Source organism: Myripristis murdjan, chromosome 11, assembly GCF_902150065.1.
Source record: "Myripristis murdjan chromosome 11, fMyrMur1.1, whole genome shotgun sequence".
In the NCBI taxonomy this organism is placed as follows: Eukaryota; Metazoa; Chordata; class Actinopteri; order Holocentriformes; family Holocentridae; genus Myripristis; species Myripristis murdjan.
The window spans coordinates 5737666-5799409 of NC_043990.1; the positions used below are offsets into that span (position 1 = coordinate 5737666).

Below are 61744 nucleotides of genomic sequence, written 5' to 3' on the forward strand. Positions count from 1 at the left end.
GCCGCCGCCGCAGGACACGCCCCCTTTCAGCGTGAAAAGTCGGTCAGTGCCACCTTGACCCATGACCAGCCCTCCCGGTGGGTTTTGTGATGCTGCGTGGACACGTGAGGAAACTGTGGCTCTGTTTGTGCTAAGCCCCGCCCACTGCCACGCCCCTTTGAGGCCGATTGGCGCAAAAAGTTAATCACTTCCAACATCCCTTCCCACCAAATATCAAGCAAATCTGGATTCTTTCAATCACCCTGCTGATGGATGGATGATGATGGATAATTAAATCATCACCTGGAAGATTTTTATGAGTTGAATTTAATCTTTAGTGTGCAAATTTGTGCAATTAAGGCTGCATATAACATTCATTTTTTGGGTCTGTATGTGTTTGTCATTTTTTGTCCCGGTACCTTGAAGATACAATCGTGTATTATTGGCTGTTTAGAGGGATGCTCTTTCTGGCTGTTTTACCCATTTATTTTACCCATCAACTTATGGCTAAGTTATGTAATAGAGATGATTTTACAGCGGTCCACAGCTTCAGCCTGATCCTGGACTCTGGTGCATCATCCCCAGGCTGACTTACAGGCTAATGAATCCCATTGCCCCTTTTGCATCAGTCTAATCCCATCAGGCCTCACTACAACACAGCAGGAGTCCTGCAAGTTCAGGGTCCCAACTCTGTTTATCCCTCCGTCTCTAAGACTCTCTCTCTCTCTCTCTCTCTCTCTCTCTCTCTCTCCAGGGTGTCAACCCCCCCTCCCCTGCACACTCTGCCTGGTAGTGCCATCATATGGAGACGACTCACTACTGCACTGGACAGACGTGCACTTACTGCAGCATTTCTTTAAAGGCACACCACTGAATCTCTGTAAGCAGGGGACAAACTTTTGGGTATTTCTATATAATGTTTTATTGTAAGTGTCTCTGTAAGGCTGCCGATGTTAACCCCAGGAGTGGCTGTGAGAAGTCAGAAGATTTAAGACCTTAGTGGTGCTTTTGAGCAAGGCACTTCACTGCTACCGGCTCCAGTGACCAACAGCAGAGGACTGGGGTTGTTCCGACCAGCATCCTGCAGTCACCGTAAAACAGTACAAATGTGAAGTGTCAAGGGGCTTAATGCTTTGTATAACAGTTATAATACAGCATGAGAGACTACAAGAAAACAAATATTCATAATAAATCTTTTGGTGAATTCATATCAAATGCGACCCAACCACCAGCCAACATAACCCAATATGATCCAAGTACCAATGGAGCTTGTTTGTAGAGCATTAAAGGTGCTACCTGTCGCTGTAGAACATCAAAAAATGATTACCATGTAAATTTTGAGACATTAATTACCATAAACAATCAACATCGCCAAGAAGACTGTCAGCATCTCCTCTGCATTCTCCACAGACGGTCGGCATGTGAGATTAGGAAAGATCGTGACATGTGCAGGATTATTTTTTAGTATGAAACTCCTCGTCATGTAGTGGCCACAGAGGATGAATAAACTGGAGAAGAATGTAACAGATGTAACGTTGTATGTCGTCTGCAAACAGTCGACTCCTCAGATTGGTTTATATACTAAACAAGTTTCAGTTTGGGGAATTATGCGTTTTGGTGGAGAGTCAAAAACAGCCACTACTCCCTCATTTCAACGTTTTAATTGTGATAAAAACTGTATTGTTGCTTCCAAATCATAACATCAATGCTGTAGGAGCAAATTTTGGTGTTATTTATTGATTATTTACAGATCTTTGCACATTTCTATCTTGTGTTCCTTTATCTTGTTTTTGCTGATGGTGGTTTTTAACTTTTTTTTTTAAAGTTCTGTTGTCACTTTTGTCTGTGGAAAAGGAGGCAGAGTCACCCACTGTAAACCAAATCTACCTTCGGGTACAAATACAGTAACCTTACCTCACCTTAGCTGTGTGTTATAGCAAATAACATCATCAGAGATCTGCGGCGGTGCTCAGAGCGGCGCGTGCACCCAAACATGACCAACCAAAACTGTCAGAATGTAATACGGGAGGATTTTAAAACATGCCAGCCACGTCTGGAGTGGCAGCTCATTACCAGGTAAGCAGATGGAGGAATACGCGGCGCGTGTCACACCTCCACCCAGGTGTTCCTCCGCACACGTCGGGAACAGCAGCGACTTATCAGGCGGCGGAGAGGCTTGTCGGGCGGGGTCACATGTTACTCCTCCTGTGTGTGTGTGTGTGTGTGGGTTGGGGGGGGGGGCAGCTGCAGCTTCTGGCAGCGGCAGATGGTGTTAGGAGCGAGAGGCTGCTGGAGAAATCAGTTCGAGCAGTCCTGACACACATAACATTTTGTGTATTCGCAGGTGGCACATGTGTTTTACAGCTGGAGGGCCAGAGTTATCGTTTTTTTCATATCTACTGACGCTGCTCCGTGGTGAGGCTGAGCTGTGCCACATCAGGCTGGGAGCGTCCACCTCGGCGCGCGCTGCATTTTAATTTGGCCGCTTTGGTGCCTGGTGGTGAAGAAAAACCTGTCTGCGGTTGTTCCTGTCTCTCTGTCGTTCTCTGGTTCTGCTCTTTTCTCTCTCTGCCCTCCTCGGCTCTTCCTGTCTCTTATTTTGTTCTCTTCCACCACATCCATCTCCCTCTCTCTCCCTCTCTCTTTTTCTGTCTCACACACACACACACCACTTATCACAATGCCAGGCACATCTGACTGCAGTATTCTCTCTCTCTCTCTCTCTTTCTCTCTCTCTCTCTCTCTCTCTGCTGACCCTATCATCCGACATTAACTGTAGAATGAATGGATGCTTTCATGGAGTCACAAAGCCAGCGAGACAGAGCCGGGACAGTTACCATTCAGAACATACCGTACGCATGACGACATGCTTTTTGCCCCTCGACTTGCACTTAAAAAGAAATGTCAAGTTGAACTGCTGTGTCCTGCCGCCTGCACAACACTGATTCAACTTACATCCGCTTCAATTATTTATTTATTTTCTTATTTTTTTACATTTTCTGCTCTAAACACTCGGCGTCTGCTAACTGCTTCTCAACACAGTCTCCAAAACATTACATCCCCATACAGCTAAAGTGCATTTGTTAGTTACGACTGTTGCAGATTACATTTGTTTCTGACGTATCACAAACATGTTTCCAAACAGCATATCCTGTATTTCATGTCAGGCAGACGTTTAGCCTGTTTTGTTACTTTAACCACCAAAACTACGTGGTTAAGATTTGGGAAAGGTTTAGGCATAAAAGGGTGAACACCACTATATATGTTATGTTTGTATAGCAAGGCAGCATCCAGGCATGCAGCAACAAGTAAATAAAATAAAATAATGTCAGTTACAGCAAAAAAAAAAACAAAAAAAAAACAAAACATGCATACATGAATAAAAATAATGAATAAAAATAAAAAAATAAAATAAAAAATGAAATAAAATAATAAAAAATAAAAAATAAAATAAATAACAGCAAAAAGCAAAAAAAATGCATAGTTTTTTTTTTTTTTTTAAAGTAACAAAAATACAATACAGTACAATAAAATATTAAACTATACATTTGCATTACAAATGCAATCCACAATAAAAACACATCCCCCTCAAATCATAATTGAAAATACAGTTTAGTTGTATAATTTTTAGGAGACAGGGCTCCTTTTATTTTCCTTGAAATAACTTGAAAGCAACTTGGAATGAGAAGATGGCACAAAACAGATAGAGGCTGTGCTTGGTAATGTCTTTCTTTGGATTGAGCCTTGAGTCTTGTTGAGCCATAATTTTGCAATCAGCCAGTTCTCTAACAGACCTTCGTGATGTTGTGATGTCGTGAGCTCGGCTGGAGGTTTATGATGTGAATCCGAAGCCTTTGCTCATGTTGAGTCATATATAAAACTACCGTCTGCTGTGTGTGTGCGTTTGCTGTACCGTTCTGCGCCTTGACGCGCTCATGTTGCTATTTCAGTTGTCTTTACACGCCTGACAAAGTCCTGTACATTTGTTGGTGAAAAAACACAGTATGGCTCTGAAAACGTCTTCCTGTGCAACGTCTGGTTCTGCTGGTGATGAGTTGGTGGCGTCGGGGTCACGCTGCTGTTGTGTTGTATGTGACAGACATATAATCTCTACATCCATTTACAACCTGGCAGGCCGCTCAGCGCCTAACTGGAAGAATCCAGTATCTAGGTCAGTGTCAGCAACTCATATTTTACACTTTACTTAGTGGCTCAAAATAGCTGTCAGCTATAATGTTCACCCATACGGAGACACGCCCAAATATATTAATACACATGCTAAATGCTTTATACTGTATGCATCATTATCATTTAATACCTAAGGATGATTTACATGAGATTGAAGACAGTGAGGATTTCACAGACGGTGATGTGCAGAGGAGGGACGTAAAGCCAAATGAGCCAAATCATCCTAAACTTTTACGGCACAGTAAAGATTCAGATTAAAGTCACATGAAAGCAGCACTGGAAGCGGTTTTCAGCTGATAACAGAAAACATATACATATATATATATATTCTGATTTCACAAGATGTTCTGATTTCTACAGTCCACCTGGGCGACGAGGGATGTAACCTCCGATTTTAGTTTGGAGCTTCAATTCCTTTTAACCTGTTCAACACATTTCAGCAGGAGGTAATTATAATATATAATTAAATAATAATTACAATATACATGCTATTTATATATGTTATGTGTGTATATAGCAAGGCAGCATCCAGGCATGCGGCAACAAGCAAATAAATAAAATAAAATAAAATAATGTCAGTTACAGCAAAAACATACATACATAAATAAAAATAAAAATAAAATAAAAAATAAAATAAAATAAATAAAAAATAAAATAAATAACAGCAAAAGCAAAATAAAATAAATGCATTTTTTTTTTTAAAAGTAACAAAAATACAATACAATACAATACAATACAAAAAAATATTAAACTATGATTTTCGGTTAAATTGCAGTACTCATGCTGAGTCGTCGTGGAAGCAGTCATGTTTATTTTTTGTCTTTATCCAGATGCATGTTTGTTTTGTGATACGGTGACTGCAGTGGTTCAAATCCCACATGACCTTATTATGATGATATTATATCTGTACTGTGTGTGTGTGTGTGTGTGTGTGCTGTCTTTCCCATCGGGAGGAGTTTATGCTCCAGTGACTGGAACACTGTGACTCCCTGTAACTCACCAGCATCACTTTCTGTCTTCCACGCTGCTGAAAAATGGATTTTTATCACAGGATGAAAACATGTTTCTGTCAAATGATTTGACTCTCGTGAAAAATGATAATAACCATCGATGCTGCGTTGTTCAGCCGTCAGGAGCTGTTTGAGCAGCTGCACCTTCTGCAAACACACTTTTAGCACAGGACTGTGGAATGAGCGGTTACAGTGTGCTGCAGAAATATTTTATTAGCTTCCTCGAGACGCCTTATTAAGATGACTTCATTCTTGTGTTTATATCCACAGTTACCTTTTTATTCATGTGCTTTATTGCCTTTTTTTTCCCATCATTGTTTCCCGTCTCCTGTTCTCCAGCCCACACCTCTGTTCCTCGCTGCAGTAATGACCCACTTTCTCCTCAGGGATCAATAAACTTCACCTTATCGCATCTTATCTTATTACTCCCCCGTCGTTAATCCTGCAGCAGCGAGCAGATTTAGGCAGAGGGAGTGCAGCGGCGGCTCTGCTTTACGGCCCGACCGCCACGCCGTCCAAACACACTCATAAAGTACAGGAAGACTGTCCACGTCGTCACGCTGAAGACATTTTCATGCCTCGTGGAAATGAATGCGAGACCGAGATAAGAACTAAAAGAAGATGTGAAAATAAAGATATCCAATATTAAGTGCAAGCTAGATAAACAATGGATCTGCAATAATGGGCTCCAAAAAAAAAAAAAAAAAAAAAGAAAAGGGAAAAAAATGATTATAAATAATACTAAAGAGTAAAAAAGTAAGGTTTCAAGCACTAAGAGAGCTGTATTGAGGAAGTCTGAGGAAGGACACGGTGCCTGAGGAGTTTTGTTACTTTATTATTTTTGTTTGAAAAATTGATTTGAGAACATTTCATGTTTTGGATCCATTTTTTTTCTCAGTATAAAAGCCACATTGTAAAAAATTAAGCTGGCAAAATCAAACTGTTGCTTATAGGACAAAACTAGTGTACCAAAGACTACACGGCACTTACCATGGAAACCCATTAAAGCAGGTTAGTGCAGACAAAAGGACACTTTGGTGGAAACTTAGTGGAAAATAAACACTGCAGTGAACATGAAACATGAGCATGAAAAAATGGACATTATATGACCGTGGATGTCAGAGGTCAGCGAAGGCACCACTAGTTGTATTTGTATTCGTTTTGGGGCAAAATAATTAGGATTCGGATTCGGGAAAAAAGTGGGTGTGGCTAAAACCACAAGGGATTTTTAAAAATGTTCTTATTAAAGCGTGTTGAACACAAAAGCTGCTGTCGTCTGTGATGCTGACTGATTCTGCTGAGGATGATTGACAGCGCTGGCAGCCAATCCGGTGTGAACGGTCATTTATGAATCAGAAAGCCACGATTAGCTCCTTGCTGGATCTGGTTTCGGGTTCGGGTTCGTCCCTTAATGAAGGCAGATCCGGTCATTAAATCTCATGACTCGTTGCAGGAGCTGCTGGGAACCAGAGCTGGACGTCAAACTGGCAGCGCTCACAGCGTCTCTCTTAGCGTCGCTGTGCGCTCGCCTCCACAGCAACAACACAGCCAAAGTCCTGCTGCCGGCACGACGAGCCCACACAGCTTTTTAATGAAGCCTGAAGTCTGTCCACTTTTCATTCATGCATGTTGCCTTCAGCTTCTGCTCTGAATGCACACCAGAGAAGGATAATACATGTGCACAACAGTATTTAATGCATTTGAATACATATTAGGGGTGTGTGGAGGCACCACTAGCTGTACTTGTTAGACTTTAACCATAAAAAAATATAAAATGACTGAAACTTCTGTCTATAGGGTTAGGGCACCCACTCTAACGACTGGCTTTACATTATTATATGACTGTCATTGTCATTGTAGCTCCATCCACCATGTGTTTTATTATGTAATATTAGGGTCCATGCTGCTTCAAAGTAAAAGCCTGGATGTTGAACACAGGAAAAGCAGTGTCTTCCCTCTCAAGTAAACCCAAAGTGTGAAGATACTATTAGCATTTTTCCACTATAGTGCCGTGCCGCGCTGCGCCGTGAAATTCACGGTTCCGCATTCATTCCCACTACACCAGCCTGCTTGGTTCCGGGAACCAACCGTGAAAGATTTCAGCCCGCTTTGACATCTGGTGCTGGCCCGGTTAGAACGGGGCCGCGGAGGCGGGCCTAAATATGATCTCCTTCGTGATTGGTCCGTTAGAATGTCAGTTAACCAGGCTGCTACAAACTGACAAGTGACAAGTGTCAACCATTAAACCTTCAGCCAGTCGGCTGTTATTTACAAACATTAGTTTCTGGAGAGATTATGGAAGAAATTGATTTGCTTGCTGAGTTTTTTGTTGGGTTTTTCTGTGGTGTAGCCTAGTTTACATTTTTCTTACAAATGGAAATGGAAATGTGACCACTAAGCGCAGATGGCAGAGCATCTGTGAAGATGATGATGATGGCGTCAGGTGGGCTGGCCGCGGCACCGGTCAGCGTCAAGCGGGCCGGCCCGCCTGACCGGTGTCATGGCCGACCCACCTGCTGCCGGCCGGTGGCTTTTTTATTCAAACAAGATTTTGTCCATTAAATGAAGTAGCAAAAAGCTAATGTAGGCTAACAACTGATAGCTCCTCTTGTTACTATAACAACTCCATGGCAACGAGCGCGCCTCTCTAATTCTATGACGCCGACCCGCTGGTACCATAAGCAATGGAAACACTGCAAGGCCAAAGAGGGCAGTGCCGGGCTGAGCCCAGCACGGCCCTGTTTGGCACGGCTCTTTATAGTGGAAATGAGCTATATATGTCTTAAATAAAGCTGATTATTCATTATTTCCCAAATATGGATCCAGATTCATGTGCATCCCGAATACAGGGGCATTTTGTAATATTTTTTAATTTAAACGTATTTTAAAGCTCTTTCAGTCTTCTGCAGGGTTTACACACACACACACACACACACACACAGGACTTTCAGAGCAAACAGATTCAAACAGGAGCACATAGTGGTGGATAAACTTTGGCCTTGTGTGTGTGTGTGTGTGTGTGTGTGTGTGTCAGCAGGCAGCAGGATATCAGATTTTCGCCGTGCGGGCGGGTTGATGTCACGGCTCCAACGTCTGAGCGGCGCTGCTGCTTGTTTTCGAGGTGTTGAATCTACAATTCCCTCTTCAATCAGCGGGATCGTAGCTGCGGCCACACACACGTTCCTCACAGCCAGGGTCGAGCTAACAACCCCCCGCACCCCCCACCACCCTCCCTCCCCCCGCTCGCCTTTAATGTCATTAACAGGTGGGGGTTAAAAATAGATAGAGGAGGCATAAGCACGCACACACACACACACGCACACACACATACAAGTGCGCATATCCGCAAGTACAGGCACGCAGTCTGAAATACATGCTCGAGCGAAAATATACACTTAAAAATACACATACACAAACACAGAGATGCACACACACACACACACATACACACACACACACAGCATTGTAGAGATACTGTGGTGTGTTGTGTGACACAGTTTTGCACAAGTGCATTTTACAGTCCAGGCTAAATTAGCATAAACAAACAGATTCACTTACAGACACCACACACACACACACACACACACACACACATACACACACTCATACTCAGTGAGGCATTTAGCTGACACCATCATCCACACACACTTATATACTTGAGCCTGCAAGCTTATATGCAGGCATGCACATATATGCACTTACACACACAGGTACATGTGCACGCACACACACACACACACACACACACACACACACACACACATGCACAGACATACGCACATAGGCATTTAGCTGACAGTGTTATACGCAGACAGATACGTAGGTCTGCAAGCCGATATGCAGACATCCATGTGATCACACACACACACACACACACACACACACACACACACACACACACACACACACGCACAAGATGCAATATGCAGATGTATATAAGTGGACATTTAGGTGACACTCTTGTTCACACACACACACACACACGCTGAGCACAGTCTCACACACACACCACCCCACCTCCCCCATACAGACGTAACAGCGAGCTACTTGGGCCTCCAACTGCACCCCTACACACACACACACACACACACACACACCCACACCCCTCCCCTCCCCTCGTTCACTCCCTCTCCTCGCCTCGCCCTCCGTCACTCCGAGCAGAGCCACACACACACAAAGCAGGTCAGCAACTTCAGTTAATATCATTGTTGTGATTTGTGAAGTGGCGGCGTGTTGCAGAGTGGGGAAAATAAAACTAATGCGCCTAACTCCCGCATGATTTATTGATTCTTTGTTTGGTTTTTTGTGTGTGTGTCTTTGCTGCCGAGGCTGTGAGGGAGAATTAAACAGAATGGCTTCTCCTCCTCCTCCTCCTCCTCTTTCTTCTCCTTCTTCTTCCTCTTCTCCTTCAAACGTTAGGTTTCCTCCGGGTGTTTATGGATCTGCCGCTGAAAGTGTGTGTGTGTTTTTCTTTTTCTTTTTCTTTTTCTTCTCTCTGTTTGTGTGGTTTTCACTCGGCAGCGCTCTCTCCTCGCTTGCCGATTCCACGATGGCTTATTTTGGGAGACAGGGGAGGGATATTTTGAGGCGGTGAACTTGTTAAACAGTGGTTTATTTGTTGCAGTTCACAGCCACCGTAATGAGTTTCCCCCTCGTGCTTCAGTGCCACTTATCCACTGCGTCCGCTCCGATCACACACTTAACTTCTGACGAGTGAGCACATTTTTTTTTTCTTCGTATTTATTTTTATTTTTTTTATTTGTTGATCTACTTAAGCAGTGGCCTGAGGTTTTACCACAGCTGATTCTCTTACATTCCCACCATCTAACTTGATCTGTTGCACTATACAGTAGGTGAAAATATTGTTCTTCTTATTGCACTTATTGTTATATTAAACCTTTAATTTATATTAAATTATATTTAACCGGTATGAGACTATTTTTCATAACAAATGTGAGGTTCAGAATACTTTATGTTTTTGCACTGTGTGAAAAAGTGTTTATGTAATACTTGACATGCTATTGTTTTCATATAACAACAAATTAATAACAATAGTAATGATACTAACCAGTGCAGGTGTCAATATTACTCACAAAATGTGATTGTAATTCTCTGATTTTCATTATTAACCAAAGATTTCACTATGACTGTAATTACTGAACTCCCTTTTTTCACTTTTTTTGTTGTTGTACAGTTCAGATTCAGATTCAGATTCAGATTCAGATTGAGATTCCTTTATTGTCATTTCGACATGACATCAGAGATGCACTGTGAAACGAAATAACGATGCATTTGGTCACGATAAAAAAAAATGGATAAACACCATAAAAGAGTAAAGGAATAAAAAGAACAAGAATAAAAGAATAAAAAAAAAACAGGTCAGAGAGAGGCAGTATAAATGTATAAATATACAAATATGTATGTACTGTGTGCTACTGTTTTTTACACAGTTTTTTTGCTTCTCTTTGTTTGGTTTATACAAATGTTGATGCACGTATGTAAAATTATACAGCTGCAATGACAATAAAGTTGCAGCTGATTTGCTTGCACGGCCCAGTCGGTGTGAGCAGCAGGTTAATGCGGTGGATGAAGATTTCTTTCAAGTGACAAAGTTTTAATACCTCTGATCGGTGCTGCCCTTGAGCAAGGCGGTGGACTGCTGTTTGAAACCCCATTCTCTCACATAAATGAAAATGCTGCCTGTCATTTTATTGCAGTTTTTTAAAATTTATTTATCAGCGCTCAAGGTAATATAGTATTGTGGCCTATTATCTGGTGTGTTGCAATGCATTTTCCTGTTTTATGGTCTTTGCTGCAAAATTTCCCTTAAAGCGATCCTAAACTCACGCTGTTCACTCTGCAGGGTGATGGCAAAGCGGTGAAGTTGTGCTTTCAGTCCCCCAGGGGATGTGTTTCATTTTTGCTAACAAGGAGGAGGGGGGGGGGGGGGGGGGGGGGGGGGGGGGGTGGCGGCGTATCGTGTCCGTTGTCACCACATCCCGGTGGAATGTGGCGGGACAGCTGCCTCCTTCACCCCACAGACACAAAGCATTTAGGATTCAATTCATCTGCGGCGTGTTTACGTGACGTCTCTCTCACACACACGGCGTCTCAGAATAGATAATTGGTTGTGGCTCGAGCGCCGCAGCGAGTGTGTTTTGTGCTGCTGAGCCATCACAGAGCATCTCAGAATAGACGGCAGGTAATGATTTGTGGCTGTTTTTTTTTTTTTTTTGCTGTTGTTTTATTTTTTTTGTACTGCTTTGCTGTCACGTAACATCTCAAAATAGATAATTGATTGTGATTCAAATACGCCACCCGCTTTTGTATCGGCCTCTCCGTCCCAATGAGAGAAGATGCAGCAGAATAGTTGTGGATAATTATTTGTGATTTGAGCAAACCCTCCTCTCTGGTTTCCTCTCCTGTCAAAGCCCAAACTGGTCTGGTGACAGCTTCCAAACTTGTAAACAGTTTGTTTTCTTTTGTCTGAGCCACGGCGGCGGGCGGGCGGGACGTTGATTTTGTTTTCATTCCTGGATTTGCCTGGTTTGGCTTCACACTGCCTCATTATTATGCAAACCGGGGCTTGTGCTGGTTTTGGGAATGTGTCCAGGGTTAATTATTAATTTCTGTCATGTCCATATGCATGTTGAACTCAAACACATTCGCCTCTGCCACACGGACTGATGGCAATAAAGCTCTGAAACCTGAAGCTTAAACGATTATTGAGAAAATGCAGGTGCAGGTGTTCAAGTTTTCAGGTCAGTTTATGGTAAATAAATAAAGTTTCTGGTGGATGAAGGTACTTAAATAGTTTAGTTTGAAGAACAGGGTTGAACATGACCCTGTAAAACACTTTTGATGAGAGCATGAAGCATGAAAAATAGTATTTTTTTTTTTTTTAGGCAGGTCAAACTGCATGTTTCCCTCCGTTACGCCTCATGTTCATGTTTTGTCTCTCACTTTATTCTCTGTGCCAAGAAAACGTGCAGCCGTCTTTCCCCCCGTGCCATCTCTCCATCTCTGCAACCTTTAATCTGCTCTCTATAACTCAACTTGTTTAAACATCATCATCTCTTTCTTTTTTCTTCCTTTTCTTTCTGTCCTCCCTCTCATCTCCAGGTCGCGTCACTTCATTCACTCCTGACCTCTACCTCCTGATGCTCCCGATGACCGTCATTTTCTAAAATACTTGTCCTTTTTTTTTCCCCATGATGACCCATTTAACCGTTTTGTGTCCATCGTCCAAGCCGCCGTTCTCCCTGCAGCGCTCCGTGAAGCGAGGACAGACGCCAGTCTTGTGCTGCTAACGTCTGCAGAGAAACCGTTTTTAGTTTCTGTTATGACATATGCCTGTTTATCCAACGCAGGATAAAATTAGCCTCGTTTTTTTATTGCATTTCTGACGTGGGTTCATTGTTTTAACTCCACGCTGAGTCACTCATCTACCCCCCTTTTTTGCTATAAGTCTTATTCGCTCAGTCTTTCCCCCTCCTGGTATTCGTTTCTATTCGTTTCTTATTCTTCTACCTCCGTCATCATCACGTTTGCCCCTTCCTTGTCCACATTTTCTTTTTAATTTCACATTGTTCACCTGTGGGCACATTTTCCTTTTTGCCTCTGTATTTTTTCTTTTTTTTTTTTTTAAATACATTTTTCCATCCCAAACAAGGCCAGACAGGCCCAGGCCAGGTAAGGCCACAAACCTGAATCCCACTCCGCTGTCTTAGTTCCCTCCGTATTGTTACCGCAACATGTGGTCGACCTTCTTCGTGCACGATGAGGATGGCCGCACGGTGGGGCCGGGGGGGGTGGGAGCGGCGGCGGCGGCGGGAGCGGGGGCGGCAGGAGGGCCGGCTCAGGGCGCGGCGGGGCTGGCCAACCTGATGAGCGGACGCAGCACGTTCGGGGGGAACAAGCGCCGCAGGACGACATCGACGGGAAACACCATGAGCGAGGCCCAGGAAGGCAAGGTGACTGGCTCTTATGGTGTGTGAACTGCAGGAGGGCCTCCTGAGCTGCAGGAGGAGCCAAGTACAAATGCCAAGCTCACTAAGATGCTAAGATTTGCTTCCTACTTTCAATATTTGGAGACAAAAGAAGTCATTTGAGAAAACCCTGTTTCCGAAAATGACGTTTCTCATACAACTAAACTGCATTCTCAGTTACGTTTCGAGGGGAACGTATTTTTGTTGTGTATTATATTTCGTTTTATGCCTACACCTAACCTTCTCCTCACCTTAGTCCAGCAATTTTTGTGGCTAAATTGGCGAATTAATGAAACCCGAAGATATGATTACTAGAAACATATTGGTGATACGTCGGAAACAAAATCTGTGACAAAATATATTTTACCTGAATGTAATAAAGAATGCAGTTTATCTGGATGAGAGTGTGATTCTGAGGGGACGGGGTTGATCTGAAGACATCACTTTGGGCTTTACTAACTTTCCATCGTACTTGGTCATTATTTATATTTATAGCTTTTCTTCTTCTTATTATTTTATAGTTTCATGTTCAATAGACTAAATGATTTATTGCTCAATCAAAAAAGACAAATCAAGAAATAAATCAACAACTAAAATAAACTGCTGCAGCCCTATGAAAAAGTCTTTTCTGCAAACACCTGAAAGCAGCTCCTTGACTGTAAAGAGAGTAAAACATTTAAGTTTCTTAAGAAAGTTTTTATTTCACCCACAGCACAAAATAACCACAATACATCACACCTGCAGGGAGCTGATATGTATGACCACTGATCAATATCGCTGACTCGAGGGTTACCGGTGAGGTGCTGCAATGTCTGGCTCCTCGAGTGTAAAATAGTGATATTTACTCAAGCTATGTAATGTATAATGCAGCAAACACACACACACACACACAAAAATAAAACACTGAAAAGTTGCTGTAGCTTCTCTGAAAACCTCCCACCTGATAAAGTATCAACACACTCCCGACACACACACATTTTCAGCTGCTCAGTGATGGAGGATGGTGTGATATTTTAGCTTGTGCCACATCAGTGTTATTAATGCAGTCCCTTTGCATGGGAGGCATTTCTCCTTTAGTTATTTCTAATGTGATGTGAGCCAAATAAACAGCAGCAAATGTGAGTATTTTGTCCGTCTTGACTTGAACATTTGGGATGTGCTGCCTTTTCGTATTTTCTGAATAAGCCCATTGGATTTTAGGTTTGAGAATCCGACTGTTAAAGCACAACTTTCCCCTCCAGCACATTAGATTTCTCTGTTTGTGTCGATGCCAGTGTAACTCAAGGGGAGCTCCCACTGCTCACCGATCAAAAATTACAGAGGCAGTTCCTTTAGTTCTTAATTTGGGAATGATAAACTATGATTTTAGTCTCTTTTTTTTCTCCTCATTTTAAAATAATAACTGATGTTCCGGTTGTTTTTTTTTTTTTTTTGTGCTGTACTGTGTCATCAGATCAAGCTGGCGTTCTTCGTGGCCATCGTGGGCGTGGTGCTGACGGTGCTGGGGGTCGGGACGGAGTTCTGGGTGGAGCTGTCGCCGCCAAAGAGCTTCTACAACAACCAGGTGAGCGAGATCATCGACTTTAGAGGAACTGAGGAGCGACGCTTCTCCTGACTAGGGTTGGGACCCATTTGGATTTTAACAATTTCGATTCTTTAACGATTCCCTCTTAACGATTCCGGTTCCTACCGGTTCCGATAACGGTTCCAAATATATACATTTTTGTAATTTTGGGGGGCTAGTGTTAGTGTAATAATATATGTATAATAATAGTGTAATTTAGTGTTAATGTATGTTTATGAGTTGTAGAACATAACAAATTATTTTGAAGGAGTAGATGTTTACCAGTAAGCTTGACTCCAATAATTTAACAATATGTTAAATTATTATTATCAAACAGATCTAACAATTCAGCTACCAATGAATGAGCAGTAGTATGCCTGTGATAACATAGATTGAATATGAAAAATAAGCCAAAGTGATATCTCTTCTCTGAATAGACAAGCTAAGCCACTGTGCTGCTGTTAGCCAGTGAAAATAGAGCAGAGTGGCAACTCTTCACTTTGTTACACAATCTATGTCAGTGCGCTGCTGTAGCCTAGAAAGTTTCTTGGCCTTTTGGACTCGTACGGTGCCGGTGCAGTTGTTTTTCCTAATTCCGCGATTCCGTATTCGCGGATATTATAGGACCCTAGTTAAGTTAAGTTGCGTTTTTCTGGCTTCGACATTGTTTGGTTACGCTGCAGGGCTGCACTCCTCCTCCTGCCTGGCTTGATAATGACGACATTCTTCATAGCGGTGCAGTGGGGGCGTGTCCACCCCGATACGCTTGGTGTGACGTCACCACAGTCGCTTCAGTGCACACAACTGAGCAAAATGAATGCAGATGAGAAATTCCAGGAATCATTATGGGAAAATGATGGATCCGGCTCCATTTCTTCAATTTCCCAACCCTACCCCTGACTACACTCCCTCGATGCTGTCTTTCATTTTTTTATGGTCAATTTTTATTATGAAAACCCCAAAATCAGATTTACATAATTCAGCCATGTTAGTAACAGGAGTGGAGCTGATTGGTCCTACACATGAAACAATGTTAGTTCCTGTTGGTTTTATATTCATCTACACATGTGCATCCCATAATGCCAGTTTACCTTATGACCCTGTCACTGAATTCGCTGTGAGTTGGGTGAACCTCAGGCCGCGTTCAGACTGCAGGCCAATCGGATTCATTTCTCAAATCATTTCTCAAATTAGATCTTTAAGATGGACTGTCTGCTATTTGCAAGCAATCGGATTATCAGCACATGTTGCTATGGTAACGACGTAGGCATCAGTTTACCATATACGCATTGGAGGAGCAGTTTATCAAAACACGGAGGCATGAGACATGGAGATCCATCGTGCAGAACGTCTCCGTCTCATTCGACAAATTGAGCGACGGAGGAGGCTGAGATGAATTAACGTATCCATGGTAACAGCGCGGCTATCGTGCACTTCTGTCACTTTGAACTGATGTTGTAGTTGTGTGTCACTTTGCCAGTGATGTAACAGACACTTTGAAATCCAGTTTGAGCATCCAGACTGAGACGTGACTTTCAAATCCGACTGAAATCGCATTTCAAACCTCCTCCAGATGTGGTTTGGATCTGGTTAGCACAAAACTTTTGCTGTTTTTTTTTTTTTTTTCTGTCCAGACTTTGTAAAATCAATCCGGATACAATGCGGATATGACAAAACCCAGATTTGGCCTGGCAGTCTGAACAAGGCCTCAGACCCTCCCACCCCATGAGCAGGAGAGAAAGAGCATAACAAGTGATGCAGTTTTTAATTGATCAGCTCCGATCCCATCAGTTTATCAGGAGGGAGAAAAACAGTAATTTCCTGTTTTAGCAGCTGATGGAAGTTTGATGTCCAAAATATGAAAAAAAAAAAAACAAAAACCCAGAGATGAAGAGAAAAAAAACATGTAATTGCTGATGTTATCCCTGAAACGAGTGTGATCTCGTCCCGCCAGACGTGCATGACGGCTCATTACGGCCTGTGGAAGGGCTGCACCAAGACGCTGTGGGTGGCCGACATCGACCCGGAGAGAGAGAGCTGCGGGCCGGCCGAGCTGCCCGGAGGTGACACACACACACACACACACACACACACACACACACACACACACACACTCTTTATTGAGTTTACTTATTGTTATTTTGAGCGCTGGGCTTGTGTGATGCCTGTGAGCGAGGTGGTGACGGACTGACGAGCTGATTTATGTGCCGGCTTGCTGGCTGTACAGTGTGTCTGACGGCCGTCTGGCTGTCCGTCTTGATGGATGGCGGTGAGTTAGCGGCCGTCTGACTAACTCCTGGACTGACTCACCGGCTGCTGCGCCCCGTCTGAGCGAGGACAAGAGCTTCCTAATCAAGAGCTGCCGCTGGTGCACTTATTGTTTCAAAACCTGCTGCTGGAATAAAGGAGTGATTTAAAATGTAGTGGTAAAAACAGTGTTGCGTGTTTTCCATGTAACTCTAAAAGCATGAGAGCGCAGAGTTCAAACTACATTCTCTGAGATGGAAAAATGAGAAATGACAAAGTAAAAGTAAAAGAAAGGAACATTAATTTATAAAAGTCAGCCTGAAGGGCTTTACAGAAAACACTATGTGACAAATGATTTAAAAAAAAAAAAACAATCAAAATAATTAAAGCAATCAAGCAAAAGCACATGGAGTAGAAACAGTGAGACAGACCATCAGAAACATACACAGAATAAAAACAATAAATAAATAAATTTATTGTAAATTTATAGAGTGTGCTCTGCTAAGTGCAATACTACAAAAATATCTTTAGCTAAAAGTAAAAAAAAAAAAGACTTTAATAAATGAAATAAAAGGTCAAAATCACAATATTTGTGAGGAAATGTGATTTGTTACTCTCCTCTCTGAATCAGAGTGAAAGCGACACGCAGCTCTACGGCCTGCAGAGGGTTTCAGGTCATGTGACATCGTTTGGCGGCCATATTGGAGGACTGTAAAAGCTAACTTTAGCTAGCTGTCTTTCTCAGTGTCTCAATGGTATGAAATAGGCTTTATTAATATTAATTTATGTGCATAAAGAAACGTTTTACTTATCATTTTGCCTCTGACACTTAAAGTTTATGCTTGCTAGTTAATTTTAGCTTCTAGTTAGCACTGATTTTTATTTCCCTGGTTTATTTGACAGGGACTGACACACTGTGACACAGACAAAGTGCATGTGCCATCGTGTTTGTGGCAGATGCTAATTCGCAACAGCCGTCCCTTTTATAAAAAATAAGACATTAAAATTAAAATAAATCTAAAACTAAAACAAACCAAATCAAAAAAAAAGAAGAGACAAGATTTTCAAATCAAATCAAACCAGCAAATGTAGAAGCTCTTGTTAGCTGTAGCTAGTAGCCGCATGCTAACTCTGAATTAGATTACTAAATTAGCCTTTTGGCTAGTTAAAACAAAACAAACAAACAAACAGAAAAGAAAAACAAAACAATTAATCAAAAAAAAAAAAAAAATCTGCCAGTGGGATGAGATAATCCCATTTTTTTCAGACGCTAATCACCTTGTTTGTGTCATTTTCTTAATCCAAGTGGGCTAATCTGCCTCTTACAAAACAATTATACTTAATCCTAGAAAAACAAAATCTGAAACAAGTGACCTGCATTTGAAACTCAGCTGGATTATCTCATCCCACTGGGTGATTTTTTTTTTATTTAGTTTTTTTACCTTGAAGGAAAACAAGATTTTGACACTGAATTTGAGACTAAACTTGTTACAGAGGAAATGTGTTGGCAAAGCAACCACACACACACACACACACACACACACACACACACACACACACACTTACAGCTATGTGATTAAGATGTGTGCATGTTGTGGTCAGTATGTTACTGTCATTCCACTGAACTCTGTCTAATAAAGACCCACATCATAATCCCGGCAGTCACATTTTATATGAATGTGGTCAGTGAGCGGAGAGCCAGGTGACGGTGGCCGGCCGGCTCGCCACGGTGAACCCCAGCATGCCGGGGGCCAACGTCCCCGCCCCGCACGTTAAATCCCAGTCTCAGTTTGTCGACGGGGTTTGAATTTTGTCCATTTGCAGGATTGGAGTGCAGCTCGTCGGCAGAACCGGCGCCGTGAAGCCGAGAAAACACAAACCCAGAGTGCTGTGAGGATGAGGCTTTGATCCGACTAATGAGGAGTGATGTGTGTGTGTGTGTGTGTGTGTGTGTGTGTGTGTGAGTGAGAGAGAAAGGTGTCACATTGTATTTGACGGCTGAACTCTAATTGCTGCAACACGTCTGGCAGACGGCACAACGCTAATTGCACACAGGAAGCAGCGGATTGTCACCTTGAGGTTGTCATTGACGTTCACGGCTGATTATGTCTGATGGAGAATAATTGAAACTAAAGTGTACGCAGGCGGGACGAGCGAGAGAGAGAGAGAGAGAGAGAGAGAGAGTGTGTGTGTGTGTGTGTGTGTGTGAGAGAGAGAGAGAGGTGTAGGTCCTTGAATTTCAATAAGATGCTCATCAAGATCGTCTGCAGCTCGGGCAGATTGCCCATCAAAATTTGTGCTCTGTCGCTTTTGCAGCTTCTCTCTCTCTCTCTCTCTCTCTCTCTTTTTTTTTCTCCAAATTCTCTCCTTCTCTCTCTCTTTCCCCTCCCTCTGTTTTCCTGTCCATCTCCATCCCTTCTCCTTCGTTCTTCTTTTCTGCCACTTTTTTGTCTCTCTCCCGCCCATGTGCCGTCCTCTAATTCTCCCTCTCTCTCTCTCTCTCTCTCTCTCTCTCTCTCTCTCTCTCCTCTCCAGAATCAAACTGTACCTACTTCAAGTTCTTCACCACGGGGGGAAACGCCGTGATGTTCCAGAAGACAACGCAGAAGAGTGAGTCACCGACCTCTCCGGCTCCTCTGGCCCGTCTCGGCCGCCCGGCCCGCCCACTCCCTCTCTCTCTCTCTCTCTCTCTCTCTCTCTCTCTCTCTCCATCCCTTTGTCCTCCTCCCTCCCTTCCTTCCTCCTTCCCTCCCTGCTCCCTGTTAACCCCTTCATTTTCTTTATCCTGCCATTCACTCCCCCATCGTTGGTCTTTCCCACCTCTGTGTTTTCTCTCTCTCTCTCTCTCTCTCTCTCTCTCTCTCTCTCTCAGGTTGGCCATTGACTGCTCCGTGAGCGTTTTAAATGTATTCCTCCCACGCTGCGTTCAAGCGTCTCCCAGCTGCCTTCTAACCTCTCCTTTTTCCCTGGCAGCTCCCGTACTGTATTATAACATCACACGGCCCCGGCTTGCATAAAAATCTGTTGGTTAAGCGGCGCCTCGTCTTCGTCACTGCGGGCCTGAATGCGGGGATTTGGGCATCGTGATCGTGTAAAATACGAGGAAGGCCCGCGATGCATCTCCTTGTGCACAAATGTCTCAATGCAATGCGTCATCTGCACCTCTGTTTTCTTGATTAAAGTCGATTTTATCAGTGGAAATCATCGAAGCAGTCGTGACACGGGCGTCGAACGATGTGCTTTCCCAAGTTGCCGTGAGGAAAGTGAACTTAGCAGCTGAGCTTTTCCTTTCCCTACCTGGATGAAATGACTCAGCCGTGTGTGCTGGTGTGTGTGTTTGGACACGATGCATCATTCCTGCAAGGGGAACCTCCCATCCATTCTCATCAGCCAAGTCGCCGTTTGATGCACACTTGATTGATGAGTAAGATTTCTCGCCGTCTCTTTGTTTTGAAATCATAGTTCAGCCTGGCCTGTGTGGTGCAAATCAGCAAAAACTCAAAATCTTACCAAGAATATTTGTCTTATTTCAAGTCAGTGTCTTATTTCTAGTCAAAATATCTCATTACACTTAAAATAAGACATGATCACCTAAGAAAGAACTTTTTAGACAATTTTCACTTGTTCCACTGGCAAATTTTGCCAATGAAACAAGCAAATTTTCACTTGTTTCAAGCAAATTTTCACTTAAAACAAGTGAAAAATGTCTAAAAACAAGTTACTTCTGAGGTGATCATGTCTTATTTTAAGTGTAATGAGGTATTTTGACTAGAAATAAGACATTTTGACTTGAAATACGACAAATATTCTTGGTAAGATTTTGAGTTTTTAGACACTTCACGGTGATAGAGTAGTGAAGTGGGCGGAGCTAAAGGATCCAGAAATATTTCCCTCGTTCATTTTCAACATCTTGAATATTCAACCACGAGAGTTTCACGCCCTTAAGTGTTGGATAAAGCTCAAAACAGGCTGTCACGTAAGATCGCAACCCGGTGGCCCAGATAACCCCGCCCCCGTCGCCCCTCTGTAACACAGCTCTCCTTCCTCGTGCAGATCTGAACGTCGCGGCAGCCATGTTGGCCCTGTTCAGCCTGTTCCTGATGGTGATGGGTGCCATCTGCATCACCATGTCTCTCAGCAAAGAGATCCTGTTCTTCCTCAAGCCGGCGTCGTTCTGCTTCATCCTGTCAGGTCAGTAAACGCACCAACACCATTTGAACAGACTGTTGACCCCGGATTTCATTTTGCTGCCATCCTAAAGGAGCATTTCCTCGATCCACACAATTTTCAGTTCAAGCTTCATGTTATCTCAATCCTCGCCTCCACTCCTCTTTCTCTCAGTTATCATCATTAAAACTGGAGGAACTTGAGCTTTTTTTTTTTTTTTTTCTTGCCTCAGCTGCCGTGTCTATATTTACATGGAGTCCTGTGGGAAACGCTTTAAGAAAGACTCCCAAAAAGCACCGCTGCCAGTTTTTGGTGTTGTTTTTCCTTTTGAAATAAGTCCAAATTTACAGAAAAAAAAAAAAAAAAAACAGAATGTGAGGTCAAACTTTTATTAGTATTATTATTATTATTATTTTTAATGAGCTGACCCAAGAAAAAGGCCAAAGGCAGAGGTTTGGTTAAGGTTACAGCGTATCAAAAAAAGACAGTGGAAGCTGAGATAGCTATTCTATTCTATTCTATTCTATTCTATTCTATTCTATTCTATTCTGTTCTGTTCTGTTCTGGGCCCATATGTTTACAGTTGTGTGCATTAGTCATGACCCCTGAGATGCATGTTCTCTGTTTTTCCTGCGAGGTGCACAGCACCGGGGCAAAGGTCAAAGTTTTTTTTTCTTTTTCTGTCACTTCTGATCTCATCTCTCTTTCTTTCTCTCACTCGGTCTCTTCTCTCTCATTCATCACTTTTATTTTTCACTTGCTCTCGGTCTTATTCTCTGTGACACTCCCTTTTATTTCTCTGTTCTCTTTTGCTCGCCGTCACTTTAGTACTTTAGCGACTTTGTTTCTGTCTCCTGTTTTTTTCCTCATCCATGACACTGCTTCTCTTTCACTCCCTCACGCTTTCCTCTGCTCTTCCTTTCCTCTGTCACAGACGCTCTTTGTCCTTTTCTTTCTCTTCTTTCTTTCTTAAAGAGGGGCATTGTGGCATTTTAAATCTCAATGTCACTCTCACTGACATTTCCCATAAACCTCATCACCTCCTGTTACAAGTAACTGATAAATAAGTGATTATTTCTCTCCGGCAGTCTTTGTCTGTTTCCACAATGTGCCATTAAAAGAAAAGTTGATCCACAATACAAAATATTCCTATTAACTCCTCATGCAGACTGCATGAGGAGTTCTGACAGTTTCTCTGTGATTTGGCAAAGTTTCCAGTTAGTCTCATTTTACCCCAATACAGCTGGACGAGGTTTTTTTTTTTTTTGTTTTTTGTTTTTTGTTTTTTTTTTGTTTTATTTGTTTCTTGGAGCTCAAACTCAAAAATTCACATGTGAAAAACTCAACAGTAAAAGTTCTCTCCAAAAACAGTGACACAGATACCCGACATGACCCGCAGGCCTCGGGGGCAAATAGTTTTGTTGGGAACTATTTCCTGCTGAAGAAACAACAGCAAACTGAATCTTACTGCGTCCAGTGAGTGCAGATTAAAGGTGGGAGGATACAGTCTGCTGATGCTCTTCGGCAAAAAATAGTTCCCAGCAAGTCTCCGCCCGGCCAGGAGGCATTGTGGCAAACCTCACCAAATTGCACAGAAACTATCTGAATGGATAGACTGCACTAGACGTAAATGAGAAGATACATTGGGGTTTTTTTCCCGGGTGCATTTTGGGTGAACTAGTCCTTTAACAGAAACTCTGACAGGTTTAGCTCTGTTTGCTCTTTTTTTAGAGCAATAAAGTGACAACAATACCAGAGTAAAACAATACAAAACATTAAACTGATGAGGCTGCAAGGTAGAATGGAGGGAGTAAGAAAATAATCAGACATCACCAGGACAGAACAAGACAGGACAAGGAAAAAAAGAAAAGAGGAAGCGGCAGGTACACAGCAGACTTCCTGGCTGATACTTTCTTGGCTAGCTCGCTGCTTAATCAGCTGACAAATCATGACAATAATTTATTGCCGTTACTTGTCCTCCTTCCGTCCGCAGGCGTCCTTGTGCTGCTGAGTCTTATCGTCTTCCACCAGTCGGTCCTGGCCCTCCTGGCCAGCGACCACACGGTGCCCCTGCACCACGAGCTGTCCTGGTCGGTGTCCTGCGTCGGCTGCGCGGGGGCCGTCCTGATCGTGGGCGGGATCCTGTTCGTGCTGCTGTCGCTGCCCTACAGCCCCTGGGAGCGGTGCCTCCCTCAGCGGGACGGCAGTAGCTAGTGGCCCAGAAGTGGAGCTGAACTTTGTCCAGCCTTCCTGAGCCTGGGGGAAGGGGTGAGGGGGTGGGAGGGTGCGGGGGGGTTCCCGAAGACGACTTAGCCAAGAGATCATCTTTGTTTTTTTGTTTTTAAGCAACACACCGACCTTCTTGGAGAGCAAACACTGGAAACCAGCAGGATCCAAATTAAAATGACTGCACTTCTAGTAATAAAAAGTTGATATTTTTACTACATAAAACACAATTCAATATAGATGACATCACCATTTTTTTTGTAAAACTCTTACAGGTGAGCTACAGCATTTTTATCTACAGTTTGAAGTAAAATATTGCTCTCAGCATTTGCAGTGATGATGATCTTCATGCTCAGACGTCTTTGGTAAACGGTCCTGTATTGTCTTATGAATTATGCAGGGTATGGAGGCAGTTCACTGTCCGTTCATTCAAATGGAAAACTATTCCACTTCCTGCTCACAGACTCTCCTTTAATGTGAATTGTTGACCAACACGTACAACATTTACATCCTTAAATCCTGTAAATTATCCATTCAAACTGAAATCACTGAAGCCAGCCATTTATTATTAACACTACAATAAAACACATAGATATTGTTATTTGTGTTGAAAATTTGAATAATTCATCAAAACTATTTCCATTGAGTATCTATGGGCAGGAAGTGGAATAAGCCAGAAACAACAAAGAATAGAGTTTATTGAGACAACAAATATTCACAGGAAGTGTTTTCTCAGATGCAAAATATTCACTCTAAATTATCTACATTGTTTACACACACACACACACACACACACAAAATGCAACACTAAAGTAGTCCTTCACCTTAACACCTTAATACATTTAATTCATATTACTCGTGTATGAATCTTATTATATGCATTTCCCACATATGAACACTGCCCATACACTGCAGCTGGAGTGTGATCACCGGTCGGCCAGGTAACACCACACTCTGAACCGAATGAACTGAAAATGAACTGGCCTCCAGTATTTTAGAGAATTATTCTGAGAAACTAACTCTAGCCTGATGTGTTTTTCTCACTGATGTGGGAGAGAAAGCGAGAACGTGAGGGTCTTACACTTCATTTTTCATCATCACTCATCTGCTTGCATTCTTGTTTGTCGATTACGCTCCACGTTCGTCGACGACATTCTGCTTTTCCTGACAGTCGATCGGGTTTAATAACCGCTGAGGATGGACTGTAGAAATCACTGACTGCTTCTTCTACTTTGCTAAATGCAGCATACATGTTTGCCATGCTTATATCACAAAGTTATTTCTTTCCCCATCAGTCTCTCTGTTGATAAAATGTGACGATAAACACGATTTATTTTTATGTTCCGCCTGTCTAAAGCATTATCAGATTGTACACACACTGTACAGTAGATCCATTTTAAGTGAAACGCTAACAAAGTGTGAGGTGGATGATGTCCTTTGTGAAGCAGCAGCAGAGCAGATGGACTGGATTTAGACCGGAGTCGGTGCCAAGGTATTGTAAGGTAACAGTATGTGACGCTGCCATGTTTATACCTATTTTTATAGGATGATTTATGTTCGAGCTAAGTGCTGTTCTGTGCCTTAATGGAAGGTGAACTTTTTGAACTGAATCAATTTGAGTATGAATGACTTCATTTTATTATTAAACATGACATGAATATTTAATGTCATCCTTTCTCAAGTCCCATTTCTCTCTCATTTTGTATTCTCTGCGTGTTCTCCTCTTACAGCCGCCGGCTCATGAAGAGCCGCAGCCACCATGACACCCACCTCATGATGAAAAAAAAAAAAAAAATCACACACTTCTCTATGTTCTCCTTGGGCCTCCAAAGACTGGATTTTATGTAATAACCTGAAAAAATGACATCTATTTTTGCAAACTCAGTGCAGGAAAGTACTTATCTGCCTTTTTTTGTTTAGCTGTTTTAAAACCACTGTTTACCAAATGCTTACATTTTTGAGGATGGTAGTATTGATATTTTCCATACAGGGAGTGATGGAAAAAATAAAATAAAATTCAAATTCCAGTGAATGCATTAAAGACACAGAGGTGAAACTGTTACCAATCCTTCTGACTGACAGTGATCAGTTATTTAAAGAGCTTTACATTTTCAGTTTGTACTCTAAAGTTTAATTAAAGCTCTGATTAAAACAAAACAAAACAAAACAAAAAAAAACCCTTGAGACTGCAGAGTACATTCTTCAGTGAGTGGCATATTTCTCACTTCAAATCTCTGAGCTTTTACAGTGTTTGTGTTTACGGTGCGTTGGCTTACGATGAGCTCTACGGTTCGTTAGGCTCAAAGTCCAACATCAGAGTCGTAACGAGCGGCGGCAGCGTGAGGGTCAACGCCACAGCGCCCACACACTTAACACACAGACAACACCACGATACGACACGACAGAGACATAATGCATTTTGTAATTATTTCGATTACAGTCGGATTCTGCTGCCGTTTCTTGGCTTTTCGACAAATGAGCGTTTACGTCCTCAGCTGGAGCCACTTAGGACGAGTTTATCAAGAGAATTAGATTGAACTCCTCGACCACGAGCGTGTGTGTGTGTGAGCAGCCGTCTGCAAGGAGTGGAAAGGTCGAAGCCAGCGGACCCTGAGGCCAGGACTTCTGATGTGGCGAACTGTTCACTGAGCTGACACAGATTTCATGGCTCCAACGTTTCCAAACAGAACCGATTAAAAATACTTGTTGGCCACAGATTTTCCATCTGAGTTTCCTCACAACTGGGAGACAAATCCGCTGCCTCACCAAGGGAAGACGACATGTTTTTATAAAGTAAAAATAAAGTGCATCCTTTATTTTAGATTATGCATGAATTATTGGTGCGTAAGTAGAAAACTTCCAACACATGCAACACCTTCATCTGCAAGCAAATGATGCAGAGATGACAGATTTTATAGCTGAGATGAATTTAAACTTTCATGCAGGAAAAAAAAACATGAAACCCCAGGAAACTACAATCGAGCTCTTAATTTGTTTAAAACAAAAAATCCAAAACTTTACAATGCCCTTTTTACAGTATGAGAGCAGGAAATATACTCATAAAAACAATAAAAAATAATAATATGCACATAAAAACAATGTAAAAATTGGTTAAAAATATATTAAAAAATTCAATATATGTATTATACTAAATTGTTATTTGTGCTCTACATCCCAAAAACTGCACCTTCAATGACCAAACTAACCTTTTTCTTAAAGATTCTTAAAGTTAATTTAGAATAAAGGTGCCCTGACATCAGATGTAATACATATTTTTGTGTCACAGTGATGATCACAATTTGTAAGGAAATGCTGTGTAAAGAAATAAGAGCTGAAGTTGAAGGCTCAAAGGTTTGTGTGTGTGTGTGTGTGTGTGTTCATATGCGGTATTTGGACCCCTTGCTCCGCTGTTTCCTGGCCCTCCTCGACTCTCGTTATCATGCTAACAGCACATCTCAGTCACGGCGCTGACCTCCTTCCAGGCTCACGGCTCTCTGAAGCGTCTCCCACGCTGTTTGGCTGCGACCTCCTGGCTAAATATAGACCGTGGCCAATAGGACTGACGTGGCAGGAGAAACATAAACCTGGAGACGAACTGCGCCCACACACACACACACACACACACACACACACACACACAGACAGACATTCAAATGCCTGTGTGTGAACAGTCAGAAACCGGTTTAAGCTGCACTCGCCGACGTCACTCACCTGCAGCATCATCTGACAAACTGTACTGAAGAGAAAATGAGCTCATAACATGAAGGGAGCACTGAGCAGAAACTGATCATAAAGGCACAGTTCACCCCAAAATAAAGTCTGTATGAAAGTCAATGGAAACGAGGTTAGCTGCAACAGCTCCTTGTCAGCCTTCGCTAAAACAACTGACCTGGCCAGGAGCTGCATCTGTACAGTTAGAAAACAGGCAAAAACTTACCATAACACTTTTTTTTTCTAATCAGCAAATGCAGTGTAATCAAGGGTTCTCTCCTGTTCAGTACCAAAGTCCATGGTTTACCTCATCATCTCTTTGATTTTCCCAACTCACAAACAGAAGTCTTGCTGCCTTCAACTCATCCGCTCCTGCCTCTGAGCTGAAAATCTGTAAATTCAACTTTATTCATGGACTTTTTAATGAAAAATAACAAAATAAACCCTGAAAGAAAAGCAGTTTTTCATTGTGGCTGATTTTAGGAACTAAATGGTACAATCCATAATTTGTGCCATAATTTGTGCTGCAAGTGACAGAATCTGTTTTATTGGCTAAAATTTACTCTACATGATTCTTAAAAGTCAAACAAATATTGTAAATGTTGCATCTTGCCATGACGGGTCTCATGTAAAATTTATTTTTCCCATTTCATATTTACTGTTTTGTTCCCAACACATGGTTCAAATGTGTTTTATGTGTTTTACAATATTTCTGACGGCATTTGAATTTTAGCATCTTGCTAGTGCACGGTGATCACCGACATGCTGTTGAATAAATCCTTATGAGTGTGGAAAATATGGAAAATACTAGACTTTAGATTAGATACCTCAGTCTTTTGGCTGACATGAGGATGAAGAGATAAAGATAAAATTTTTATTTCTCTCGCTACAATTTGCAACTTTTCTCTTTGAGTCTCCAAGGTTTATTAGAAGCCCCGTCCTCCCCCTTTACACCCAAACAGGGGGGAGTGGAGTGCAGAATAATTGTAATTGGGTAAGAATACAGTTCCTCATTTACTAGTTACATTTTTAGTTTGGTCTATTTTCACGGCGCTTGATAACTGTGATGATTCTCGTCTGAATTCGTGGCTGTTGTGAGTTTTGGGCAGGCACAGGCAGTGCTTCATAATTTAACTCCTTCCCTTTTTTCACATTATTTTAAAAGTGTGGCCAAGGTTTGCTCTCTGCAGCCTCTGACTTGGTCGTTTGACCTTTCTAGCTTGACTTGAAGTTGAAAAAAAAAATCACTGACTGCAGCACGGCCTTCTTCTTTAATCACTTGTCGAGTCGAGCTGACTGAGAGGCTGCAGAGGAAATAACACGCCTCAAGAAAATGTGCAAAATCATAAAATGAAGAATCGGACGGGTTTCGTGGTTTAAATCGAAACTTGCAAGGAGCGCTGAGTGGGAGGGGGTTCTTAGAGGTTCGTAATCAGCGTAAACACACAAACACACACACACACACACACCTCTCTGACAACGCAGACGGTGCAGTAAATTAAGACGGCCGTGAGAGGCGAAGCGAGCAATGAGCTGAAAAAAGATTTTATTGCTCCTTTAAAAGCTCACACACACACGTGCGCCTCATCCGAGCCACAATGTCAGCATGTGTGTATCAGATGTCTTTATAGAGAGACGCTCACACTCATGCACGTACATACTGTGTACGCATATACACACACACGCACACACACATGCACAAAGCAGGGGTCAGATCATAGAGCAGCCTGGTATTTTGGAGCCGTAAACGCGTCGCACTTTCACTGCCGTCTCTCTGCTAATGGTCTGACCCCGAATTTAAGGAGGTTGAGAAAGTTTCAGGCGGAGGAAGAAGCTCTGTTTACTGAAATCAGAGCCGGCAAAATAGCTTTCACACTTAATTTACATCGCTTGTTTTAACTCGGCAGGTGGATTGGGCCTGAGTCACAGTCTAGACAGTGTGTGTGTTAACCTCTAGTCTCACTCAAGGCCACACACACACACACACACACACACACGGTACGAGGCTTAAACTCATGAATGCACACACAGACATTCATGCGTACACACACATATGCTCCCATGTACAAACTGTATGGTGATGGTAACACATGAATACACACACACACACACGCACATACACGATATTTCCGTCTGTGACTCTCACAAACATAAACACAAACATTACACCCCTGCACCTCCACACACACACACACACACACACACACACACACACACACTACACAACAGATTAGTTCATTTCTCGACAGCAGAGCCGCTTTGGAGGCAGAAATAATCTCATTGGTTGAGCTCGCTGTTGATTTAGTGACTTTCCCGAGCGGTATTATTATTTTTTTTTTTTTTCGAAAGCGACCAGCAACAAATATAGCAAACTTTTTCTGAGCACAGGAGGAATCATTTTAAAAGCTCTGGGAGTCATAATTCGGCGCAGCTTGCTTGTCTAATCGAATCACACAGCGCAGCCGCTCCCTCCGCCGAAAGCAGCACTGTAGCAACTACACTGATATGCAAATGAGCTGGTGACATCATCTGCCAACTTTTTGGTAGCTTCCTAAGCAGCCAATAAGCTTCTCTCCTTGGAATAGAGCAGCACTGGTTGGATGATGCTGCGTTACTCTGTGGTTGGATGTGAAAGGTGGGAAGTCAGGAATGTGTCATTACCAACATGTGTGTGTGTGTGTGTGTGTGTGTGTGTGTTTGTACAACGGCGTTCTAGTCGTACTACTGCAGGGAAAAAAAAAATACACAGCCTGGGGAGGGGGGAGTAGGCTACTCTGAGAAAAAAACTCAAGTCATAGATTTACATGAAAAAACTCCCAAATTTATGAGAAAAAACAAAAAAAAACTCTGAGATTATAATGTCAAAGTGAAGCCATGCGGTTCCTTTATAAATGTTAGACTATAAGTAAGTATTTTTCTGAGTTTTCCTTTTTTTTCTCATAAATTTGTGACTTCATTGCAGCAGCCAACAGTGCAATAACTGGTAATAATTTTTCTGTTCATAATGTAATAACAGTCAATATCGTAATAAAATTTCTGAACCAGTAACGTATCAAGTTTTTGTTAATAATGTAATAACGTATTACATTATTGGCTGGTTATTATATTCTTAGCTGGGTAAAAAGCCAATAATGCAATACCAATAATGTACACACACATACACACACTGTATTCAAATCACCAGGGATGTAAATAGGGCAGTAATTTTGTTTTGGTGATACAGTTTCATGTAGCCTCTCAGGAGTCAGGGTTGGTGCGCACAGAGAGGGGGCGCTAAAGAGCTGCAGGAGTGTGGTTCAAACAGTTTGCTTGAAAAATGATTTGAATAAGTGCAATTAAAGATGAGATTTTTCACAAAAAGAAGTGGCGGTCTTTGCATTCGAGGACAAAGCGTCATCAGAGAGATATAGATTTCATATTATACCACATAAGAGTGAGTCATGGAAATGTGACACTTTATAGCCAATAAATAAAGTTTAAATAAAGTGATTTAAGTATATCAGTACATCATTGGGTCCAGTTATTACATCCCATATGAAAAAAATCACATGTAAAATAAACTACATGTGGTGTTAGAACCTACAGCCACATGTAATTCAGTCATTTCCCCTGAGGTTTTCCACATGTGACCTGAAACCACATGTTGCTATTTCACATGTGACAAACAAACCACATGAGGGAAATTAAAGTTTACATGGGACATAATTTTCTTTTCGCGGGCGAAAATGTTAGTTCCTATGTGAACACTGCCGGTCACATGTGAGAATGGGAAACGTGAGAGGGCATATTTCACATGTGACATTTTGGAAAGGGTAAAAAGACGCTGCAGTCGTTCCTCAGTCAGTCCACTTAAAGACGTTAAGATGTTAAACTGCGGTTTATGTTGTTGTCGACTGTGTGGAAACATCCTGCTAGTTTGACCTCTGACTGTTTCACACTAACAACAGTATTTACCAGTTTGAAGCAGTTTAAGCTCGGCTAACCATGCAGCTCACCGAGATGTGGCGTCATGATTTATCTGCTCTTTTTTCTCTCGCCCTTTGACCTTTGGACTGAAGCTTAACTTTCCACATCCAGACGTCCTGTGGCTCCGCCCACTGAAGTTTAACTGAGCCAATGAGATTATTTCTGCCACAGAGAGAGGTTTGTTTCAGCTAAAACTCCAGTCTACCTCCACACACACACACACACACACGCACACGCACACGCACACACTCCCGACCTGCTGCTGCAGAGTAACATGAACCTCACACACCCAATTCTCAGAACACACACACACACACACACACAGAGAGAGAGAGAGAGAGAAAGTAGGACTAGGTTAGACAGATACACTGACCCAATATTTGGCTCAAAACCATGTGCAGGCTTTGATTTTGAAAGATTTTAGTTCACAATTTTTATTTTTAATTTTTTTTTTTATTTACTATTTATTATTTTTTATTCACTACTGTTTTACTATTTTTCTGGATTTTTTTTTTTTTTTTTTTTTTTTAATCTGGTAATATTCTTTTTTCCCTAAATTTTGACTAATATTCTGGTAATTTTTCGTTAATTTGCTCTTTATCTTATTCACGTGTTTTCAAAGAAATCAAGTGAATTTGCTGAGGTTTCAAAGGGTTGACACTGTAAGGGACTTTGTAAATGTTTAGAAAAGTGATTTGTAAACAAAGTTATTATTATGGAGTTATTATGAGCAGTAGTATTGATTTTCAGTATAATCATCAGTTATCCGCAAAGAATGAGAGTTTAAAAAATATCAACGGCCTTCAAAAACCCGTAGTGGTTCAAACCTTAGAATGGACATGCATTTGTGAGTGTGAGTGTGTGTATGTGTGTGAGTGTGTGTATGTGAGTGTGTGTGTGTGTGTGTGTGTAATCTGGGCTGGCAGACCCTCCCGGTGGCGTGCGGCCATCAGCGAGCGAGGCTGCAGCCGTTATCAGGCGCTGCAGGCCGGCGCCTCTCAGCGGCTCAGAGGCTTCAGAGGAGCGGCGGCGGTCAGCTCGCAGCCGAGCCGCTGACGGCGCTGAGCGAAACACCGTCACAGGCGCCAGACGCCGCTGATGACTCAGGGAGCCGGAGCTGCTATCACTTCCTGTACGGAGGACGACCGCGGTGCGAGCTCCAGACACGATGCAGGGCGGCCGCGTGGTTTCCTGCAGTGAACTGAGGCAGAGGCTCATGGTTCCACACATGTACCAGTGTGCTGGTGGACTGGGCCGATACTGGTTTCACTGATTTCCAACCCATCTCTCCTGATGTGGCCCCCACTAGTACCATCTAAAATCAAACAGCACACAATCCAACTGCTCGCATCAAAGTACAGAAACTCTTGGTCACATTTAACTTCACTACGAGTGAAAGTTGCATAGGTCATTTTTTTTAAAGTAGATAAAATACTGGAGTTCCTGCTTTTAAAAATACTTAAGTTTTCAAAAGTACATTTTCTTTTCTAATATCAACACACTGCTGTATTGTTTTCCCAATTCATCTCTGAAACCACCTGATGCATGCACTCTGCTGCTACGTAAAATTAACTTGCCACCGTTGTGCTTTGCTAACAAAACAGATGCATTTTATTTTGAAAGCGAACATCTTGTTTGCACTTGTTTCACAGAGCTGGATGACGTATTTCAGTTTTTTCTCAACAAAATCAAACAAAATGTAAATGCACTTCATTACAAATGTTAAAGTGGTGCAGCCACGCAACATCTCAACATGTGATTGGCACGCTGTGTACCTTAGATTAATGTGCCGCTATTTTTAGCGTCTCAGATTTTGTCATTGTTAACTAACAGTGTGTGCCATCTGCTTTCATAATCCTCATAATCCATATCGCTGCTCTGGTTCAAGCTGGTGAAGAATTTCTAAATTTCGAGGATTAATGGTGAATCCAGTTTTCCCGCTTGCTGCTGTGGGGGAAACCAGTTTGTATTTTGTTCTGATGTTTTGTGAAGGCAGACGTGAGGTTATCTTTATTCATAGAAATTGCGAATGTCAGTATGAAGAACTCTCCCATTCGCCAAAACTCTCAAATACACCAGTACCCAGCTGCAGACAGTGATGGATCCCACTGCTGAAAACAAGCAAAAAAAAAAAAAAGTCTATAGTGAACTGCAAAAACTTCTCTACCTTTGCATATAGACACAGAGATACAGAAATGCGATATTACCCTTTGCAGAAGCTGCCAGAGCCATTTCATTTACTCCAGCGGAAAGACGGCGGCACCTCAGCGTCAGGATTCCCAACAGAGAGGGCAGCTAATTAAAGCTTTGACACCAAATTTCATTCGGTGCCGTTTGAAGCAAACACGCCTCAGCCTCCCGTGTGCTCTGCCAGCACATCTATTGTCAGAGGGATTAAAAACTGTCACATTTCCCCTGGGCTGATGGCCGCTCCCTGCGCTTTTCCCCTGAGGAGACATCTCAGCGTTATGAGGCGCGCGCAGCCTTAATTACTGTCTGTCATGTTCGGTATTGTTGCCTTTTTTAGGCTGGATTTGTCTTTGTAATTATTCTCTCTCACTGTATTGTTTCCTTTTTGGACTCTAATTCTCCTAATCACTCTCTGTCTGTCATCTATCTATAACTACAGTCACATTACCACCTCACAAGTTGTTTTTCAGGCTGCCAAGTCTGTGTTTGTCATGTTTTTTTTTACCTTTAATAACGCACATGACACAACCAATTTTCATATATAACTTTATTGAATATATATATGTATATATACCTTATATTTTTTGTCTTTTCTGGTGAGGATCAGTATATTGTATTGCTTCCCCCATCCTTAATGTCCTTTATATGTCTGCTGAGTAGAAATATACTGGTTTACCATTTGAAGAGTTTCAGGTTTGACCTCTGCCAGGGGCCTGAGCACTGGGACGGCGAGCTGAAGCATGTTGGGGTTTTCTTCTGCTGGTGACTCCCCCCCGGGTTTCTCGTGGATTTCACGTCAGGAATATGAATTTGAGACAAAGGAACGGGAAAAAGTGAGCTCTTAACCGAGTTCTTCATCCTCGCAATGTTCATTTAGAGTCTGTTTAGCCGTCGTTTGGTGGAGGGAGCCCGGTGATTCGCTCACAAATAGCAGAAATTAGATTTTCTGTGTCACCTCTGCTGGCTGCGCTTCTGCACGCTATTTTCAGAAGCACAAAGCTGACGGATTTACTTTAGTTTCACTGACTGGTCACCACATTAGACCACGATAAACCGCCGACGACACCGAAACGCACCACATTCAGCTCGCCCGCCCAGCGCTCAGGCCGCTGGCTGTGTGTCACAGGTGGGCAAGGAGCCCGTAGCCCAAAGATACAGGTGTAGGAACTCTAAAACAATATAACATTAAGAATATCTATACATACCACCACGAAAATAAATAGATTAATATAAATTCTATCGCCTACAGTTATACACTAGTCAGAACATTAAAAAACACTGATTATTAGGCTACGTTGGTAATGTTTTAGAAAACAAATCAACAGCCTGCAAGGTAATGAAGTGATAGTGACGATGGGGGGACAACAGTAGAGATTATTGGAGAAGAAGGAAGAGAGGGGGGACAATCCAAAAGAAATACTGCAAAAAATACCTAAAAATACACATAATAAAATAACATAAATATCACCAAAAATATAAAATATATTTTTTTAAAATACAAAAATGAGGAAAATACAGAAATTGAGGTAAAAAATGGATGAAAAAATCTAGAGAAAAAACATAATAAAAATAATAAAAAATAAAAAATAGAATAAATTGATTTTAGAGGAAAAGTAAAATCTAGAAAAAAGCATAAATAAAAGAAGGGAGGAAGAGGAAAAGTAGAAATAACGAAAAAAAGAGAGAGGAGAAGAAACAGAAGATGAATCTTAAGAATGACTGGGGAAACAGTGGAATTGAAAAACACAAACCAACTCCTTCAGGTGCCCTTGAGCAAGGCACTTAGCCCCCAGACCTGCACCAGTGAAGCTCCCAGCGTGAGTGTGTGTGTGAATGTGTGTATGAATGTGTGTGTGTGGCAGGGCGTTGCTGAAAAAGAGCATGCACGCTCAGTCAACTCTCCCTGAATAAATAAAAATTGTGATAAGACGACGGCAACGACGATGACGACAATGATGATGATGATGATGATGAATGCAAAGAGATGAAATTACACATTATCACCCTCTCACATTTTGTGCACATGCTTTCCACGTGACACCAGTAACTTTAGTGTAAATAAGCAAGAAAAAGGGAACTGAATTAAAAACCCTGGAAAGGAATATAAAAAAATTACAAAAAAAATCAGATTTCAAAATGTACAAATACCCTGCAATAACCATTACGATCATAGAAACACCAGCAACATGATATTAATAACTCGAGTTACAATCTCGTAACCTAGAGATGATAATCAATCACTCAGAATGAAAAGACAACCCAAAGATTACCATTTACAGACATTATGTGCTTTTGTTGAAGTGAATGGATCAATAATATACTCAATAATATTGTCAATAATACATTTATTATTCTAGTTTGTGAAATAGGATATCATTATAGCTAAAAATGAGCCGGAGGAAAGGGGAATAGAAGGCTGTTGTGCTCGCTCTCTTTCCCTCGTCCTCCAACTTTCTCGTCAACCAGGGTTTGGGGTGAATTCATTTTCAGACGAAACAGATTCAGAAGTGCACCAAAAGTCAAATGTGATCGGATTTAGAAAATTTCAAGGGTTTAACGCTATACGTCTCGATGAAACCTCCTTCGTCAAAATTGCAAAAACGCCCTCAAAAATATCCTCAAAACATAATTGTTTTGTAAGAAAAGGCTCTTAACTTGAACAATAACCCGTTATGTGCTTCACTTCCATGTCATTTTGTGAGATTAGGCGGGGGATTTTCAAAATAGCAGATACCTCACTTTGGAATAAAACTCAATTTTCCACTCATTTCCTGGCCAACATCACAACAAGAGGTGACTGGCTTTCAACCGATAATTGTTCAATTTAAATTTGACCTAAAAATCCACCCCCTGAGTGTAAAGTGAATTGACCCCTGACCCTGTGGCCTGTGGTTACAGCCCTTTGCGGTGACACTCTACGGAAGCTGCCTTGTAGCCTTTGGTATCAAATCATCATCATAAGCAGTCATGCAAACCTTAAATACATTGCATAAAACGGAAAAAAGCCCATCTTTACGAGTAATTTCATCAGTTTTAAGTAAGTTTTTTGAATAAGATTAATGCACTGGCACTTTTAATGAAGAAGATAGTGTTATGAGAAAGCGACTGACATCACAAACACCAGCCAAAAAGCACTTGACAAAGCAGTAATTGGCGACTTTACTCTCTCTAATGTGAAAACTTTTAAAATCTTATATTTCTGTCCAGTACAGGCCACTGCAAACTGTGTGAGCGACGACAAAGTTGTTGTGATCTCTTGGTTGTAAGTCGATAGACGTCCTAAATTATTAAATGCCTGTACTGTAAATGCTTAAATCTTACTTTTAAAATCTGGATTTTATGGATGCAAAAGGTGGTGTAATAATTTGGTTTTCAATACAAATCAGCAGGTTGTGCAAGTTGTCCTGGTTATGCCTTTTTTGAGATATTGCTGCTTGAGGCTTGGGGATTTTTTGGCCTCTTGGTGGCGCTGTGGTGGCCCAATTAGTTTTATTTTGTGGATGCTGGATATCAACGTAAAAACACATCATTTAATCTAAATTCATCCGATTTTTGACCCAGCACTGTCTGAGATATTGAGGGTGAAGCTTTGGGCCCTATTGGCCTGGTGGTGGCGCTGTGATGGGCCAATCAGGTTTATATTCAAAATGCCAGATCCAAGTGTCAAAATCCACCATTCTCCCAAATTTCATCCCAATCCACAGTCCCCTCCTCAAGTTTTGATGGTGGAGGAGAAGAAGAGTGATCTATCCAAACTCAAGACATTGCAAGTCTTTAAGGAGTTAGTGAGTTTTGAACTATTTGAGAAAAATACGATTTTTTTAGGCCAAACAAGAGATGGAGTTACTTGTTAAGATGGACGTTTGCTGCAACGTTGAAGCCGTGACAATACGCAGCGGTGTAATGGAGGCACAGAGCGAGATGCGTTAAAGTGTATGGCTGTTTCTTTCTCTGAGGTTGTGGAGAATGCCCGTCAATCACTGTAATCACCTTTGACATAAAATTAAAAATAAATAGGCTCTCAGAATGTCACAGTGTGGGGCTGTAGTGTGTGTGTGTGTGAGTGTCGGTAGGTTTGATATGGCTAAGGTCATTAAGGTTATGTAGAAACTACATTTGTGATATTGGGCTATACAAATAAAATGGACCAATGACCTTGAATCTAGCAATCTACCAATCACTGAGCAGCGAGTTATTAGACAGAATCTCTACCAGCTCTGTCCACAAAAATAAATTACTATTAATAACTATAACTAACTAACTAACTAACTAACTAACCATTGGGATCTTAGAAAATTGTATTATTTTTGATGTTAAAAGGCATCGTATGGTTCCAGTTTGACTCACCAGAGCGTTTGGCAAAATCTGGGCGGGGGGAAAAGGGAACGAGCTCCCCACCCTCAATAGCTACCATTGAGGTGCCCTTAAGCAAGGCACTTAAACCCCAATTACTCCACTGGAGCTGCTCAGTGGCCACAGTGGGAGACTGGTTGTACTGGGCAGCTCCCTGGTGTGACTGTGTATGAGTTTGCACACCATACACACAGTGTGTGAAGCAGAGTGATGCTGAAATGAAAAGTTAAAAAATTATAAAAAAGAGAGAAGTGTCCACCTCCTGAAGCCTCCACTATACCACTGTCTGATAGCTAATGTACAAACTGAGGTTTCAGAGTTTAATTCATGACCAGTTTTAAGGCAGTTGTCATGAACATGCATGCACTGTTGGGTATTTTATGACTGCTTATGATGTTGTTAAGTATTTATGGCAGGCAGATACCACAAGCTGAAGGACAACCGAGTTACCGCTAAAGTGTCACCCAAACATTTTCAGCCCTGCTCTCACTCTCATTAAATTTAGATATTTCCCTCACTTTCTCTCAATTTGACTCCATCTTTGTCTTTGTTCACTCCCCTCCTTTCTTTCCTGTAAACTCTCTCTCTGTTTCCTCTCCTGTCTCTCTCTCCCTCCTGCTTCCTCCTCCTCTCTGAGGTTTAGTTTTAAACTGGCGTGGTCTTCCTGTTAAGAGTATCTGAGTTGCTATCCCTGTCCCGTTTGGCCGTCAGCCGGTCCAGGGTTCCCACGTTGCCCCTGTCCCTCTCCATGGTGGCGGTGGATATTGGCGCAGGCTGGGCCGGCGGGGCGGCTGACGTGGAGGTATTCAGCGGTGCTGCATTTTGGGCCACGGCCGCCGCTGCCGCCAAGTTGGACTTGGAGAGAGACGGGAGCGTGCCGGTGCTCATCCCTCCTCCTCCTCCTCCCCCACCTCCTCCTCCTCCACTGCTGGAATCCTTAGGGAAGTAGTTGTGGAGCTGGTACAGCGTGGCGCGGTCCACCGTGCCGTAGAGAGGCGGGGCGCCCAGCTTGGAGTCCCTGGACAGGGTGTACATTGAGATGTCGCCGCCTCCTCCGCTTCCGCTGCCGCTTGTGTGGTGCGGGTTGGGCAGGGTGGCCACGGAGAAGGGCGGGGCGGAAGGCGGCAGGCTGAAGGTCTTGGAGGTGCCGATGGGCGAGGTCTCTTGTGAGCGCGGCGGGTCGGTGGAGCGCGAGCTGGAGCGCGAGCGCCTCCGGAAGCGGTAGCTGGGCAGCCGCAGCATGGCGTGCGTGGTGCTCTTGAAGAGGTCGGTGCGCGAGCGGCAGCGCAGCTCCTTGTTCTTCTCGATGTAGATGTTGACGGCCAGGACACCCACCATCTCAGCCAGGATGAAGGACAGGCCGCCGAAATAGAAGGACCAGCCGTAGGAGTAGTGCCACTTCTTATCCTCGTCCTTCTTGGGAGAGATGTCGCTCAGTGCCGCCGAGATGTACACTATCACTCCGATGATGTTGCTGAGGCCTGAGGAAACATAAAAGATTGCTAAGTGCTCCTCTGGGACAAATTAAGCTCCAGCTTGATTAATAAACATGGTTGGCACGGATATTGGTGTTTGTAACACCCTGTTTTTCCTTTCAATTACACAGGAAGGAAACAGGCTTAATATGAAATGCAACCTATTTATCATACAGAACATCTTATACTATGATTCCTGTAATAGATACATAGATATATGCATAGAGAGATAGCTAGATAGACACAAATACAGTAATTTATTCCAGCGGGACATTCAGTTGTCACAGCCACTGGCTCTTCATGAGTGTCATGATAATGAAATCTGAAGTAAGGCAACTACTTTTATCCCAGTTTGGAGCAGGATGAGGAAAATGCTAATCACAGATTGATTAAAGATCAGATGGAAGGAGAAAGGAGAAGAATTTAAGGAGGCACAACAATGCACACTCTATTTCCATAAAGAATGAAAATACCAGTGCCAATAAGACATCATTGTGCTTGTGTCTGGATGAATTACTAAGAGTGATGAGGAAGAGTCCGCACACTGATGCGCTCCACACGGAGGTTAAAGAGTGTTTCGGTTTCAGATTGGGATCTTCGTCTGGTTGCAGTCTTCCATCAGGCCTTGATCCCCAATCTCAATCAATCCCCAAACAAATTTTTGTTCGTTTGCAACCTATTAGACGGGTGTCTGGGGAGCATGTTGGTGTGCAGACTCTTCCACATTACTCTTGCTGTTGCCTGAGTCCAGCACCCACAAAGGAATGGGCATATTTTTAAATGTTTCATAGATAAATTACTAAGACACATTTGAAACGTAGTAAAGGGAGTAAATACACCCAGTAGCAGCTGAAAACCGATTTTCCCAAACTACCAGTGGAGGTATTCTCTCTGGCCGGAACAGACTCAATCAACAGCGAAGCAAAGCTGTAGTCTTACCTGCAGCTACAAAGAGGATCCCTCCCCCTAGAATAATGTTCCTTTTGCTCTTGTAGAAGCTGCTGGATGCAACACACACTCCGCCGAGCAGAAGCAGGATTGCGCTGAGGATGGGGAAGATGCTGGAGGCTCGAACCACACCTGTAGATGAAGACACCAACAGGAAAATATCAGTTTCTGTGGACTGATGTGTTTCTCAGCGTTGCAGAGATTGTTGCAGAATCAGACTCGCAGAAAACATAATGATAACTGAGCCTAAACCGAGAAAGCCCTTGACTGGATCCAGACTGGGTGAACACAGCCTGGTTGTAGAAACAGGCCGACACAGGCAGACCTGGCTGCCCAGACAGGACCGGCTGTGTTCACTCTGCAAAAAAAAAAAAAAAAGGGACAGATGGAGGTAGAGCTGCGTTTCCTCTTGCACTGCACACAATATTAACACATCAGAGAGTCTTAATTTCCTAAATTTCATCACAACTTTGAAGGGTTACCACAGATTTTTTTGAAGTGGGATTGTACGAGGTACCAATCCAGAGTGTATGACCAACAGCAGGTGACAAATTTGATACACCAATCCATACAGTTTATCAAATAACATGTTTTCAATGCTTCTGTCCTTGAATTATGACATGTAAGGATGTATTTTACAACCAAAATGGCATTACAATGTCTTTCTCCTGAAATTAGCTGGACTTTGTCATTTCATGGAATATTTTTATACTGATTATAAAATGCGGGAGTTCTGCGGTTGAGAAAATGCAGTGCAAAAGGAAAGGGCTGTCTAATGGCAAGGTAAAACAGTGCATACACTTTAACTGGTAAGGATTTTTTAGCTGTGCCTTTTTTGGTGGTTAAAATATGTTTTTTGCCTCTATCCATAAAAGTACATTACTAGACTTCTCCAGTTTGTGGAAGCCAGCAGGAGAACCTGGACCAGGTGAGCCAATCCCCGTCTTCTGATGTGTGATACACTAACTATGGATAAGCACCTCATACAACCCCACTTCAAAAATATGAAATAACCCTTTAAAAAAACATTCCAGGAAAGGTCCAACTAATGTAAAACTAATTTTTGGAAAACATATGCTACATTAGCTGCAGAATACATCTTCCCATGTTACAATTCAATGACAGAAGCAATGACAACTGAAAAAAAAGTCATTATTTAATCTGTATGGACAAATTATATATAACTGTGTAGACGTCGTTAAGTTATTTGTCTTTTAACTTGCATTTACATTGTACACTGTATCTGCTTTGGCAATAGGTACATTTGAGTTTCATGCCAATAAAGCCCATTTGAATTCAGTTCAGCTGAATTGATTTTTGCATCTGATTTCTTTGATGAATTCTGCACATTATGTAATACAGTGGACTTATCAGGTTTGTGCTCTTGAGTGCATGCCTTTTTGGAGGTGCCAAGTCAACAGACCCGTGACACTCTTGCCAGTGAAGGTGTTACCAAAACGTGTTAGAGTTGACACTACAAGTCGGCTGCTGAGCAGAAACTGTGAAAAAGTTTTACTTTAAATCCTCGACACCACCAGTACGAGTCTGAATCGCCATAACAACCAAGTACATCCAACTCGGATTTGAATCTGAAATCTCAGCTGATAAAAAAGTCATGCCAGTTTTTTCCACAGAATACACTCAGGTGCAATATTTCCCTCAGGTGCATGTTGGAATCATATCGACTGTATTCATGCGTTAGCGGTATGTGTGAAATTCAGAAATATCGACGAGTTTCCACAATGTGACATTTCATGACAGTGAAAATGGTTTCTCCTTCTCCGGCAGCAGAATCTCTGCTCTTCATTCTGCTGCTGAAGTAGAAAATAACTTTTCGATATTTGCTCTGTGCAGTTACATAAACCCTTACAGAAAAAAAAAAAAATGTTTGTAACACTGTCCTTTTCATCTTCTACGCTGCAGTGGTTACCTGATCTTTCCTAACCACTGCACTTAAAACTCAATTAAGTCGTGCTTTCCACTTTTGGTGTTCAGGCTTCCGAAATGCACTTGGAGGCACTTAAAAGCTTTACCTATGACAAAGTATTGCACTTAACAATGAAATAATAAAGCCCTGTGAGTTTTAGGATACTGCCCTTTGCTATTTATTTGTAATATAGTCACCTTTCCTGGACACTTGTAACTGCTTAGTTATTAGATATTTCTGTGTTTTTGGCTCCTCTTGCACATTTCTTTGTTTTAAGTTATTGTTTTCTCTTCCTAATCTCTATGTTCTACATGTATTGTATTGTGTGTCATTCATTACTATTTATTAGTGAGAATCCTCCCTGTTCATTGCATTTTGCCATAGTTTATTTTTGGTATATACTATCACATGGCAGTGAATTTAGGGGAACAGCTTGTGACTTGTGAGAAAATAGTGATCTTAAACGGCGGCAGACTTGGCGTTGTGGTCCGAGTGGCGGTGCCGCGGGAGGCCAGGCGGGTGGGCAGATGAAGGCTGTGAGCAGGGAGCAGCTCAGGTGTTCATAGTAGCTGAGGTGGAGGTGAGCTGCGGCTGGAGAGCTGCTCAGTGCCGCTGTAGGAGGCGCGCTGCCCGGGATTTGTAGGTAGATCAATGTTGGCGCTGCTTGGGGAGTCAGGAGCCCGCAGCAGGTAGCTCAGACTCGGAGGCAGCCACGGGAGCCGGGGAGTGGATGTGGATCAGGAGGAAGCACACTAATGTCTAAAAGTAGCTTGGGTAGAGGTAGCCTCTGGGTTGGCCTTATTTTAGCATTAGCTTGGGAGCATGCTTGAACACCGGCATGCACAAGCAAAGATTTGGACCGTGCATTTAAACAGCGACTAACACTGCCTTCCCGCCACATTGAGGAGATTAAATCCAACATAACTTGTCTTGACAACTTGAGAGTGTTGGCACTTTTGTTTGACACAGCTAACAAGACACATTTATAGGCTAATAGCAATCATTAAAGCTAAAAGTAGCCTGTCCTGTGAATTTATTTTACATTTAATTTTAACAAAGAAGTCCCATTAAAATTAATTAATTAATTATTTTAAAAGAGACTTACTTTACAAGACTTTAAAAGACATGAATGAACTTATGAAATGTGTATAAAGGCCCTTTTTTCATCCATCCGTCCGTCCGTCCATCTGTCCGTCCATCTGTCCGTCCTATACGTATATACCCTTCATACCTCTATATGTCTTTTCTGTTGGGGTGCGTGTTAACACAACACTTCCTCTAGATGGCAGTGCCGAGCGCCAATAAACTGGGATTAATAAAACATGGCGACTGTGGAAGAAGTCCTTTTATTGTTTTGGTCTTTGGTACTGCCAATGTGAGAAATGGATGACGAGCAGCATTTCCAGTATTTCAGGATGTCCGCTCCAACTTTTGACAACTTGCAACACCGCGCTCCATTTTTAAATGCCTTTGCAGATCTTCTTCGTGATTCTGGTGATTTGGTGACAAGCTGGAATTGGTGGTATTGCTCCGTTTCGTCCGTAATCGTAAGCTCCCCTGCTTCGTGCAAAATGACGGACAAAATAATCGGACAGGACGGACAAAATGCTCCGTCCGTCTCCGTTTCCGTCTTTTACGTGGGCCTTAAAACTGTAGAGAAGCCTACAGTGTATAGACTGTCTGTGGGGCCTGTGACAAGTATTATTACTGGTGATGCTAATCAACTCCGTTCTGATGATGTTGTTTGACAAAAATAGAGAAATCACGCAAAAGTAGCAAATCAAAGTAGTAAATGTGACAACGGCAAAAATATGAATGCTTTCTGAGAATGAAACTCATATCATGGTTATAAAGATGTGGCATTAATGCAGTATAAAAAGAGAAAAATACTGATGTAGCCTTGTGTTATCATTAGCTTTGGGGCCTTCTTTTGCATCGTAATTATGCGACCAAGATAAAGAACGAGGTCGGCTGGACAGCTGAGCAGGCCGAAGCTGCAGCCTGATGCGACGGTTTCCTATCACGCCCACATTACTCCCATTTTTCTTCGGCGAAGCGATCGACTGAGTTGCACGTTTGCAGACTCCGTCATCGCGCGTCAGGACTCCTTTGAGGACATTTGAAACCCGTGAGCAGAGGCCATATGATGCGCCCAGAATAGCAGAGGCACATCAGAGGAGATTAAAAATGCTGAGTCGCTCCGACGGAGGCGGGAACATGTGGAGGAGCGGAGCCTTCAAGTTGTCAAGGTGACTTTTCGGGCTGCGTTAGCGTCGATTTGCCTCTGAAGACCAAAAAAAAAAAGAAAAGAAACTGCTATGATAAGCATTTATTCATAGATACCTCTGTCAGACGTGTCAAACTGCGGCTGCATATCATTCTCTGAATTTGTTTTATCTTGCGAGGAGCAGCATATAGGTGCGGTCTGAAAATCAGGACGGCTCAGATATTATTAGGAGAGGAATACATCACAGCAGCATAACATAAAGTGTCTTTCAAACACTTTTTTAATTTTTTTTTTTTTATTTTAGAGAGCTCATTTGCTATGTGACAAACACAAACCCTTTTTGGTACTAATTGGGAAAAAAGGGAGTTTAATGTATAAAATGTGTATGTGTATGTATATATGTATATATATATGTATATGTGTGTATGTATGTATATGTATGTATGTGTGTATATATATGTATACATGTATGTATGTGTATGTATATATGACATATTTTTTTAATGGTAACTTATGGTATAGCACTGTATAATGTATTTCTTCACCTTTTCGTCTGTTTTATCTTTGATTTTATTTTCAATTTCATTTCTTATGTGGACCTTGTGTCTGAATAAAGATTCAATTATATAAAAGTAAAATATAAAGTTAAATATGGTATAGTTGAATGTGTATATTGAATGATTTCTAAATTATGGTTGCCCCTTTTTTAATCTGAACCATATTTTCATTAAGATCTTTAGTTAATAAATGATCTTTGTTGACTTCGGATGCTTAGACCCTGCTCAAACAGTGGCTGTGCTGTATGTGGGGTTTATTTTTTGAAGCCCTAATACTAATGATAATTAGATAATGATAAATAAAAGCAAATAATTAAGAATGAAACCAAGCATCGCTGTCTCCTTCCTTAGAAATGCTGAAAAGGCAGTCACTCAGAAATAAAGGGCATAGCCTCTACTCATCGGAGAGACAAACAGATGCACGTATCGATGGAAACTGTGCGTGACGGAGCCACAGGTTTTAGGATGGTGCTTGAAATCTGCGCTGCTATCAAAATGGAGGCAGGATGTGAAACCTGAATCCTGAGCTGAAAATAATCCGTTAGTGAAGGCTGTTCTTTCAATCCATCTGTGGAAAGGAGCTTTCTCTACACCCCCAGACTCCCAACCCCATGCACCTGGGCATTCACACACACACAAACACACACACACACACACAAACACACACACACACACACAAACACAAACACTCCCCTCCAGGAACGCTTTGCTTCAATCTGACATCCGTGCATTGATGCTCGCCCACCAGCCCCTTCTGTCCTCTCTGTATGTGCGTTGTGTTCTGTTGTGGTGTGTGTGCGCCCTCATAAATGTCTATGTGTGTCTGCCAATGTCTGCTTATGTAATGCATGCATACATATTGACGTGCATGTGCCTATGTGTGCAAATGTGTGTGTGTGCGTGCATACCAGTGTATGCGTGAGTGCCTGTGTGTATGCATGTATGCAAATGCATGTACCTGCATGTGTGTGATACTGTGTGTGTGTGTGTGTGTGTCACTCACGCAGCAGGTACTCTGCAGCGTCCTGGTCGTAGTCAGCGTCATCTGGGAAATGATTGATCTGGGAACACACACCTCGTTTCAAACCTGAAAAAAAAAATAAAACAGAGAGAGGAAGAGGAGGAGAAGAGAGTGAGGAGGAAGATAACGTAAGGAGGAAGAAAAAGAAACAGATTGTTTGTAAAAGAGAGCAAGATGGGAAGGAGACAGGAAGCAGAAACAGTGAGTGAAGGGAGTGGAGAAGAGAAAAGGGAGGATAAAGATGAGAAAGGAAGACAGATGGAGACGCAGAGAGAGGCGGGGTGAGAGAGGAGTGATGCAAGACATCAAAAATGATGGAAGGATAAAAAAAGGATTCAAGGGGAGCGGGAGCGAGGGATGCAGGGGGAGAGAGGTGGAGCAAGAGAAAGGACAAAATGAAGATGTATGAGATGGAGCAGGAAGATAAAAAAAAAAAAACACATTCAGACATCAGCAGAATGCATTAAAGGTGCTGAGCGTGGCATTTTAAAGCAGTTTTTAAACATGACACAGCAAAACGGCCAGGAGTAGACGACGACTTTCCCAGAATCCCTGTGGCCACCTGTCCCCTCTCCCGCTCTTTATGCGTTTGTTTTCTCTTCGGCTTTACCGAACAGAACAAACATGTCAGACGTTACATCTTCCCATTGTCATCACATCTGGACGAACAGCACCCACTTCCCGTTTTGTGCCGTAAAGCGATCCATCAGATTTCCTGCCAAATCCGACCCAATGCCACACAGCAACAGCCCTTTATCACAGCAGGCCTAAATAATAATAATTGTTTATAATGTTAATATTGCTCTTTGGTACTTATTATCTGTATATACTGTTTATGGTGTAAATTATGCTTCATATCTTGCTATCCACTTTGCTGCTGTAATACGTGAAATTTCCCCACCGTGGGACTAATAAAGGAATATCTTATCTTATCTTATCTTATCTTAAATAATGTTTTGGCCTAATATAGACAAGTAACTAGTGTAGGGCAAATTCCTCAGGAAATACCATACATTACTCATTACTTCACTGTTAAGTAATCACATATCGATTACTCTACAGGAAAAGTAGCTTCATTACTACTTACATTGTTTTCCATTACCCTACTAGAAAATAAATAAATAAATTTAAAAAACAATCAACCTGGTCTACAATAGCCACAACAAGCGATATGGATAAAAAGCCTAAATCAATTTCCCTTCAGGCCCCTAAAAACTGCACATATTTACCGATGATATTGACCAAACTTCTCACAGTGTCCGAAATTTGTGCCGACTATCGGACAGTGTGACAAAGCATCCAGTTAGCAGGGAGTGACACACAATGCACATGTCATGGTATCATCATTAAAGGGGTTAAAAAGGCGTGTATGTTGGCGAGAACTGGGTCTAAGTGCTGTTGACGAGCCTCACATTTTTCTGTGTCGCCAAGTTTTATCATCACAATTCACCAGGCAGGTCGATCGTACAGTCTGACACACACTGCAATAAAGGTTTTACTTTGTACATTGTTGTTGTTGAACACCTTACAGTCGTCTTTACTGAATCAGGAGAACACAGTTGAGCTAGAACTGATCTCACTCAACAAAGTGGGATAATAAGAATTAGGCAAACTGCACACGCTGCTCTGGCAAATAATCTAAAGAAGAGCTCTGCAAAAGAAAAGCAGTAGGATACAGAAAGCAGCTGAAAGTTAAGTGTGTCTTGGTTTGCTTTGTGGCTATGCATGTACGTTATGTAACTTACTCTTATTAAGCCACACAGGGGTTAGGAAAAAAACAAAAAAAAAACAGAAGCTGGGTAGAATCAAGTGAAGCAAGTGAAGTCTTAATGGGAGGAACTGTGAAGTAACTGAATTTGAAATAGTAATTATTACCGACAAAAGCAATCACATCACCGCACATCACTGTCTATAATGCACGGATGATAGATTTGTTGACATTTGACATTGTCTGACATTTCCTAGCCATGGGAATACAGTTGTCCCTCGCTATAACGCGGTTCACCTTTCGCAGCCTCGCAGTTTCACGGATTTTTTTAGTGCAATTTTGCATGTTTTTTTTTTTTTTTTTTTACAGCGCATTATGTTCTGCGTCCTGATTGGCTAAGGGACTGTAGACCATTGTCAATCAGTCTCCTCCGTGCCGTGTCTCCTGTACAGTACAGAATGCGTTCATTCTATAATACTGGACTTATTTTTTTACAAAGGTTTGAACTTTGAGAGTTTAAACAAGAGAGAAAAGTGAGAAAATGTTAATGCCTGTCTGAGAAAAGTGTATAAAGTGTGTAGTGAGGGGTTTTACAGCCTTAAAACATCTAGAATAATTGTAAAAAATAAAGCTGACAACTTTGCGGATTTCGCCTGTTGCGGGTTATTTTTAGAACGTAACTCCCGCGATAAACGAGGGACCACTATAATTCACTGCTGGAGAGATTTGATAAAACTGGGCTGTCTATGGAGCAGAAAGGTGCAAACATTTTGTAAACTGGTGCTACATGACCAGAGAAACCAGAGAAAAGTGTGAATGTGTGTTTATTTTATGTTTTAATGCTGTAATGTTGCCATGATAGAAACAAAACACCGTCGCTATTGCACTTATTCTATGCTGAGACATTCATTTTGCCCCACTGATGGAAAATGCAGGAGTAAAATCTGGCAACATTTCATTTGTGTAAACTACCAACACTGTAATGATGCAAAGCTGGTTGAAAATGGGTGAATTGCTCCTTTAACAAGACGGAAACAAGACGGTGAAGGAGTGAAATTGTTTTTGCTGTGATGGAAATGAAGCAAGCCGGGCGAGCTCTGCAGCGGAAGAGGGGCCGGTGTAAAATAAAATGCAGAGAGTTACGTTGACATTTTAGTTTGTTTATGGCGGCATAATTCTCCTAATGTCTCAGAATTAAGACGCTTAACGATCTGCTGATGTCATCGCATAAAATACAAGGACCTTAACAACTGTGTCATAAAAATCCAGTCTTACTGTACATAAAGATGGATGAGTGTGTGTGTGTCTTTGTATATGTGTGTGCATGGGTGGGAGTGTTTGTACGTGTGACCGTATGTGTGTGTGTGTGTGTGTGTGTGTGTGTGTGTGTGTGTGTGTCCTGTCATATTAAATCCGTCTGACTCTCAGGTATGGCGAATGAGAAAACGACTCCATCAGTCACAGGATGAGTCACCGCTCATATCTGAGCTCTGTGGCATTGGCATCGGCTTCCTGCTGAATGCATGTGTGTGTGTGTGTGTGTTGGAGTGTATGTTCCTGATTTTGGAAAAGCCTCTCCTGTGGTAGAGAGAGAGCGAGCGCAGCAGGGGGCTGTGGTTAACCCTCGGTCCTGCAGTCCACCTGGAAAACCTGTCATTTGCTGTTTTAGATGCCAAAAATGTAAATGGGGTGAAGGGAGGGACGGATTTATTACAGCAATCAAACCCGGCAGAGCGCTCTCCACTGTGATTACAGGAGCAACGCTGAGGCACGAGGGACCAAACATCACTGTGAAAAAATGCAGGAACTTTTTTTCTTTTTAATCTAAAATCAAAAACGTCGACCGCAGGCTGTGGCGATGAGAAAACCAATTTGATATTTGATGATTTTACTTGCACTCTGTTGTAATTTCCTTGAAAATGCAGCAACCTAATGCATTTCAGCTTGAAATCAGACTGTAGAAAAAATGTTTGGGATACATATGTGCCCTTTTGTATTTTATTAACCTGCAGTCCACTTTCCTCATGTATGAAAAAATGTTTGTGGAGGAATTTGAGCTGTAAGAGTTTTATCAAGAGTTTGAACAGACTGTATTTTAATGATTTTACATACGGTGCATACAGTTTGTATGTGTGTGTGTGTGTATTCCCTCCAGGCCTGTGTGTGTGTGTGTGTGTGTGTGTGATATTCAGTTCTGATCTGACAGACGTGTCTCTGCCCAACCCGTCACACCGAGGGGGTCACACAGCACACATGCTCAACTTTTTTTATGCACACACACACACACACACACACACACACACACACACACACACACACATGCAGGTCTGGAAGTTTGGGAGTGACAATGAGCAAACATCCCTATAATTTCAGTTCCAAACTTGTCTCTCATGTATCTGTAAAATCACTTGAATGAACCAAAGTTATCATGCAGAAAAAACACACGGTGCATTTCAGAAAAGCACGACAGAGATCATCCAGCTGCAGAAAAGTAAAACCTGCCTCGTTTAATAATCAAACTAAGAAGTCCAATAGGATTAATATCTTCCTAATAAAAGACTGTCATTTCATTAATAACAAAGCTTCTCTTTAAAATTTTAGGCTTGAATCTGTAGCTGTCCACATGTTGTTGGCTGCAAATTACAAAATGTGGATTATTAACTTGAGTGTTGAACTTCGAGTGACACTTTATAATAACCATCATTAATAAATGATAATTGATAGTTAATTAAACTTTAGTTAATAGTTATTTTCTGTTGGTAAACACAGAAATGATAACTAGTAATGTTTACTAATTATAAATAATGCTGTACACACACACACACACACAATAACTATAAGCAATGTTAAACACAGCTTTGCTCATGCGCTCACACCACAACACACACTAAGGACAAACCCAGTATAATACTAATGTAATGTGTGTGTGAAGTTACACACTGAGACAGAAAGTACATTTCCTCAAACACAGCACCTCAGTCCAGCCTGGAGGTACTGACACATAAGACTTTTCCTGCACTACATTAATCTGATAATAACATATATTATAGCATTACTAATCATTATTAAACAATAACTTTTCATTTAGTTGACTTTTCCGTTAACAGTGAAATACCAGTGAACAGTAGTTAACCGGGAGTTAACTAACTGCTGTTAAGTTTAATTCAACATCAGAAATACTTTATTGATCCCTGAGGGGAAACTTTGTCAGTCGTGGTTGCTCAATCCTCAAGAGAAGCTTGAAATAAGCAGAAAAATAGAGAAAAATATGAAATATAAACATATGTGCCTTACAAATTTGACAAAGTATGTGCATTATGTATAAGTTGCATCAAAAGTATGTGCATTAACTCTCAATGTGTGCATTAATCCTACAAATATTACAGCAATAAATACAGAGAAGAGAAACTGAGTATATGTAAAAATCAATAAGTTTTACTATTTACCATTTATTAATGATGGTTATTATAAAGTGTTTTCTAAGTTTGAAGAGCGTCATTGATTCAGTAATCTGCTCTGTTTTAGGCAGATTTTATTGTCGCCGTCAGTCAGGACAGGACAGGTGTGACCCAACGAGCACACGGAGAGTTTGGACATTTCTCATCAGCAGAAAATGGAAATGTTGTCCGTCCTCCATCATATAACAACGATTATTAATTTAAAAAAAAAAAAAAAAAAAGATGGCTTCCAGCTTCAAATCCACTTTAGGTTTCCGCCTCGTGTTGTGCTGATAGTAAAGTGAGTTTTCTGGCTGGACTGTGGCCTGTTGTGTGTTTGGCAGGACGCACAGTTTCCTCTCCATTCAGGCTCTCAGCTGACCTCGGCTCCAGCGGGATAAACAACACACAAACAAAACAGACAAACAAACACGGCAGAATGCACAATGCATGCTGCTGGTAGATACCAGACCACTGTTGGCCTGAGTGTGTGTGTGTGTGTGTGTGTGTGTGTTCATATGCAGCTCTTCAGGGTAATCAGAACAGACATAAATAGGTGATTACACACACACACACAAATGCACACTTACCTCGACAAGAACCTCTAGTAACCAGTGCAAATGACACACACTCACACACACACACTCACACACACACGCTGACCGTACCTTCCAGGCAGCAGATCCTCCAGAGGCCGGAGTGGGTGAGCGCCCCGGGGTCCTTCTTGTCCTTGTTGCTGGACTCGTCCTGCGAGGAGTTGGCCGTGCTGTTGCAGATGAAGGCCCGGGCGTACAGCCAGTAGTCCGTGCCGATGGCCACCGTCATCAGGGCGAAGGCGGCGAACGCTCCCATGGTGGTCAGCAGCACCTGAATGCCCCGCTCGCACCACACCATGGCTGGGCGAGCGAGGGGGCGGCAGGGCAGCTCTCATTAAAATGACAACATGAATTCATCCTGGTTTTGATGCAGCGTCGGGTTTTTTTTGCTTGATCACTGACATTTTCCAAGAGGTGAGATTTGTGGTCAGTATAAAATGTGTTTCTGTTCTCCTCCATCATCACCTGCGGACTCTGCAGCACATCCTGAAAGACGGCGAATTTATGTCGCTATGAACGATGATCTGACATGGAGACCATAATTTAGTCTGATCCCGGCATAAACACTGTAGGCAAATAGCATGTACGTGTTTCTCTGTATCTCACCATCACTGATAATGATTTCTAAAGCATAAATAAAGGTTTGATCTGAATTATCCTAAGTGCAGAAAGGAAATGGCATTTTTTTGTGTTTGGTAAATTCTTTCTTTTTCATTATTAGTGAAGTCCATTATGAATCAAGAGCAGAAAATCTTACAGTGTCGGGCTAACGTCGCTCACAGAGACATTCTGGCTCTCCAAGTTGTATCATTGTTTTATATCTTTTATATCCTTGTGTCTGTTTTCCAAATCCACCAAAACCATCAGGCAGGTTTAGCAATGTGTCATTAACATGAAATGTGTAAAATCTAAAAATGTGTAAAGATGTGATTAAATCACTTTTTTCGGATTTACTTTTTTTTTTTTTAAATCTTACTAGTATCTCACTAGACTTGAGCATGTACAGGGATTGTTGTCCTCAGATTGGTTGAAAAAAAAAAGAAAAAGAAAACCTGTAGTATAAAGACAGATTTAAGGCACAGAAACCTGCTCCTCTTGTCAAAACGTCAAACCTCCCTCCTCTCTGAGATTAAAACAATCTTGGTGTTACTAATCACCTGCCAGTATGCAGTGGAAATGTATATGTCATATTTAAGGAAATTACTACAACTAAAAAGGGACAAAATACTCCTAAAAATCTTTTTAATGGGTCAAATATGATTGATACAATCTGAAAAAAAGTGACCCCAGACCTTGAAATCGCTGACCTTACGCTGAAAATCTCACCTGTCTCAGTGTAGCACTAACCCAGGATTCATAAAAAGATCAGCGTTCAGAGAAGTTAATATTAGCGGGGAAAGAAATTGTCTTTGGCACCGGGTCAATGATAAAATCGATAAGGAAGAGGTGGCAGAAAATAGTAAAGCTTAGCGGAGAGGAGAAAAGAGGGCGACTGGAGAGGAGAGAGAGAGAGAGAGAGAGAGAGGAGAAGAAAGAAGAGGACAGAGGTTCACGTGCACGTTAGGAAAGAGCCGAGAGAAGAGAAGAGGAGGAGATTAGAGCAGAAAAGAGAGGTGGAGAGAGGAGAGGAGACTTGTAAATGAGAGGCAAACGGTGGGAAGGAAGACAGAAACACAAATACGATACTAAGCATCTCTTGTGTTGGCTGACACACAGACGGCGAGGGGCGTCATTTTCATTCACGCGGTGGAAACCTTTCTGGGACGAAACGCTTCCATTTTAACCCTCCTCCTCGTCAAACAGATCCCCGCCTGTCGCTCCCTGCTGAAACCCACTCCCTCTGGAAACGCATGCAGGCATTTTGAAACCTTTGCTTGACATTTTCCAACCGCAATCATCTTCGTTAATGAATATGCTTAGTGGTGAATTTAAAAAAAAAACAAAAAAAAAAACAGACAGGAGGCAGCATTTTGGAATGAAAACACCCCCATTCAAAAGATTTCTGTGCCTCCATTTACAAATGGCAGATTAATAATAATAAAAATAATAACAATTGATCACGCTGGCAGTATTAATTCCACTGTGGGCTCTTAAAACCATTTGGCTAATTCAGCGGGGCCCGCGGGCTGTTTCCATGGCAACAGAAATCCCAAAATAACAGAGACCACCGGCACCGTGACCCTGAAGCTGACCCGCCTGCTGCAGCGCGCGCAAGGTGAGACCCAAAGCCGCCGCAAAGCCGGATCGCCGCCCCGTCCGGAGCGAAAGGCCCGGCCGGGATCCGGAGTCGGATATTAAATCAAAAGTCTGTCGAGAACTGAGGAGCAGTTTCATTACATCTGATTGAATTTACACCGCTCGCTATTTTTTCCCCCTTTCTCTTCCCTTTCTTCACAGTTTAATATGCTTTTTATTAGTATATTAGGGCTGTGCTGATATAAGGCACTATTTGTTGCATAATAATTTCTTTTCCAATAATAGTCGATCTTTTTGCAAGATATATTGTTTTGTGATCAAATGTTTAATAAGATAAAGACGAAACCAAGATACTCCACGGAGAGAAAAAAGTAATAACTGTTACAAATAAAGATAATAATCAACGTAAGATTATCGAGTAAACACAATAAAACAAAACAAAAACGGGAAACGAATCAAAGTAAATATCGTTTTACTCTGCACGTCTGACGGAAGCTGTGCTGCCTGCTTGGAGTTTAATTTAGGAAACTTTAACGCTCTAAAATGAACTTAATAAAACCGCGTTGATGATGTAAAAGCAAAATGAAAAAAGGCTCCCTGCAGCTGGAAAGCCACCGGCATCGCCTCCTGTCAGAGCCACGTAGGAGTCAAGTGGCTGTCTGACAGCAGGAGGGTCACAGGTTCAATCCCTGCTACAGCTAATGTGTCAGTCAGCGGTCCTACTGAAGTGCCTCTGAGCAAGACGCTGCTGAACCCCTGTCTGCTGTTAAAAGCACACCACATACACACCGTGGCTGCATGTCTCTCAGTGGGAAAGGTAAACTTCAAAATGTGCAGGTGAGCTGGTGCAAACAGGATCAATCCACACAGGATGTTGAAGATGAAGTTCAGTTTGGCTTCTGTGTCCTTTCCATGTATGATTTTTTTTGTTTGTTTGTTTGTTTGTTTGTTTTTTGTTTTTTGTTTTTTGTTTTTGCACATTGCTTTTTGCACACTGGGTTGTACTCAGATCTTATTCTGTTGTACTTAGATCTTATTCTTTATTCTTTATTTTTTATTTATTTAATCTGTAATCTGTGGATACTGCTGAAAAACTGTGAATTTCCTGCGGGATGAATAAAGTATCTATCTATCTATCTATCTATCTGATATGTTTCATGAAGATATTGGTAATATTGCTTTGAGTGGTGCAAGCTACGGTCATGTTTTCAACTCTCATTAAGCCGTGGACTTTAATTTTGAAGTGATTTTGCCCAAGTGACCCTGATATGGGAAGACATTTTGCTTCATAATAATTGTTTAAATGTCATACTTGAGCATGGACAAATTCATTCAAAGTGGTGGGATTAAAACAATGTTCAAATAACCATGCACACTTTTCTGGGGGACTTTTATGTAATTATTTCTATAGTGAATTGAAACTATTCTTCATTTTGCTGGCAGGACCTCTAAGACCCCCGGTGGGCCCCGGACCTGACTTTGAAAACCATTAGTCCATGTATTTTCCTTCCAGGCAGGTTCAGAGTGACCCCGGCAGGCGCATCACATCTGGACTGGGTCCTGATTGGCTCGCCTCACTGAAGAACTGCCAAAACTCTTCCAATCAGGCCAGGTTGCAGCTTTTGAAAGGACATTATTCCCTTCCTGAGCCGTGCTACGTTTGGAGACGAATCATGAAAACTGAACAGTACGGAAGCTTTAAAGTGCCAAGCAGGTCATTTCTCATTGTGATAGCTGTTATTTCCAATTAAACCATTAACCATCTTTTTTTTTTCTTTTTTTTTTTTTCTATGCAGTGTGTTCTCTGCTGCCTCAACCCCTCGTATGTCAGCGATCTCTTTAGTCGCTGATCTAAATAAGAACAAACATTTAGCTTGGTTACACAAATGCCAACACAGATTAATCAAAGCCACTTGCCTTTTGAATCCAGGCCTATGCACACATCTGTACTCGTGTGTGTGTGTGTGTGTGTGTGTGTAAGTGTAAGTGTATGTCATGCATCTGCATAGACACTCCTCAGGCTTTCTGCACAATTGTGTGTGTTTCTGTGCATACTTGAGTGTGTGCATGCATGCATACGTGACTTTATGCTTGTGTATGTGTGCATGCATGTGTGTGTGCGTGTGAGTGAGTGTGTGTCACGTATGTGTGCATGCATGTTCATATATGCATCTGGTTGTTTTTTTATGTGAGTATGCCTGTTAGAGCTTGTAAGGCAAGACCATGCACATCTGTCACTGCGCTCGTGTGTGTGTGTGTGTGTGTGTGTGTGTGTGTGTGTGAGTGTGTTACCTGGGGGCATGTTTCTGCCTTTCGCCTCCATCTCCTCTCCCCCCCGTTGCTGTTCTTCTTCTTCTTCGTCGGTGAAGAGCACTCCGCAGCCCCGGTCTGAGCCGCCTCCATCCACCGTTTATCCTCCGCTTTCTTCTCCCCTTCCTCTCCCCTTCTTCCCTCGCTCTACTGCCTCTCCTCCTTTCTTTTTCTTCTCCCTCTTCTTCTTCTTCCTCTTCTTCTTCTCCCTCTTCTCCTCCTCCTCTCCCTCTCCTCTGTCTTTTTTTTCTTGAGCACTTGGTCTCTCTCTGGCGAGCGGGGATACTTCAGTTGGCGTCCTCTCTCCTCATTGAATTGTCATGGCAGTCATCTTAGCTACTGTGAGAGGGGAAAAAACAGAGAGGAGGGGGGAGACGAGATAAAGAGCAGATGAGAGAGAGAGAGAGGGAAAGAGAGAGGGGAGAGAGAGAGAGAGAGGAAGAAACAAATGAGAGGAAGAGAGAGAGAAATAGAGGAGGAAAGGATTCGATTAACAAACGTGACGTGAGTTTTGAAGCCAAAGGGCTGCTGCTCCCGTACGCAAGCAGCTGCCATGCAAATATGCTTTCTATATGAGGGTGATGTATCACTGGGGAACCCAAAAAAAAAAAAAAAAAAAAAAGAACCTCACCAAAACCTGATGCCAATGGAAAAAACGAGGCTCCTGTCAAACAAGAGAAGCTGGTTTGCTTCCACATTAGAGAGAGAGAGAGAGAGAGAGAGAGAGAGAGAGAGAGAGAAAGAGAGAGAGAGATATAAAGCAATAGAAAAGAACAGGCGATGCGAGAGAGCGTGCTCTATTCCATTGCCATGGCAACAGTGAATTCCGAAGTCTACGGTGGAGCAGGCAAGTGTGTCTGTGTGTGTGTGTATCTACGTGTGTGTGTGTGTGTATTGAGGGAGTGGAAGGATGGATGAAACAGCTGAGAGGATTTTGCTGAGATTAAAAAAAAAAAAGTGTGTGTGAATTCCACTGCTGTGTTGAAGGAGCCTGAACATCTTACATGACACACACACACACACACACACACACACACACACAGAGAAAGAGAAACAGAGTGTCCACATATATTCACGGGTACATGAAAAATGAGCATACACAAAGAGAGACAGACAAAATGACAGAGTAAGAGAGAAGGAGAGAGAGAGAGAGGGAGATGACAGACTTGTGAGTCATTAGCACAGTGGTCACACTGCCTTGGTGTGTTTTATATCCATCCCACTTTCTTACAGTTGAAATCAAGGCTCAATCAGCCGCATTCATCGCCATCAGCTGCCTTTGAATTCACACCGGGCGCTCCAAAACCGTGTGTGTGTGTCGAGTGGGAGCTGCACAGGATGTACTGTATATCCCTGCATGCGTGCTTGTATATATATATATATGATTCTTTATTGATCCCTGTAGGGACGTTCTCCCCCCACCGCTCCTCCACAGGGAGGTCAGAGGTTGGAGGTCAGATGGAGACGAGCTTCCCTGGAGCTGGTGGGGACGGGGACGTTTCATCAGGACAGCTGCTTTCTGACACGAAAACCCCCCCCTGAACACAAACGCTGCCTTCATGTCATTTGAGGAAGGAAGGTAGGAAAGTAGGAGAGATCCCCCATCTCCATGACCTGCACGTCTATCAACCTTTAATTTAACCCAAAATATGTTCAGGCTTCCGATAGGCTGAGGCGGTTTGTGATTAAAAGAGCGTGCATTATAAAAGTAGCATTAATTTGGGATTTATGTGCCTTTAATGATGAAGTACATCTGATATGAGGACTCTATCATCCACGTGCTTTGATGTTATTTACATCCTCGCCAGATATATCAGAACTTTCAGAAAAATATGCGGTTCCTAGTGGTAATTAGCAGTTGGGTGTCAATATGAATGCTGTTTACCAGTCGGAAGATGGTACTTATGATAAATACCATATGACGTGAATGCGGTATAACACATAGTCATTTCTTGCAAGTTTGTGCTGCGATGAGCGGGTGCCAGGTCAGCTGTAACGCTGCAGATAGCGCGCACTTCCCTTAAAGTCCTTTTAGACGGACAGAACTTAGCGAGGCTGCGTGCCCAAGCCAGTATTTGGGGAGACGAGAAGTATTTGGCAGCAGGTCAGCGCAGCTATTAGGAATGAAAAGAGTGTCTTTAAAAAATTCACAGCGTTTGGAAGAGTTGGGCGTCGAGTGAATCAGTGAAACAGCGGTGCCAAAAAAAGAAAGAAAAAAAAAGAAGAAAAGAAAAGTGCAAAAGTATTAAAGCTCACAACAGTTGAAGTGGTACACTTCATACCCTTCGTAGATGGCTCTTCACACAACCCAAACCAATCCAAGAAAAGTTGCAGGTTACTCTTGGTAGCCAAAAGGGGTAATACTGAAGCCAAGAAACAGGGGTTCCCAAACTTTTTTCATGACAACAGCCCAAGTAGGGAGGTTTCAGTCTGCTGACTCCCAATGCAGGTTTTTTTTCTCCAATCTGGGAACTTCTTTTGTTGTAAGTCCTTACCGTACAGCTGGTTTCTTCTACTGAAATTACAGCTCCCATACAGGCGAGTTTTTGCAGTAACATTACACCTGAAGAGCTTCCCGTCTCTACTGACTTACTGACCCACTGATCTGCAGATTTATTGGATTTGCTCGAATTACATTCTCATGTTGTGTACGACCGCTGCAGAGAAACTTTCTCGCTGCACAAAGAGACAAACCAAAAATTTTTTCAAAGCCCTAAACAACAAGTGAGTGAGCGCGCCTTCCCGAGAAAGCTGAACTCGTTGGCTTCACCACACCAAAAAGGAGATCTACCGATGTTACCTCACAGGATTTGTGGCTAGTGAAGTTCTTCAAGTTCCCAGAAACTCAAACAGTTACCTCACACTGCCACATGGGGCTGCCAAAGTTGCGTAATGCAGCTTTACACCTAACCTGATTTTACCTCGTGGACCCCTTGGAGCTCTGCAAGGACCCCTGGGAGTCCCTCAGCCCCAGTTAGGGAATCACTGTTATGTAAGAGTCTATTTTTTGAGATGCACTTTTGAATTGCCTTGGAGGAAAAAAAAAACAACAACAACTTTTATTTCACCTAAAACGGTAAACCAGTCAAACACCAAAAACACCTCCACTGGAAGTCATGCAGGCCCTACCACCGTTATTTCTGATTCACAGCAGCTCAATCCAAAAGTTAAATCCTGACACAAACTCTCAGTTCAGGCTGAAATAACGGGTTTGTGGAGACAACATGAACAACAGCAGCATGGCGTGAAGGCTCGCCACCAGCGGCGCAGACGCATGATGAAGAGGATGAAAGTTCAAGGACAAATCAGCCATGCTCTGCATCATGAATGCAGCGACGGTATGAATCGCACCCATGCAGCGCATACAGAGCAGCAGCAGAACATGGACGCAGCAGCTTGTCAGGGTGATGGCGGCGATGCATTAGGGAGTGACCATCAAAAACAAGTTGATCAAGAAACCAGAAGGCCTGCAGCATGTGGCCACGGCTGGCTGTGCATACAGTATGTGTGTATGAATAATCCCAGTAAAGAACGGTAATCTTATAATAAATTTTAATAGGATGCCAAATATAAAACTGGTGTCAGCTTTACAGGAATATTATTATTATGGTATATTATAGGATTAAAAAAAAAAAAAAGCCATAAAATATGATAAGGTCTCTATAAACTTACTATTGAATAACAAACGATGTATTGCCAAAGAAATAGTAAAGAGGTTGGTGTGTGTGTGTGTGTGTGTGTGTGTGTGTGTGTGTGTGAATACTTACAAAAAGGAGCTATTATAATCATATAATAAATTTTAGAAGGGTATCATGGGAAAAACGGCTGTCCCCAAGGAATAATAGAATACCTTGTGGAAATAATTGGATATTATAATAACACCAAGGGAGAAAAGTACCATTAAATATTGTATGGTCACTATAAATCCACTGTTTTGTCATATTAACACACTACACGGCCCCACGGGAATATCCTAGTGATGCTCTGTGTGTGTGTGTGTGTGTGTGTGTGTGTGTGTGTGTGTGTGTGTGTGTGTGTGTGTGTGTGTGTGTGTGAAAAAGACAGAGGTGCAACTTTTTTTTTTTTTTTTTTTTCATATGAAGGATATTGATATGGTGCACAAAAGGCCAGCAGGAGCAAAGTGAAACACAATAGGCAGGATGTAGGTCGGTTTCTCCGACAGGCAGAGTTTCTGCGTTAGGACATCTAAATCCGTACACGGTGCCAGCCTTCCTGCTGCACACATCTAACTTACAGAGTTACACTTGACAGAACGGATCTGGAAAAATGTCGGTCAAGCTGATGCTTTGACATTCTCGTTTGTATTATGAAAGCTGACACTTCCTTGTCGGATAAAAAAAAAAAAAGAAAATCACTGCAATATTTCCGTAATAGTCCTACAGGGAGTCAGCAGTCAGTTTATACTCACCTTGTCGTACAATATGATATTTTCCTCTCTTATCATGCCTCTAAAATATTCCTATAATATTCCTCTCGGGAGTTACAGTTCCTTTATTCTGTACTTCTTTTTCATAAGGAAAAGCTTACCTTACAAAACCTGCTTGTCACTCGCTCGTCTTCTTTGAATTTGCAGCTGCGTTTCGATTAATTCTTTTTTTTTTTTTAAATGAACAGCAGTGCAGTGAAAAAATCATATGAAAACATTTAAACAACGCTCCACTGTTTCTTCCAGGTGCCGATATTAACATGAAACCAGAGTCCGGCTTCTACATGTGATGCGCTCTTCTTCAGCGCTGAACGCAAACACGCAGCGCCCGGGTTCATACCGATTTTTATCACGCAAAGACGAACAAAACCATCACTGGTGCGGTTTATCTGCATACAGTCAGTCCACGCTTACCTCTGCGAGTGTAACTTGTGCCGCTGGTGCTGATGCAAGACGGAGCCGAGCGGGCATGGATGGAGAGAGACGAGAGCGCCGGAGTGAAGGGCTGGGATGTGGAGAGAAGGAGAGGAAGAATGTGTGTGTGGGCTGGATGTCGAGGGGGAGAGGAGGTGTGTGTGTGCGTGTGTACGTGTGTGTGTTGGGGAGGGGGTGGGGGGGTTAATTCGATCTCCTGCCTGTTCTTGTAGATGTTGTCACATACAGAGTGTACTGACTTCCTAAATAGCTAGTGTGCTTAATCACTGCAACTGCTTAAGGAGCAGTCCCTATCTCAGCTTTGGATTTCACCAAGACATGCAAATTCCTTAAATTAGAATGAATGAATGAACGAGTGAGTGAATGAATGAATGAATGAATGAATGAATGAATGAATGAACGGTAGAAAACCATCAGGGCCACAACAACAAGAGCTCCACTCAAAGCTATTTGGTGTTCACTGCAAATTGCGTATACATTATATTACAGCAGTGGTTATCAAAGTGGGGCCTGAGGACCTTCAGGAGGTCCTTGAAGGGCTTCCAGGGGGTCCGCAGCACATTAAGAAATAGTATAATTTCATCAAAATTGTATTCACTAACTACTATTTGCCAATATTCAGGTATGATGTATAATTCACAGGGTCTGAGTCTCTGCAAATGGGGGTCTTATGTATGTGTATGCTATGTATACGCATATACTCTGTGAACATGTACAGCTTTGTGTCCCTGTCCTGTGTGTTTCGGTGGGGAGAGCAGACTCTGAGCTTCACGTGGGGACACTTGGGGACAAAAACATCCACCAGCTAGCACATATTATGGTTTTGGTTTCTGAGGTTATGCAGCCCTTTCCATTTCAAAATTTCATTATG

General features: G+C 42.2%; 2 protein-coding genes across 5 annotated transcripts; one reads left to right on the plus strand and one right to left on the minus strand.

Moving 5' to 3' along the window:
- Positions 1 to 12931: 12931 nt before the first annotated feature.
- On the plus strand, positions 12932 to 23357 carry LOC115368131 (voltage-dependent calcium channel gamma-6 subunit-like). The gene is made up of 6 exons (XM_030064126.1): positions 12932 to 13150; positions 14619 to 14729; positions 16684 to 16792; positions 19512 to 19586; positions 21030 to 21167; positions 23137 to 23357. Exons 1-6 carry the CDS (start codon positions 12932 to 12934, stop codon positions 23355 to 23357), a joined length of 873 nt encoding a protein of 290 aa, XP_029919986.1.
- A 14534-nt stretch (positions 23358 to 37891) lies between these two features.
- On the minus strand, positions 37892 to 56004 carry cacng8a (calcium channel, voltage-dependent, gamma subunit 8a). 4 transcript variants are annotated; one of them, XM_030063860.1, is made up of 6 exons: positions 51558 to 51783; positions 45727 to 45810; positions 40004 to 40144; positions 38713 to 39070; positions 38516 to 38646; positions 37892 to 38266 (listed from the first exon to the last, which is right to left on the minus strand). In XM_030063860.1, the coding sequence occupies exons 1-6, from the start codon at positions 51781 to 51783 to the stop codon at positions 38235 to 38237; spliced, it is 972 nt and encodes a 323-aa protein (XP_029919720.1). In that variant the 3' UTR covers positions 37892 to 38234. The 4 variants fall into 4 exon arrangements, with proteins under 4 accessions (XP_029919720.1, XP_029919717.1, XP_029919716.1 ...); XM_030063857.1 differs by adding an exon at positions 55974 to 56004 and having other exon boundaries at positions 37892 to 39070; positions 51558 to 51785; XM_030063856.1 differs by adding an exon at positions 55974 to 56004 and having other exon boundaries at positions 37892 to 39070; positions 51558 to 51815.
- Between the last annotated feature and the right edge of the window lie 5740 nt (positions 56005 to 61744).

Coding starts and splice junctions, on each gene's coding strand:
- LOC115368131 (XM_030064126.1), top strand. CDS start 12,932: ATGTGGTCGACCTTCTTCGTGCACGATGAGGATGGCCGCACGGTGGGG. Junction 13,151..14,618: donor GCGAGGCCCAGGAAGGCAAG/GTGACTGGCTCT, acceptor CTGTGTCATCAG/ATCAAGCTGGCGTTCTTCGT. Junction 14,730..16,683: donor AGAGCTTCTACAACAACCAG/GTGAGCGAGATC, acceptor TCGTCCCGCCAG/ACGTGCATGACGGCTCATTA.
- cacng8a (XM_030063856.1), bottom strand. CDS start 56,004: ATGGAGGCGAAAGGCAGAAACATGCCCCCAG. Junction 40,145..45,726: donor CGCTGCAGAGTACCTGCTGC/GTGAGTGACACA, acceptor CTTCATCTACAG/GTGTGGTTCGAGCCTCCAGC. Junction 39,071..40,003: donor GATCCTCTTTGTAGCTGCAG/GTAAGACTACAG, acceptor ATGTTTCCTCAG/GCCTCAGCAACATCATCGGA.